The 62,727-nt window shown below is 41.1% G+C and overlaps 5 protein-coding genes across 5 annotated transcripts in view; 2 read left to right on the forward strand and 3 right to left on the reverse strand.

The window, feature by feature from the left end:
• The window catches only part of REXO5 (RNA exonuclease 5), a gene marked incomplete at both ends in the record, with an annotated part of 15,688 nt that extends 14,277 nt beyond the window's left edge, over positions 1 to 1,411 (reverse strand). The window contains one exon of the mRNA XM_082006655.1: positions 1,295 to 1,411. Coding sequence (XP_081862781.1) covers positions 1,295 to 1,411 — 117 coding nt within the window. The remainder of the gene's footprint in view (positions 1 to 1,294) is intronic.
• Positions 1,412 to 1,888: 477 nt separating this feature from the next.
• On the forward strand, positions 1,889 to 7,193 carry ERI2 (ERI1 exoribonuclease family member 2; the record flags this gene model as incomplete). Its single annotated transcript, XM_082006768.1, has 8 exons — positions 1,889 to 1,930; positions 2,113 to 2,275; positions 2,584 to 2,711; positions 2,861 to 3,017; positions 3,575 to 3,675; positions 4,787 to 4,868; positions 5,553 to 5,641; positions 5,850 to 7,193. 8 exons carry the CDS (start codon positions 1,889 to 1,891, stop codon positions 7,191 to 7,193), a joined length of 2,106 nt encoding a protein of 701 aa, XP_081862894.1.
• A 1,101-nt stretch (positions 7,194 to 8,294) lies between these two features.
• LOC309410494 (acyl-coenzyme A synthetase ACSM3, mitochondrial-like) lies at positions 8,295 to 17,959 on the reverse strand (the record flags this gene model as incomplete). The annotated part of the gene is given in 16 exon segments (XM_082006895.1): positions 8,295 to 8,381; positions 8,540 to 8,659; positions 9,106 to 9,205; positions 9,322 to 9,449; positions 10,519 to 10,620; positions 11,282 to 11,362; positions 11,886 to 12,015; positions 12,754 to 12,825; positions 13,788 to 13,789; positions 13,792 to 13,948; positions 14,787 to 14,930; positions 15,181 to 15,249; positions 15,251 to 15,386; positions 16,122 to 16,313; positions 16,316 to 16,331; positions 17,747 to 17,959. Coding segments are annotated over 16 exon segments (1,749 nt in total).
• Positions 17,960 to 21,747: 3,788 nt separating this feature from the next.
• Positions 21,748 to 24,221, forward strand: THUMPD1 (THUMP domain 1 NAT10 acetyltransferase adaptor; the record flags this gene model as incomplete). The annotated part of the gene is made up of 4 exons (XM_082006896.1): positions 21,748 to 22,089; positions 22,505 to 22,685; positions 23,050 to 23,298; positions 23,896 to 24,221. The coding sequence occupies exons 1-4, from the start codon at positions 21,874 to 21,876 to the stop codon at positions 24,219 to 24,221; spliced, it is 972 nt and encodes a 323-aa protein (XP_081863022.1). The 5' UTR covers positions 21,748 to 21,873.
• A 2,329-nt stretch (positions 24,222 to 26,550) lies between these two features.
• Positions 26,551 to 60,548, reverse strand: LOC309410387 (uncharacterized protein; the record flags this gene model as incomplete). The annotated part of the gene is given in 30 exon segments (XM_082006769.1): positions 26,551 to 26,637; positions 26,962 to 27,081; positions 27,671 to 27,747; positions 27,750 to 27,769; positions 27,858 to 27,985; positions 28,368 to 28,469; positions 28,677 to 28,757; positions 29,147 to 29,270; positions 29,774 to 29,853; positions 31,373 to 31,529; positions 31,939 to 32,082; positions 33,980 to 34,187; positions 34,706 to 34,916; positions 35,377 to 35,424; positions 35,426 to 35,602; positions 44,296 to 44,397; positions 46,003 to 46,108; positions 51,171 to 51,253; positions 51,904 to 52,023; positions 52,737 to 52,836; positions 53,467 to 53,594; positions 53,952 to 54,053; positions 54,157 to 54,237; positions 54,742 to 54,865; positions 56,637 to 56,716; positions 57,318 to 57,474; positions 58,190 to 58,333; positions 58,680 to 58,887; positions 59,297 to 59,507; positions 60,351 to 60,548. Coding segments are annotated over 30 exon segments (3,708 nt in total).
• Between the last annotated feature and the right edge of the window lie 2,179 nt (positions 60,549 to 62,727).

Below are 62,727 nucleotides of genomic sequence, written 5' to 3' on the forward strand. Positions count from 1 at the left end.
CTCTCTCAACCCATTCATGCACTTGCTGCTGTAGAGCTTTGGGCATTTATACAAGTGTTATACGTAGCCACTTCATATAAGGTTTTGTTGAAACCCATTTGCTTCATTTACATTATGTGATCTGTTTTGGCAGATGGGTTTGCTGGCCCCTGCAGGAAAAAAAAAGTTTCAGTAAAATCCAAGGAAACTGCAGGAAGAAAGCATCGAGTTGATGTGATAGAGTGGACAGTGTACCACACAGTTCAGCACAACAGTTCTTTAAGCCTAAATGCACAAATTCTTCTAAAAGCTAATCAGCAAGTAAATGCATGCCTTTGGAGACCTCTACTGACCATATGGCCTGTTCCAATGGAGCTCCTTTGAGCTGTAAAAATTTTAAAATACTCTTTTTTTTTTATGTGCTGAAAAGACGCCACAGCATACAGGTCCCACAGGATAAAGAGCTATCAGAAGTTGTGTTTTCCCCACGACGCTAACAAGCCTTGTGCTCATTAATTTTGACAGAGCCTGCCCACCTGGGATTTAGCTGCTGCACTTTTAAAGCCATTTGTCATTGTGTAAGAAAGCTAAACAGAGGTGACAACCTTTGAGGTTCAAGTGGTTAAGAATCATCTGGTAATAATAACACAGGACGGCATAATTGCTAGTCCCTTATCTCTCATGCTAAGTTAGACAAATAAGTAATGACACCATTGTTTTCAATACAGCCTAATTAGAGCTTTGCAAAAAAACCCTAACCAAATAGCACAAGTTTCATTTCACCAAGCAAAGGCTGCCTGCCAACCACAGGAATTTCAGTCTACTCAGGTGCAAATAAGACTGATCTCACAGGTCAGACACATGTACCTTTGTCTCATGCCGGGTACTAAGTTGTGACCTGGGTGAGTAAGATGTTACCATAAGGTAGAAACTTTGGGTCGATTTGCATCCTTCAGGTGTGAACGTGCTGAGCAGACACAATGCTCCTTCCAAGATCTACCTTGTTTAGGAAAAAACGATACTGGAGAGTGTATTATCTTTTAACAAAATTCCTTAAACGTAAATGCCTAACACTCAAAATGAGCTCACTTCCCTACTTCTTGGAGCAGAAACTAAGCCATTATCTGTAGGTATTATCTTTAGCCAAAGCTCTAGCTAGACTACCAGTAGAACACGTTTTTGCTAAGTTTCCAGCAGCCCAACGTGTGATGCAATAAACCTAAGCAAAAAGGGGGCTGTAAGAGAGAACCACCACACAGCCGCAGGCCTGCAGCGTTTTCCTCAACACCCGTGCGACGGGAGCTCTGTCACCCACCTCAGGGCCCCGGCCGCCGCCCGCCTTCCTCCTCTTCCGAGCTGCCTGCTGTCCCCCCGCGTCCTCGCCGGCTCCGGCGGGCCTTTTGCACCCGTTTACACAGACAGCCTTTGCCATGGCCTAGAGGAAAGCACCGCGGGGTCAGGGCGGCGTGGAGCGATGCCGCCACGGCCCCTCACAGCGGGGTGACAGCCCGGGCTGCCAGTCGGCCCCGGCCCCTCCGGGCCAGGCCCCAGCGCGCGCCCACCACCGGGGTTCCCCGGGAAGCATCAGGGGGGAGGGGCGGGCGGGGATCGCCTGCAGCCCTAACGTCATGGGGCCGATCCCCAGCCGCCCCTTCCTCCCCCGGTCCCCCGAGGAGGGACCTCGGCCGCGTACCCCACCTCAGCCACGCCGGCCTCCCCGGCCACCGGTGTGCACGCCGTCTCGGCACGCGGCTACCTGCGCCTGCCTGCGGGCAAGGCCAGAGCAGCCGAGCCAGAGCGCGGATGGGGGCGGAGCCTCCGCTGCCGGCGGGAGGTTTGAAATGGTCGCCGCGGCGCCGAGGCCGCTCCGGAGTGGTCGCTGCCCGCCCGACAGGGGCTGAGAGCGAAGATGGCCACCAAGCGCCTGGCTAGGTGCGGGCCGCAGGGCCAGGTACCGGGGGTGGGCGGTGGGGTGTCCCTCCCACAGACGGTCCTGAAGGGACGGGGCGGTTTGGCGGGGGGGGAAGGGTGGCGGTGCCCGGACGGGCGAAGCCTTGGCGGGGTCCGGGGCGTTCGCCAGTCCGCAGGGGCGGGGTGAGGGCGGGCCCCTCAGCACGGGGACGCTGAGGCGAGGCCGGCGCCGCTGCGGTCCGCAGGCAGCTGGGGCTAGCGCGGAGCAGCGCGCGGGCGCGGAGCAGCGCGCGGGCGGCGGCGGGGCAGCCCTTCGGGTACCTGGTCGTCGTCGACTTCGAGGCCACGTGCTGGCGGGAGGCGGCGCGGCGCGGCCCCGAGATCAGTGAGTGCGGCGGGCGGCGCTGCGCGGGCGCAGAGCGGTGGGCGGGGGCGGCCCGGCGCGGCGCGGGGGCGCTCGGTGGCCGGGCGGCGCCGAGCAGCAGCCCGGGGAGGCGGGGCTGACGGATGGAGCCTTACGCGTTGCGTCTCCATGACATGATGTTCCTTCTAATTACGGAGAGTTCAACTCCAGTTTAAAGCAAAGGAAGTAATTTCTGGGAACAGCTTTAACCTTCCTGGGTTCGGGTTTTTTGTTTGTTTTTATCGGGTTTTTGTTTTTCTCGGTTTTTTGTTTGGTTTTTTTTGTCACAGTTGAATTTCCAGCAGTCCTGTTGAGCACTTCAACAGGAGAGATTGAATCTGAATTTCACACATATGTCCAGCCCCAGGAGCATCCTATTCTCTCTGAATTTTGTACAGAACTAACGGGCATAACACAGGTAGAGCTGCTATTCAGTATTATTTTACACCATTATAATTGCTATTTACTACTTTTTTTAAACATGCCTTTCAAGAGCTAAAGAGAAACACATCTCAAATTAATTTTAGTGCATACTAACACATACATTTCTTGTTCTGTTCCATAAAGAATCAGGTTGATGAAGGGGTCCCTCTAAACATTTGTTTATCGCAGTTTTTGAAATGGATTCAAAAGATACAAAAGGAGAAGAAAATTATATTCAGTTCAGATATTCCAAGTCATTCTACTTCAGAGGCAAAACCATGTACCTTTGTTACTTGGACAGGTAAATAAAATTTTCATTTGCTTTTTCTGCAGAATACTACACATAAAAAATGAACATTTGGTGGTGCTAGTGAGATTGTGTCTTCACTTCTAGAGAGCCAAAATCCTGTTATTCGGTATTAAAGATCTGCAATATTGGGATAAGACTGAAAATACGAAATCCATTGAATCCTGATGTGTTCGCTACATCTTTGTCTCCAGCGTCTGACATCATTACATTTTTCTGCTTTACATATAGTGAACTGTGTCACCATTCTTAGTGTGTCTAAATGATGTAACGAGGTCTTTGAGATCTCTACCCACCATGAAGTCATTCTTTACTGACAACATGCATTCACTTATCCTTATGTCCCACTGCAGCAACCCTAGTGCTTTCATGTACAAAGACTTCGTTAGCCTGTGCTAATGAAGCCTGTTAGCCTACACTTCCTGTCCAGCAGTACAGGATACTACTAGTACATTGAGGGTATGTCCCTTTATGTGGATTTTAAGCCATGTTTATGTAGATTTTAGGACAGTTCTTTAGTGATGGATTATTTGTGGGTTTTTTCTGTGCAGACTGGGACCTGGGTGTGTGCTTGCAGTATGAGTGTAAAAGGAAGCAGCTGCGAAAACCTGACATTTTCAATTCCTGGATTGATCTCAAAGCAACATACAGGGTGAGAAGACTGATACCCATATTATCATCTCAAAGGTTAACTGTATCTGAAGTTACAAGCAAGTATTATATGTTCCAGTGACTAGAGTAACCCATTTATTTTCCTTCCGTGTTATTGCTGAATAACAAATTGCATTTGTTAGAACTGTATGAATTTTAACAGAAATCTTAATACTCAGAAAACAACCTGGTATTATTGTGGAGAAATGAATGATAGTCCTAGGAGAATTTTTCAAGCTGCCTTTCCTTTCCTGACTTCTTTTGCTCTGCTGGCTTCCTAACTTCCCTGGTTTTGTGTGCTCTTATTGCTGCCTTACACTGCTGCATAGAAAATAGTCATCACCATCTGTTTAGAGGTACTTACAGGTCTAGCATGTGAACTGTGCTTGGACCAGAAAGTATATTCTGAACAGCATGAATAATACTGAAAAAAATGAATGTATATTTTTATTACACAGTCTACACTGCAACAGAGTTCTAACCTGGGGGCTAACAGCAGCTCAGCATACCTTCCCCTGTGTACTCAAAGAAACTTTCAAAGGGTGATCCAGGAGTCCACCTCTCCTGACACTTGGAGCTTAGGCTCTTAACTTAGGCTGCAGAATTAGGTCTCTAAAGATAAACAGCGTGAATATTCCCTCTTTCTTGTAATCAAATGAGATACTGGGAGTGAGTAGCAATACTGTCTTGTCTCATTTAAAAACAATTTATTATGCCTATGCCAAATATATTAATATCCATGCCTTTGCAATATGCAACAATTTACACATCTCAAGATATTATTTATAGTTGCATCCTTCAATGCTGTGCTGTTAAGGCCTTCATCAATGCAAGCCATAAAGTGCAAATAAGTAACTGCAGAGCTAAGATAGAATGGATTAGTTTAAGACTGAGAGAAGGGATTCATTGTTCTTTCCATTCCAATTTGTTACAGGGTAAGTCACTTACTGTCTTATGCTTATTTATCCCAGCTGTAAAATGAAGATACTTGACTTGCACAATTGCCTCGTAAGATTTATTATTCATAAGGTGATATTTCTGAAATGGCTTTCACTTCACTGTGAAGATGTTTTGAAATGCTTATGTTAAGCACCTGCATTTTTTTTCCTTAGTCCTTCTATAATAGGAAGCCTAAAGGGCTAAGTGGTGCCCTGCAGGATTTGGGGATAGCTTTTGCAGGACGGGAACATTCTGGTAAGTATAATATGATGATCCTCATTTTAATATACTTTTGGTTTTTTTAAAGCTAAATAGCTACTGTTTATCTGTAGTTAGCTAAACTAAACCAGCTAGTAAGGGCTAGTCATTACTCTAAATAGTAGCTATTATGTTATGCAATGTTCTGTCCAACAAAAACATCAAAACAAGAAATGCTTCAAAGACCAGAGTTTGTTATTTCTAACCTCAGGCTTTATATCTGAAATCTCTCCTACTGCTATTGAGTGCATGTTCAACAAGATCAATCTCTGAATTGCTAGGGCACAAAAGAAAAGAGGTGGAGGAAGGATAAGAAAACTTGATTTTACCCGATAGCTCTGGACAGCATATTAGTGTAGAGAATAGCAGCACAATATGATTTCTTTTTTTTGACACGACTAATAATATTAAACAGAGCAAGGATTTAAAAAATTGTGGATATATGGGTATGTGGATATATTCAGCTCTATGGGTTAGTCCTTCAGGTGTTTCAGCACAGGGAATTTTCTTGAATTTTTTACTTCTGCTTCCCTTTTTTGAACTAGGTAACTATGTGTCAGAGTTCTGTGAAACCCTGTCACCTATGTAAGGCTTGCCTAGATTACATTTTTCCCCTAATAAGAACTATATCCCCAGTAGTAGTTTAAAAAAAAAAAAATTAGTATAACCATACTTTTGAAGGTTTGGATGATTCTCGGAATACTGCCCGTCTTGCTTGGAGGCTGATTTGTGATGGATGTGTGCTGAAGGTTACTAAATCTTTGGATAAGGTTAGTAACTACTTCTTATCTTCCCTTCTACTTGCTTTGTAGCCTGGAATACAGATGAAAGGTGAGCTATTCAAATAATAAACCCAGCATCTTGACTATGAATTGAACAGAACATCCCTAGGCTGATACGCTTACTAATTTTGTGCATTGATTCCTAAAACTTCTGGGTATTCTTTCTAAAATCTCCTTTTGTTTATGGACTCCCTAGGCAAAGAGTAATTTAATTTCCAGAACACTGACTATAAACTTCACTGACAGGACTCCACAGGAAAGTAACAGTAGACCTGAAACATTTAGAGATGGAACTTGCGAAATAAATTCTCTGGCCGAGAAAAACCACAAGTGTGTCGCTGGGATTCAGATAAATTCTAATGTACAAACTGAAGAACAGACCACTTGCATTGGTTCTTCTGCAGATGTCCACATTGTACCTAGCAGCAGCTCAAGGACAGAGTTACATGCTCAAGCCCGAAGCTCTTTAACAGCATCCACTGGCAGATTGCCTGTTCCTCTTGAGCAGGCACAGCAATCTCACAGTACTGTGTCAACAGGCATTGAGCAAGGATTGAACAATGGGCAACCTCTGAGTACAGCCAGATCTAGCTGTACCAGATCTCCAGTACACCCACCAGGACTAGTGCTTGTTGCCACTACTATTGCCTCAGTTAGTATCTCCAATGAAGATGTCAGTACTAGTTCTGATTGCTTATCTCTGCTGACTGACTGGGAAGATGTCGCTTTAATACCAGAATCTCAATATGAACAAAATTCAGACTGTGTTCAAGTCAAAGATGACTCGAGTACTGATGTTTTAACAGTGTTTGAAGAGAAAACAATTCTGAAACAATCGGCTGTCATGAGTTCAGATAATCAGAGTTTGGAGAAAACCATAGTACCTGTGGAACCTCTGAAATCTATCATTTACAAAAGTCCTGATACTACTATCTATAATGTAGGGACGGTACAAAGGCAGACTTCAAATTTTGCAGCTTTTAAGTTACCATCTGCAAAGGTAAATGCTGCTTCAGCACAATCTGCATTAACTGGAAATTATTCTACTCCTTCAGAGGTTCCTAAAAGAAAGCCAACTAGTCCAAAAACATTTCCACCAGCAAAAAAACAGTCTTTTGCTATATATCAAGACAAAATGGCATCTTCTGATCATTCCTTACCTTTAAGAAGTTCAAATTTGCCCAAAGCATCTCCTGCCATTCTGAACTCCACAGTCAATTTGAATCCGTCTGTAAGAGCTGTAAAAAATGGAAAACCAACTCCCCCTCTGTGTAATTGTGGTCGAAGAGCTAAAAAACTGCATGTGTCAAATGCTGGTCCAAATCATGGCAAAGCATTTTTTTGTTGTCCTGTTGGCAAGCATGAAGGTAGTAAGAAAGGTTGTGGATACTTCAAGTGGGAATATGCACTTCTAAAAGACAAATCTAATGGTCTTACCCTGAATGCAGATGCTTTGACCTCTCTTGGGTCTTACGCTAGTAATTTAGGAAATTCTTCCAACAAAAAATATTTGTGTCTTAGACCCTCTATGAGAACTTGAAAGTTGATAATTTTTTTGTCCAAATCTTAAACTCAGTACGTTGATCATGCTTAATATAATCAGGATAGTCAAATTATGTCAAATACATGTTCTGAGAATGGGACAAAAATGACACTGCTTGATAGCAGATATCTTAACATAGATAGAAATGGAAATTGCTCAAGCATACAAAAATAGCAATATCATAAAGTATCTTGTTAATGAAGTGTGAGAGAACAAATAAAAATAGTAAGTGCTAAAATTAAAGTATGAGCAGCTGTTGCTACAAATCTGAAATTTCTGCTTTATCATGTATTTTAAATTCTTTACTAGTCCAGTCTTTAAAGAATATTTTAATGATTTACACTTTTTTCTAAACATACTTGAACTAACTTTAAAAAATGTATTAGAAGTTCTTGCACTTCCCAAAAGTGCTTCCTGAAGCAATAGTGTTCTCTTAAACTCTTACTGTTTTTTTTATCCTTTAAATTAAGTAACAATAAAGACGAAATGCTGGTGACACTCCATTAAATACTTTATTTAATTCACATCACCTACTGTGCTCTTGACTCCATGAGTTTCCCTTTTCATTTGTACCAGTCTGTCTGCTTTTGTAATTTTAGCTATTAGTGTAGCACCTGGACAGCCAAATGCTGGGAATCAGGTAAGAATTTTGTTGAATCATGGAATAGTTTGGGTTGGAAGGGACCTTTAAAGGCCATCTAGTCCAACCCTCCTGCAGTGACCAGGGACATCTTCAACTCGATCAGGTTGCTCAGAGCCCCGTCCAACCTGGCCTTGAGTGTTTCCAGGGATGGGGCATCTACCACCTCTCTGGGCAACCTGTGCCAGTGTTTCACCACCTTCATTATGAAAAGTTTCTTCCTTATAGCTAGTTGAAATCTGCCCTCTTTTAGTTTAAAACCATTACCCCTTGTCCTATTGCTACAGGCCCTGCTGCAAAGTCTGATTCCATCTTTCTTATAAGCCCCCTTTAAGTACGGAAAGGCTGCAATAATTTATTCGAACTTAAACTAAGAAGGACATAATATACTGCCTTTTATGTTACTGTGTAAATCTGAAATACCCATGAAAAAAACCATGAAAAAACAACAAGTAATTCTAATCTTTTCTCCACTCCTTCTGGCGCAGTTCATTTCTTCTGATCTTCCCACTAATAGTTTTTGGCAACTGTTGAACAAACTCCATCTATTGGGAAACAGAGGAAATTGCAATTCAAAATAAGATACATTCTACTTCAATTTTTACTTTTTCTTAACCTCAGCGGCATAGGCTTATAAACCACATAACAGTTAACAGCCCCTGTCTTATGGCAGTGAAAATTATTTGGGTATTGGAGCACTCACCTTCCTAGGGTACTTGTATGGAGCAGTAACTTTCTTAACATGGTCTTGTAGCTCTTTCATCATTTTTCCCGGATCACGTGAAGCATAGTCAGATGTTAAAACAACAAAGGCTTTCACTACCTAAAGAAGTTATAGCCGCAATGGTTTAAATGCCAATGAAACAGTATTACACAACAGTAAGATTCAAAACTTTAACCAAACATTTGCTTACAAACTGCAGAGTGATGTTTAGAAAGCTTTGCCAAAGCCTGTGGGTGCTCATTATAGGTCTGGACTTTGCAGGCAGTTTATATACATTTAATAAAGATGAAAAACTGTAAGTATTTGAATGACAGGGAAAGCTTCAAATGGTGCTTTTGTTATCTTGGATTTGAGGCAATTACCTTGGTCATTTTTGTCCTGTGTGGATTCTCCGGTGTCTGATAGAGTAGAAACATTGACTTATTTAGTTTTAATTTAAAAAAGAAAAAACAAAATCCCTGGATAGACAAATCCCTTGGAAGTTGGGCTTTATTAGCTCTGGCATGCACAAAGCTACTTAAATATATAAGCTTGTTTAACTTTACCTCTCCTCTAATGGGGTCTGGACTGCTGACAACTGCTGATTCCACCACTGCAGGATGCTCTATGAGAGCACTCTCTACTTCAAATGGTCCAATACGGTATCTTTAAAACAGAGGAAAGGGCTTTTAGTTGTATTTGATAACACATAAGCATAACAACATCTGAATCATCTGTGTTATTAGAGTTTAATGATTTATTGTTAATCAGTCTTAAATTACCCAGCAGAATTAATGACATCATCAGCTCTTCCAACAAACCAGAAGTATCCATCCTCATCCATAATCCCCCTGTCTCCAGTCACATAAAAGTCCCCACGTATTGTTGCCTCTGTTTTCTCTGGATCATCCTAGGAAATATTAAATTGCATTTTATTTGAAAATTACTGAAAAATAGATGAAATCGCATTCTAACATAATAAGCACATAAGTTAGGGTGCAGTCAAATATTCAAATATTTCAGCTTTTCAGACCATACTGTGGTCATGTGCATCAAATTCAAGTGGGACATTAATAATAGAGAATTATTAATTCACCATTACTAAGCTACAAAACTAGACATAAAATTTATAAATTGCAATAAATGAATAAAGTTTCACTACTTGTGACCAACTTAAAATTTTAAATCATAATATAATATGCAGCACGGGTTTAGGAACCAATGAAGGTTGCAAAAATAGGTAGGCTTATGTAACGGAGATTGGTGATTTTAGGTGATTATCCTTTAATGTTTTTTTTCTTGGTATTTCTAGCACCTCTTATTATTCTGACATTTTTTTTTTCACCCCCAGAAAAGTTTTGGCTCAGCACAGTGCAACTAATAAGCACTCTTTCTGGAGCAAATGCAACTGACTTCTGCAAGAATTTTTTGAGGCAGTACACCTAGAAAAGGTGTTCTTTTCCTACACGCTTAGTACTGTTCAGAAAACTTGATTATAGGCTGACACTGTCCATAAAATTTAATAAGGTTTGCTGGTGTCAGAACAGAAAGCACTGAAAATTCTAACCAACATGGAAAAAAAAAAATTAAAAAATTTTGCCGTGTGTGAAACACTCCATGAACCTCAAATCTGGAGAGAAGGGATTTGATCAGTGTCCTAACTGCCCAGATGGGGGCTCTAGCTCTTAGGCCAAACAGTATTTTGGGACTAGGGGAGTCCGTCAAACATTTCCCTTCATATTAAGAAACTAACAATCAAAAGAAAGTGGATTTCAACTTGCTAAGCAGGACAATCTTATTGAACACCTAATTGTTGTATAAGTAGACCAAGCATCTGCAGGAAAAAAATGAAAATCCCTCTTTCCTCCCCACAGGTTTTCAGACAGCTAAACAGAGTATACGTAAATGAAATGGGGCATCAGATTCCTTGTAATAGAGATTTAACAGAATATCTACTTTAACTGTAGAAATATTCTTACAGCATAGCAAGTGAAAAGAAAAAGCGATCTTGTAGGTTTTACTCTGATGGCAATATCTCCTTCTTTTCCAGGAGGCAGAATATTACTATTTTCATCTATAATCTAAAAACAAACAAAACACATTTTTATTATCTTGGAGACAAATTAAAAAGCATTAAGAGCATAGAATCTTGGTGTGCATTTAAAATACAAAAGCCAAAGATTTTTTTTTAAATTGGGAAATGATTTGGAGCAGTAGGGGACAACTAATTATTACTAATCCACTATACTTTGCACTATGTCTTTTATCTGAGGAATGCCAAGTACTATGCAAACATATAATGAAGTCATTAAGACCTCAGGGAGGATCATAAGTACTGAGGTGAGAAAATTTAAGAACTGAAAGAAAGATACTAAAAATCTTAACCCATATTGCAAATTGATCTGGTGCTAGAATCTGCTTCAGCAGCTTTATTATCACCAGAAAACAACATTCACTCCCACTCCTCCTTAACTCAGCAGTTTACTTTCTATCATCGCCTTAAAGTTTGATATCTGTCAGTTAGCAGTGGGTTGTCATCTATGTTGGTGAGGACGGTGCAACAGGGAAGTCCAATTGCTTATTTTTCATGCTCAGTTTAGGGCAGTAACATGCATTTCTTCACTCTTTCATTCATTTCATTTTCATTTCATGCTGAATGATGATACAACTCTGTGTTAGGGCTTTCAAAACTCTTTAATGGAAAGTGATTATGCAAGAGAGAGAGACTGAGTCACCAGATACCTTGACATCATACCCTGGAGATGGCTTTCCCATGGAGCCAGGTTTGATTTTCATTCCCTTAAAATTTCCACAGATCAGCACCTGTAACAAGTGTTGTTGGGTTTGGGCGTTTTTTTTTAAATTAAACTGTGGCTTGTATATTCAGTCTTTAGCTTAGGTTTAAAATACTCAGCTAATATTGTGTATTTCTATAAAAAATACTAATTGTCTTCATTACAATCATATATCCAATGATTAAACTTCTAGAAATAACCTATGCCCCTGATCAGATCATGCCCACAGCTCCAAATAATGTGAGTGCTCTAAAGATAGATTCGAAAGAAGAATTTGGGATGCTGTAATGAGAAATATAGCCATTTTGTGTTAGTTCCCAATCCAAAGCCCACAGGAGTGAAAAACAGTCCGTAGATTTGGGTGAAGCTGTTATGATTTTTCTGTGACTTACAAACCTACATTTTTCCAGTGTAGCTTATTGCAATTGACTTTTCGCCTAAAAGTCGTAACTATGTATAATAATTTTAAGCACTTTTTCTTGGCAACCTGAATGGAATTTATTGCTGTATCTGTAAAGCATACATTTTTACATTTGTAAAGCAGAACATACTGTTTCCGTCTGTCCATAGCCTTCATGAATATCCAGCCCAGTCTGTGCTTTCCATTCTTCTATCACGTCAGGGTTGATTGGCTCCCCAGCACTCACACAGTGCCACAGGCTTTTGAATGTATAGTTTAGAGGGAAAGAGAAAATAAATAATTCGCAGTCATCTATCTGCTATGTCCCGTTCACTACTGCATTCCTGTATAGTGGGGTCCTTTCTACATAAACCCAACATTTTTACTGAGTCCTATTCATTCCATTTGAACTGTATAGTGTTAAACAAAAAAAAAAATCTCAAGAAAATAAAAATAAAATCCTGCTGGTTTACTTCTGTATTATTTTAGAAAATCTAATAATCAATATACTATTTCTACCCCTAGAATCTGATCTGGGGTCTAAACCAAAGAGGAATAACGAAGTTCAACCCTAATGACAATAAAAACTCACAGAAGAGTTAAATGAGGCCAAACAGTCTTTCATACATTTCACCAAGCTGTGCTGACACACACATTTCTTGTAGCTTATAGTATTGGAGGAACAAGTGGAAAAACAAATGGAGGGGGAATGTGATTATAAAAGCACTTCTGAAGATAATGTTAATCTTGATATCCTAATACATCCTCAGCTAAACTGCTTTTCAAAGTCTTACACAAGTTCACTGTAATTTATGAAATCTGAGATGGTTAAGCTATCCCTAAATCTTTATTCTGACTTTGTTCCTAATACTTAAGATTCAAAATGTTGAGAAATACATGAGCGGTGTTACTGTTACGCCTTTGTAAACTTGGAATAAAATCAAGGTGAGATGAGCATTTTGGTCTACTGTTTTGATCAAATACACCAGCAAGGATACTCTGTTTTTGCTTACCTGCACGGTTTATGTTGCACAAACATTCGATAGGCCGTTGGAGGAGAACAGAAGACGGTTATGGGAAATCTTGACAGACTAGAGAGTTTAGAATAAAAAAAAACAAATGTTGCCAATATACTGAAACCTGTGAAGTCTCATCTTCATTATGAGAGATAGTATTATGATTTCTGCATCCAGCTTATGAAACACATGAACAAAATGTTGTGTCCTAAAAGCAGTTAGCTCTATACTTGCCAACACAACACATAGCAGTTACATTTAATTAGTTCCTTCTTCAAAACTTCAAAAGAATCTACATAATTTTACAACTAGTTCAGCAGACCAAAGTTTTTTGCTCTTGAAAGCTTTGCAGTTTCTCTTGCAGAATTTCTTCATAATTGCAATTTAAGTAGAAAACAAGTGAAACCATAAGGTTACCTTTTTAGATGCTCTGTAGGTGTTACAACTGACAGTGTTCTTCATCATACCTTACTATTAACTTGCAATTTCCAGCCATCTAATTAACACGGATATGATAATAAAGTCATTCCATGCAAAATGAAACATGGTGGTGTTTTTCAAATGATGAAAAGTTGTGTGTGGAGGATGTAAGAGAATATAATGTCAGGGCTTTTTGTTAAAGAAATTCAAACTTGCTGCCTCTGCACTCCTTAACGTTGAATTACACGGTGCAGGCAACCAAAATTCTCATTCATCTGTTATTGTCACTTATTTTAATAACATCACCAAAGTGCTCCACAAATCCCAGAACAACTTCTTGTGTACTTCACTTTTAGGCCTAATGATGAATGTTTGCAGGTTTGTGCAGTCAAATCCGTTTTCAGCAAAGTATATGATGAAACTCTTTGGATGTCAAATATGCTCTTTTTTTAGGGTGCGCATTTGCAGCACTCACTACTTAACTGATCGGTTGGCTACCATCTGGTGAAAGTTATAGCTGCGTTGTGTTCTGCGCCTTGTGCAGTGCCAGGGGAAATGAAAACCTGAGCAAGACCAGCCAAAGAGAACAGTGCTGTTTGTTGCTGGGCTCTCCTCACTTACCTCAAAGACAACGCTTGGGTTGAAGTGTGGCATCTTATGTACAAATACACATGCCCCTTGAATCCATGATGAAAAAATACTGGTCGAAGCAGACTTTGACCAGCCCGTGTCTGATGTATTCCAAAATATATCTGAGGAAGTCAAGTCCAGCCAGTACCTGATAACACAAGGAAATGGTCCACAGTCTCTGTTTGGCAGGAATAAGGCAAATATTAAAATATCAACAAGAGATGTGCCAGTGAAGCAAATCCATCACTGGTTGTCTTGGGTAAATGGCAATTAGAAAAGGCTGAATTTCTGAGTAGCAGTAAGTCACAGCACAGTGAGGATGTCATCAGGATAGACTGATGTTGCATTTTTCTAAGGGAAAAATCATGCTGATGGACAAGCTACCACCACTTCAGAACATGATGTATGAATATGTATGAGATTGCTGTGGTTGCTGAGTTGCTGAACTCATTTGTAGGGATGAGGGGTTTTTTTTGTTTACTTACTGCTTTGGTATTTGCTTGTTAGAGTGAAGTGCACTGCCACATCAATTTTATAAACAACATTGCTTTATAAATTTAAAGATTCTGAACTATCAGCATTTTGTTCCTGCAGGAGCTGTGTCTAATCCAGACACACATTAATTCAGAAGCCTAACAGGCTCGCTTTTTTTTCCCTTTTGTGGTACAGACTTCATAAACTTGTGCTGATGTTTGGTTCATGGGCAATCTATTAACTATACATAATGAGGAATTTACCAAAAGTTAAAGAAAATGTTAAAAAATAAGTTATTGACTATATGACTGCTACATTCTTTATACACTAAGGCAGCTGGACTCAAACTGCCATGTTTCATGGAAACAAACCAACCCACTTTTTGGTATGTAAAACAACTGCTGGTTTTTAAACTATTGAAACAATAGCTTCTGGTAAAAATCTTGTGTTTCTTTTCCTTCTGCTATGTGACCAGCTGAAGAAATATGTCTGTTTTAAAGTGGTATCTGTACCTTCCACTTACTGTGAGGCCAATACCATAGCTGCTGTGGGAATGTTCAGTCATTTTTGGAGATCCTGTAGTTCCACTGGTAAAATAGATGGCTATTGGATCTTGACACTTTGTGGTCACACAGTCATGATCAGAAGAAGCATTTCTTAAAATAAGCAAAATTATGAATAAAGTGATTTGAATGTATGACTTACACATTTTTTGATATATTTAACCAAACGAACTGTAGCAATCACAAGTGGTGATAAGCAATCATAAACATTGGTATTTTTCCACTGTGCAGTCCTAAAAAGGTGAAAATATATTGGCACATGCCAACATTTCCTATTCAAAACAAATCACTGTGCTTTTCTTTCATTATTGTTGGTGGTGCTTTCACAGCGATATTTACTCACTTCAGGAGATGTTTAAAGTTCAGCCATCCTTCTCTGTGGCCCTCCGACACAAGCAACTTGAATTTCAGACTGGCATTCAGCCCCAACTGAGTCTACAGCTGGTGCCACAGAATCATCAGTGATGATACGTTTTGCCTTGGATTTCTGTAGCCGATGGAGAATGTCCTTCGCTGTCAATTGCTGTGTGCCAGGAATCAGGACAGTTCCTAAAGGGAAGAAAGGGGAATGGAAAAACAGTCTCAACATTTAAGAATAACACTTGTGCCTACAAGCAATCTTCAGCTTACTTTATTCTTTTGAGTGGGACAGGGATGTACTAAAAGCAGGACTTGGCCCTACGTTTGTAAATATGCCCATTTCTTTGACGGATTAAATGCTATGTGAAGACTAGCACAAGTTAGCAAATACTAGGCTGATCACGGGACACCAAAAGCAATCAACACAATAACTTCCCTTGCTCTGAAAACAACGCCTCTGGAACATGCCATGTCTCTGGACTTGACTTCTTTACTGGTAAACATAGCCGTGGCCTTACAAGGTATACTGCTGGTGTTTGTGAGGCACCAAGACATTCTGGGTTGTAAATACTGGAAAGCTGAGTATTTAACAGATCCCACAGGGGAACATGTGAAACACTTTGTAAAGTGTGGGCTAATTTCACTGCAAGTTAGCAAGAGAGTGCATTTGTGATGTGTCACAAGCGCTGGAAAGAGGTAAATGAGAGAGGCACATTGACTCATGGGGTTTTCTTAACAGCTAGAGCATATGCAAAAGTCCTAAAAGTACCATGAAGAAAAAACTTGGCAGGAAGAGTGTTTTTGACCAGCATGACACTAGTTCATCCTCATTAGCATGCTGATAGTTCTGAGTGCATTAAATAGCAAGGATTGGTTTAAGTCACAATTTCTGTACCTATATACCATTTCTATGCTTTTACTAACCCGTTCTCATGCAAGCCACATTCACCAGCCACCACTCCGGGATCCGGGGCAGAATCAGAATAACTCTGTCTCCCTGTTGCAGACGGCAGGCATCAGAGAGTACCTTTGCCACTTTCCTGGAGAGCACTCCCAGCTCCTCAAAGCTCCACTTCACCTCTCCTCCAGCACCATCTACCCACCATAATGCAGGTTTTTAGACTTTTTTCCCTCCTATAGAACAACAGGGTACAGTACAAATGCTTCATTTTAGAAACACACTGCCTTAAGTTTGAGGAAGAAAAGCATTCATCACTTATTCAGCGCTGGAGAAACCTGGGGATGCAACAGAAATTTGTCACTGACTCCAAATAACAACTCTCCCTTAGAAAGAACAGCCTATAAATGTCATTTAGGAAATTAAATTTGTATTCTTTGCCTGAGTTCTTCATCTGACATTCTGAGGAGTTTTATAGTAATGAGCACAGAGAAAGAGGAATCTTTGGTTCAGGTCATGCCAACAAACCAGCTGATAAATGTGGGTACCTCTGGGATGTGCCCCAGAGTCTCCTGAGCCCACAGAGATAATTTTCAACTTCATCTGGAACTAGGCCTGTTTGGTACCTCTGAAAATTAAACCAAAGTTTCAAAAGCATAGGCCCACATGGTGTGAGCTTTAATCAATGTCTCACCTAGCTGATGTGTGAAAAGTTACTTGAAATGTATGTACACAAAGTGCTCTAAAGGAGGCAAATGCATTTAGCAGTAGCCATGTATTAAGTCACTTCCTGAGCAAAAAATTCATTGGGGCAACAAGAATATGACACCTTGTTATCTATTTGAAGGTACAATAACACTAAGGTCCATTTTCAGGGGAGCAGATTTTTTCTGTGCACTTCAGAGGGCAAAACCTCTTCTGCAGAGGCTGTTCCTTCCTCTGTTTACAGTCTGCTGAAACCTGTTTTTCCTGCAAAAGGAACAATTGTGTCAGACAGGTGATACCCCTGCTCTGTTCTTGCTGCCAGGCTGGACATAACTGCATTTAGCCCTTCATCATGAAGAGCCGGAGCCTGCAAAGCCAGGCTTACATCCATACAGAGCAATCTATGTAGTAATATACTTCATGTGTTCTTCTATATTCCCTTTCCTTGCATAGAGCTCTTGTCTGGTTTGGGGTTCAAAGTTATTCAGTTTTGCAGATTCCAAGTCCCTGATGCAAAAGATTTCACATTTGGGATAGGTGGGTGAGGACTGACATTACACTGTATTTATTACTAGTTTTACAGGCAGGCAATGGAACACACAGACGTCAAGCAATTTCCCTGGCACACCTTGGTAGGGTGCATGTCACAGCTGATGGGGGAACTGATGCGAGGTTTAGAGTGATTCAGTTCAGAGTCTCTTTCATGAGGCACCTATTTACTCACATTCAATCCCTCTGGAGTTACTGATTAAAGGAAAGAACTATATGGACTCGTGGACAGGACAGCGTGTGACCTAAGGGATCTACAGGTTCAAACTGCATGAGATGATCACAAGATTATAATCAGAACATAACCCCAGTGTCTTGGTTATTGGATTTGTCAGATATTCAGCATTAATGATCAGCATTAAATACTTCAGTGTCAGAGAAACCAAGCAACTGTTACCTTTTCCAGTTCAGTCCATCTGTCCAGCACATCTCTTGCAAAGTTAAAGTATTCTGGCACCTCTGGTCTGTACTGTTGTTTTATGGCTTCGTAACTCAAAGGGGCATGAACTGGGTAGCTCTGGCTGCAAAGTTGAAGAAATCTTCGCAGGGGAGCCCGCAGGGACATAGCACTTGGGATCTTCAGTAAAAAATGCACAGCAGCAAGAGCCATTAGTCTCTTCAAGGTTATTCCTTACTGATTATCTCTCCAAGAAATGCTACAGTACAGATACAAACCTGGTATTAGCCATGCAGTTTCAGAACAGCTTTTACTACTACACAGTGGGATACACTGGAGCAACAATCCCAACTGCTAATTGGAGTAACAGCTGAGGACAGTTCCAGTTCGGTCACTGTCTAGCCCCTGCTCTCCAGTGACCATCATGCAGCTGAGATCCTGAGCCTGCATTCAGTCAGCTGTGCTCAGCCCTGTCACTGTGGCAGCTTTCCTATAATTCATGTTCCTTCCCTTTCCACAAGCCTTGCTAATCTTGTAGATCACATTTCAGTTGCCTTATACAGCAGAGAGGGACTGAATGCTACCCAAGCACTTCAACTCTGAGTTCTGTAAATGAAATTACTGCTACTGACTGACAATAACAACAGCATGGACCAAGATGTTGCACAGATAATCCAGCAACCGTGCATTAATTACTGGCTGACCACAGTACAAAGATATTTACAGTTTTTCCAGTTTATCAGTGCTAGGGATATATTGGTTACCAGGAATGAAATGAGCAAAGCCCTGAAAAGATTTTAAGTATTGATGTTTTAAACATTATTTTGATGTGCAGTCAGCAAAAGTGTCACTTTAAGAGACAGGGAAACTTTAAAAGACTCCCAAAAAAAGGATCCAAAATGCAATGCTTTACTTCTCAAAAACAGTCAACTTAGCAGGAGGTCTGAAAACTCCAAAGTAATTATTTTCATGCATTGTCAATTATCTTTTATTTACAAAATACTATAAACACTGCAAGGTCCTTATGGAATTAATAACCATCCAGCTGTAAAATCATGTGATTTTAGTGATTTAGTGAAGCAAAGGGACATTATTTGGATCTGTAACATTCAGTCTGCACATGACAAACACAGGGGAGAAATACAACCAAATGAAACACAGAGAGGGACGGGGAGAAGAGCAAATGTGGACAGACAAGAGGCAAATCAGCACTGCTCCAGCACCAGAAAATGTCTTGGCCAGCAGCTTGCAGGGGTGGGTGGAGGGTCAGTTACCTTGTCAAAAGGCTGTCAATCCGAACTTAACTGCCTCTCTGCCTTGCACCGAAGCAGAGCCACTCCGAGCCGGGATGTGTCACAGCTTTGACTCCTTACACAGATGTCACACTCCTGGCCGTGTGCCCACTCTTGCACCGTTATTGTGTCCAGCGACCAACTCTTGTGTTCCTTACACGTACTTCGGACTTGCACAAGGGGCAGCCAAGGCCAGCACAGCCAGAAGAGCTGATAGGTTTCTGCAGAGCTCAGAGTGGAGGTAGAAAGTGTGAGTCACAAATCTCTCCTGTTTTCTTTTCCTCTCCCCACCCACCAGCCCCATGGAGGAGCACAGCCGTAAGACCGTGCTACAGCCAAGTTACAACTGTTATGCTCTGGTTGGGGCAACTCAGGAGCAACAGCCTTGCAATTGGCTTTGCAACTACGCTGCTCAGAGGGTAGCTTGGGGCTTCTCACATAACCACAGCAGTTCAGCCATGACAGCAGTGAGTAGCGATTCCTGGGATGTTGCAGCTGGTGCCTGGACCAGCTCTGTTAATACCTGGTGACTTGTGAAGTTTTGTAAGGGCTCTGCCTCATGTTCAGAGAGCACACAGTTATGAGGTGCTCCAGGACTGCTGCTGCCTCTGCTTCGCTCCTATGGGAAAAGCAGGAGGGAATGCGTGCCATCTTCTCTGCCACCTAGATCACAGCCCACCATCACTGTGGGCACGGCTGTGGCACTGGTGCATGCCTCTACCTTCAGCCTCTCCTGCGAGGCTATCACTCACTAGAGAGCTAGTGACAGCTGTAGCTTGAATTGGGGCATTAAGATTCATAAGAGTTTGGCTGCCAGAGCCCTAAATAGCTCCTCCTGTATCTCCATCCTCAAACCATGGCTCTAAGGTCAGCAGAGAGATTGCTAACATCCATCTACATCTTTGGAGCAGAACAGGAGTCTGGGTGCTGATCGGTGAGGGTGATGCTGTGGTCTTTCCTGGCACCTAGGTCCTGTACTCTTGCCAGAACTCCCTCCTGGGGTTCTGTGCACATCTGTTTGTAAACAGCACACTCAAAGGAGATCTTAATCAGCTCCCTGAAATGTTCACTGCAGCAGAAAGAAACTCATTCAAAACAGATTCATCCAAACAACAAAGCTGCTCTCTGCCTAGCAGTAAAGGGAGACCTACAGTCAAGTCTGCAGTAACGACATTTTAAACAGCTCTTTGAAACGCATGTGATGAAATCCTCCTGGAGGAAAGGCAAAGGAACAGCCCTAAAGGGATTCCCTGCCCAGAAGAATACATCACACCAGAGGAGGCATGAACATTAAGAGAAAATGACAGCAACACTTGTGACAAGTCAGCAAAAGTGTCAGGAATATGTAGGCAAGAAGGTTTCTGGTTTAGGTAGAAAACCGTAACTTCCACAGTGACCTAACCTGTAATCCCGTCTTTTGGTAGGGCATATAATGAATTTCCAGAGCACCAATGGATATTTCCAAGTCCCCCAGCACTTTTCAGTACAGAAAAATCCCACTTAAGTTCTGAGTGGTTAATTGCATTTCCTCTGCACCACTCACAGCTGCCTTTAGAAATTCTTCTTTGTGTTTCACACGTCCTGACATGCCCAACTCGAGAGACTATCATTATAATTCGCCAGAACTTCGAGTCCTTCACACAACCCCAGCCATGCAAAGATTTAGTGACTTTTGATTTATGTGTGGTCAATAATCCCATCTAACTAATGTCTAACAATTGCTGTAGAATTATATGATCCTCAAAGGGTTTGCAGGAACAAAGCCTCAGATAAGACGTAAACGCTACCTTCTGTTGCGGCTGTAACTGATAAATTCTTCCATCAATTCATGAAGTTTCCTTTTTTCCTACTTTAGCCCAACTGGATTCTCTGGATGTAAAGAATAGCATAGTCCCGCCCTAGTGAGGCCTCCTTAGCTGTCTCCTCTACCTGTTTGCAGAAATTGTTGAGGAACTTAATTCCCCCTTAATTGTCCAAGAAGCTCAAGAGTTATTGGCAGGGAGAAGAGGATCATATGGACAGGGACGCAGAGAGACACCTTCCTCTAGAAATCATGCTATGGGCCACATTTTTTCTGCAAACCTGTGTTCTCTAGTATTTACCTGCATAGAGTTTCTGTTTCAGCTGGTCCCTCTACACCATTACACCTCCAGGAGTTAGATAGGGAGCTGGGGAAGTGGCCGAAGCGTGGTTCTCCCTCCGCTGGGGCGTACAGGTCGGCGTTTGACGCACCAGTGCCGAGCGTCTGCTCGCTCCCCACACTTCAGCAAGCGTCTGTTCTCTCCTCTCCCAGGCCCACCATTGCTCTTAATTCTCCAATCATTAACACAAATCCAGACTTTAATCCTGGAACTGAAGTTCAGGGGGAGAGAAAGCATCAAGGGCTACAAGTGACTGAGTCTGGCCACAGCTGAGCACGCCGAGTCCAAAGTACTGTGCCTGGGGAAATGCTCACTCTCCCCCCCGGCACGCGTAGTCTGAGCTGAATTGGGATTTTCAAGCGTGAGTTATGATTTTTCATGGTTTCGTTACCTCCAAGGGCACTGCACTGCCTACAGCAACACCGGCCGTGAGAGAGGCTGGAAGCCGGCTGAGGGCCTCACTGGAGATCCCACCCCGTGCCGCAGCTCGGCTTCCCCGAAGCAGCACGGCAGCGCTGGGAGGCGCCGGCGGGAGGTGTCGGTGCCCGGTGCCCGCTGGCCCCGTCAGCGCTCCCCGGCGGGGCTGTGACGGGACGGCCGTTACTCGACGCCGGGCCGCGGGGCGGCGCTGTCCCCCGGCGGGCGGCGCGGCGCTGACGCCATCGCGGCGCGCGGCGGCAACGGGCGGCGGTCGATGGCCGCGGCGGAGCCGGCGGCGCGGAAGCGGCGGCCCAAGGGGCACTTCGCGGCGGCGGCAGGGCGAGCCAAGCGGCCCCGTGGCGGCGGCCGGCAGCTGGAGGCCGGCATGCGCGGCATCCTCATCACCTGCAACATGAACGAGCGCAAGTGCGTGGGGGAGGCCTACAGCCTCCTCGGCGAGTACGGGGACCTGCTCTACGGGCCCGAGCAGGTGCGTGCGGGCCGCCCGGCCAGTTACTCGGTGCTGGGCGGGAGGCGGCCGGGGAGCACGGCCGGAGGACGCGGCTCTGCGCGGTACCAGCCGCCCCCCTCAGCTCCTGCCTCCCGCTCCCCGCAGCCTGGCAGCGCTAACGCCGGCGGAGCAGGGAGAGCAGCATCGTGACGCCTCCTCTCCCTTTCTGTCTGTAAAAAAAAAATAATAATAATAAAAAAAAATCTATGGTCACCACACACGCGAAAATGCCGATTTCTGTAAGCAAGCCCCAGTGCAGCCCTTCGGGTTGGCTGGAGAAAAGGCCCTTGCCCGTCACCTCTAGGCTCCTGGGCATGGTGCCTTGCTGCTGGTTTTTAAGCTGTGGGCACTGTTGCTCGGTACTCACCAAACAAGAGATGTGCCTTGTGTAAAGTTTTCAGATCACGAGGAGCGGCTGTCTGGAAGCGAGAGGGAGGAGGATGAGGACGATGTTGAGGCTGCCCTGAAGAAGGAGGTTGGCCAGATCCGTGCCTCGACGGAGCAGAAGCTGCGGCGGTTCCAATCAGTGGAGAGTGGTGCTAATAACGTGGTCTTCATCAGAACCCGGGGCATAGGTGCGACATTCAGCTGATGCTGTGTAATGCTGCAGGAATAAACTGCTCTGAACAGTGTTAGGAACAGGCCACAAAGTGTGACCTCCAAGAAACTGGCGTATACGAAACGCAGAGTTTCCCCTTCCTTTTGGCATTGCCACTGAATTTTGTCATTAGCAGAGTCACTAAAGGTAGAGGAATCTGCTTTGACAAAATGATCTTTGATTATTCAGTTTTGGTTTAGTAAAACAACTCTTTACAGAAAAGGATTGAGGCTGACAGCAGTGCAGCCAAATCTGTATTTCCCCAGCTTATTATTTAGAGAGAGGAAGAAGGGAGAAAAGGCCTTCAATTTTTTTCTCATACCTAGCTGTTTTTCTTCTAGAACCTGAGAACCTGGTGCACCATATATTAAAGGATATGCATGCCACTAAGAAGAAGAAAACAAGAGTCATTCTGCGCATGCTACCCATTTCTGGAACTTGCAAGGCTTTTATGGAGGATATGAAAAAGTACACGGAAACATTTTTTGAGCCTTGGTTTAAAGCCCCTAATAAGGGTACTTTTCAGATAGTTTACAAAGCTCGTAATAACAGTCATATGAGTAGGGACGAAGTAATTAAGGAATTGGCAGGTATGTATGGATTTCACACAAAACTAAGAACACTTATATAAGCAGCCCACACCTGCATGCATAATGTAGGTCAGATTATTAAAAGTGGTCATAATGGGTATACATGTTTGTTGCTTAAAATCTATGTTGAACTAGAAAAGCTTCACTAAGACTGAAAAAAGTTTGACATCAGTATTCCTTGTTGATGTTGATGTCCTAAGAGACAGCAAGCAGAAGGGAGTACAGCACTGAATATAATTTGGGGCATCAGTTATATGTGGTTTGAAACTACTTCTATCAGGCTTTCTCTCTGGGTACTATATTGAAATAATGTGTTACTATTTCCATTGACTATATGATTCATAAAATAGCTCCACCTTACTTGAGGTGGTGGGGTTTTTTTGTAAGTGCAGTGGGGTAGTTTTTGCAGTTACTTCAGTCCTACCGGTGGTATATTCTAAGCTCTGTTTTGCTATTTTAAGCAATTACAAAAATGAGTAATTGGTTACAACTAAGGGGGATGTTGCCTTCTCTCTCAACTTTTATCCTTTCAATAGGGCATGCTTATGCCCTGAAACAGTTTTTCTAGCGTCTTTAAAACTACATCTTGTTTTACAGGAATTGTGGGCAGCCTTAATCCGGAAAACAAAGTCGATCTTAATAACCCACAATATACAATTGTGGTGGAAATAATAAAAAACGTCTGTTGCTTGAGTGTGGTGAGAGACTATGTTCTGTTCAGAAAATACAATCTACAGGAGGTGGTGAAGAGCAACAAAGACGACACACAACAAAAGCCATCAAGTCTGACAGAAGAACAGAACTCGAAGGTAGTAAAACCAGAAACCGAGGAGGAAAAGAGCTCAAAAGAAGTAGAACAAGAGAACAAGAATCAAGGTGAAATAGAAGCTGAGCCCAAGGGGAATGATGTGCTGACAGTGTAGAAAATGTAGTAGAAGGGAAAGATAAACACAATCAAAATCTATTAAAGTTGCCCTAGAGTTCTGAAAGGGCATTATAAAGAGGAGAGTGGGTTTTGTTTTGAAATCTTGTTTTTAAAATCCACATAGGTAAGAATTTTAATGCTGGTTGCAGGTGGAGCTGATGTTACAGCAGATGTAAGAGTGCGACACCTTTCTGGTGAAGCTTGCTGTCATTCTTCTATGGCTTTATTCTGCATTGCCTTTACCTAGCACAAAAAGCAGGTGTGTGTGCATGCGTATGTAAATGTGGCCATCCTGGCATATATCGACTCCTTTGTTGTATCTGATGACTACAGAAATCAAAAGGCAGTGCAGAATAGGCTCAGAAGTTCTGTCAGAAGTGAGAGATCTGTGAAAGACAGTTGCTTGCAGAGGAGTTTTTAAGGAAGTGATCTGACAACTTGTGTGACTGCAGAACTCAGATACACATTTCTGTGGGAACAACAGAATGAGCTAAAACTGATAATTTCCTGTGTGATGGAGGTTTTTATACATTTTACACATCGCTTTACAAGGATATGCTAAGTCTTGAAAGTGAATGGGAAGAACTGCTATGATCAAAATACTTGAATACTATGAGATGATTTAGAGTAATAGATTTGACTGTCCTAGAACAGTAGCAGTACAGTACAGGCATTACAGATGGTTTTAGCAAAAACTATGTATGTGTTTACATTAGCTATGTATACAGCAGTTATCGGTTTATAGGAAATGCTGTAGTCGCCGAACAGAATCCTTTTGAGTAATTTCCTGCAAATAGCATTTTGCTGCTCTTTCCGAAGACTTAATCCTTGGGGGAGGTGGGATGATGTTATCAAGTCTTTTTTTGTTTTTATTTTTTGTTAGATCACAGAATAGTTTGGGTTGGAAGAAACCTTCAAAAATCATCTAAAAATTTGAATTTAAATACTGCTTGGAAACTTTGTATGAAAGGAGCTCTCCATTATACCGTACTGGATAAGGGGAATTAAGTTTAAATTTTGGTAGTTTTAGCTTTACAGTATTAATTTTGTTTCAGATTGAAAGTAATTTTAGTGAGTCTTTCCATTGTCCGTTTATTACATAACTCTTTTGATATCTCAGCGACTTCTAAAAAACAACCAAAACCAGTGCAGCTGTAACCTACTTTCCAGCAGGGTTTTGAGTATGCTTCCTGTACAGCTGTTCAGGTTTAGTATTTCAGTTCTAGCCTATGGGCTGCTAATGGGAAAAGATTCGTCTTGAAGAACACCACTTGTTACTTGTCTTGGTATAATGAAAAGGATGTCTTCAAGTTTCTCAACAGTGTTTAATTTATATTTTCCTCTTCTCTCAAAATTGTTCTAGAAGCTAGAAAATTAAGGTGACTTTTTTCCCTAGTCCTGTCTCCCTTACCTACCCATTTATTAAAACTCTGCTTTTTTTACCTTCATCGGTGTTTTCTTTAAATTTTAAAGCTTTTTGTGTGTGGATTAAAACCAACAATGTCTAGGTCACACAGAGGAAAGAACCATTTCAGACCAGACACAAAATCCAACAGTGAATGTTTATTGGTGGCTGATGTCGGTGATCACAATTCAAGACAGCCTACTTGCCTTACTAAGGACAAAAATAGATTAATGGATAATTCATGGTTTTGTTTGGGTTTTTTTTCCCCTTCTGTCTCTCACCTATCTGTGTGTCTACAGGACCTACAGCTCTTCAGAAGAAACTGCTGAATAGCTACCATCTGTTTGTCAAGGCTATGTCTGCCATTTAGATGCTGCCTATGCTGCAGTCTTAAAGATGTCTGCATTCTTTTACTTCTGATTTTTCATAATTTTCACTTACTGAACATCCATTATTAACACATTAATTCCTAAATCTTGAGGCTTTCAAGATTCATACAAGCAGGGTGCTTAATTTGGATGCATGCAAGATCTATGGCCATTTCTGGGAACTTCATTACCTACTATCATGACTTCCTTATTAATAAGCTCCTTGTGAGTTAAAATATCTGGTCTCAAAGAATGAACACACTATTCCTTCACCTGCTCATCAGTTACTTCTACTCGTACTGTAATTCTGAAAAGCGCTAGGTGTCTGGAAGATGTGTTTGCATATGCCTTGCTAAGTAGGCTTGATTTTTGTTAAGCAAGAACACAAGCATTTAAAAACTGTATAGTTGGAGTTTTTAAACCTTGTGCATTATTACACAATCACTGCATATCGGGTGAAATATAATCCTATGTTGGTGCTTATAGTTGTAGTAGAAAAGCTCCATTATGAATGAAATTGATAGGGATAGGCTTTTTTAGATTGCTTATCAAAACTAAATCTGTCCCCACTCCTTGTTCCTCAGTTCATTCCGTCTGATTTTCCCAGCGATTGTCTTTGGCAGCTGCTGGACAAATTCAATCTGATTCAAAAGAGGGAAAAAGTAAAGTGAGCAGAATTAATTTATAAATTTTTTTTCAGAACAGCACAGGTGTCCATCCTACTTAATTTAAATAAGAATTTGGTGACTGGAGACATAATTCCAATTTGGTTTTTAGATTGTAGCTATTACTTTTAAAAAAAATCTTTAAAATAATACTTGTAATTTTTCTGGCACAGCACGTATTTGGGCTTTTTTTTTGTTTGGTACTGCATTTGATCTGAGTCTAATCTTTCTGTTTCTAGCCTCCCCCTCGTTAAAATAGGTGTTTGGGATTTTTTTTTTAATACATTCATGTTTACTTGCCTTTCTGGGGTACTTGTATGGAGCAGTGACTTTCCTGACATGATCTTGCAATTCACAGGCCAGTTTCTTTGGATCTTCTGACTTAAAGGAAGGAGACAAGACCACAAAAGCTTTTGCCACCTACGAAGGGCAAATAAATAAAAAAAACACCATTAATTAAACCAGACCAACCTAAGAAATGAGGCAATTAATTGAGAGTAACTGAGTGTTGCCTGTAATACAGGTTTGCTTTATCACACCTGCGCAGTAGAGCAAAATTCGCTTTTGTGTAAGGGGATTTAAAATTAGGACAAAAGACTGTTTCTACCTTACATTAGTAAAGGTCCTAAGTAATGCATGATAAAAGTTTCAAACTCTGCTTCCAAATTTGTAGTTCTGTAAAGGACTTTAAAAATTCTTAGACGCCAGGGCCTTTTCTGTAAACATAAGGTGTTGAAGTAAAGAATATAATTCTCTAGGCATTGGGTCGAAGTGTACATCAATTCTTATCAGAGTCAGAGTCTCCTTTATACTCAGTGTCATGTTCTTTAGAAAACTAAGGATTATGTTTTCATTAAAAAAAAAAAAAAATACACAAACGATTGTTCCCCTCGCTTTAGGTAAAGTGATGGAAAATGTTGTATTAAAAGCCTTATGAATTCAGTGGAAGTTGAGCATAAACTCTTGTCACACAAGGCACTTTATGAGTAGAAGAGTGACCACTAATCACCTCTCCTCTGATGGCATCTGGGCTGCTGACAACAGCGGACTCGACAACAGCTGGGTGCTGTATCAGCGCACTCTTTATTCAAATGGTCTAATATGATACCTAGGAGAGAGAAATTAAATGCTTAAAAGAGAAATGTGTCTGTTTATTCTTTAGACATTTCTTGGCATTTTATCTGAAATCTACAAACCCAGAGGAGATGATGACATCATCAGATCTCCCCATAAACCATATGTATCCATCCTCATCCATGTTCCCTCTGTCTCCAGTGACATAGAAGTTCTCATGGACTGTGGAAGCAGTTTTCACTGGATCATCCTGTTGAACATGCAACAATTAAATGTTCTAAATACTGAGAAGCCTTAAGCTTTGAGATGAGTTTTGCCTCTTTGGACGCTACCCATAATATCTTTCACTGCTTGTTTTCTATCTCAAGAATGTAAGAGCTTGTGTTTGCTTTTTCCAGAGAGGGAAACTTATCACAAGGGCAGATATAGAACTGAAGATCACACAGTAGGTCTGCAGAAGAATGGGGGAAAGAACAGAAGTTTCCTAAGTCAGAACACCGCCAAGTCAAGAGGAGCCACAACTCTTTGGTGTTGTACCTGCTCCTGTTAGTATAATACATACCATGTATTATACCATGTATGTATACATACCAGGCCTGAACTGGCTCTCTGGAAATTCACTTTTGGCTTACCAGGTATCGAGTGAAAAAAGTAAATGGCCGCTTGGCATCCATTTTGACAGCAATGTCTCCTTCTTTCCCAGGAGACAGAACACTGCCATTTTCATCTATAATCTGCAATAGGAAGGGCAAATGGGCGATTGTAACTTCCCATTTTAAGACAGCCATGTTCTAAAACTAACCAGCAGCCAACAGCTCAACCAAAAACTCAGCCTGCCCTGAATACCACTGTATAGTACCGAAACTCGTATGGTATGTTGTACCCTCCTGTGTTTTACTTCCTATGACATCAACAGCAAACAGAAAAGGGGACTACCATACCTGAACATCGTAGGGAGGAACTGCCTTTCCCAAGGAACCTGGCTTAATTTTCATTCCTTTCATATTTGCACATATCATTCCCTGTTGGAAAAGACAAACAACTAGCCCAGATATTTTTCACTGTCATTCCTGAGGCTATTCCCATACTTGTACTATGCCCACTATTGAGCTAGCATAAGATCTAAATCTTCCATCTATGTGAGCCAAAACATTTGTGAATTTCACTGAGTCTTAGACAAAAAGTTCACGATATTTTACAACTATAGTCTTAGAAGCAGTATCATAACCAAGCCATAATCCTAAGAAAAACAATGAACCCTCTTGTCAGCAATTGCCACGTATTCTAATGCCATCTTTCTTTTTAGTCAAAAATATACAGCCAAGTTCCATATTTACCAAGAGGAATGAAATCCCCTAAGTCCCTTAAGTGATAGGCGAGTTGTAAGCCATTACAAAAAAGCTGAACATACAATTTCAGTTTGGCTGTAGCCTTCATAAATAGTCAGTCCTGTTTGGCTTTTCCACTGTGCCATCACTTCTGGGTTGAGTGGTTCCCCTCCAGTCAAACAGTGCTTCAGTGTCTTGAATGCATACCTTCACAGACAGAGGGCATTGCTGAGTATCAGAGCACAGAAAGGGACAAATTCTGCTCTCCCCAACATCCATATGTCCAACCCCATGACTTAAGGACACAACAGACTCTTAGAGTTGGGGTTGAGAGAAAGCCTAGAGCTCCAGCTGGAGTGGGGCTGGAAAGGGGCTGCCAAAGCAGTGAGCTGCAAAGATGCACGGGACTGATGGCAGTGCAGCCACACATGTGCCTTCAAGGGCTGAATACCATCCTCCGTTTTTACTGTCTGTATCGCCTCAGGGCAAAATTTGCTCTGGATTGGAGGTGCCTGAGCGGTGGACTTCACTACCTCTCTCTGTAGTGCTAAGGACAAGGCTCTGCCCCCTCACAGCCCCTACCTCCAACACAGAATTTCCACCACTCTGAGAGTTGAAGTGGCTATGAGGGCCTATAGAAATCATTGTTAAAGAGCTAGGCAACAGCCTGACAGATCCGGCACGGTCACTTGTTAACAGACACACAGTACCTGGTGAGGTCATGCTGTAGCAGCATGCGGTAGGCAGTTGGGGTGCTGCACAGAGTGGTCACTGGATACCTGCTCAAGGTCTGACAAATTAAAAAAAGAGAGTTAAACAATATTGTTTTGGAAAAAAACCTTGCTGCCACCTATTCCTTTCTATTCCATACTAGGGCACAAATTACAAGACGTGACTGTAACCACACATGGAAAGCAAAGTAACTGCTGTCACTGTCAGTGTTCAGGAAAGATATTACAGTGCCCCAATCCTCAGCTGAAGGGGTGATACATTGTGGTAAATCACTGGTGTACCTAACTTGAAGCACAAGGACCATGCCTTGGTATGAAACCCTGGCCCTGCAGGTGCAACGTAAGTTTTGCAGGGGACTTCAGTAAAGCCCACATCTCACCCTAGGACAAAGTCAATCACCTCAAAATGGAGGCACCTAAAATTACAGGTTTCTTTTGAATGTTTTTCCTGTGTCAGTCTTATCTAGCCCCACACTTTCCGAAATGGACTGTTGCAAATCTTTAGACATGCTGCAATTCCCTCAGCTGTCCTGACAAAAGCCCCAATGTGCAGAACCAAGTCTCCATGAGCTCTGGCTGAGTTGCAAGTAATGCTGTATTAAAAGGTTATTTTGGACTGGCAGATTTATATATCCTCCTTTACCTGGGACAGAACACAGGACATGAGTGCCTTGCTAGAAAAATAAAGTTCTCAGCTGAGCCTCTGTTTTCTGACACACCTTTATTTCTCAGCTTAACACCAGCAGATGATTCACAGTCACTCAGGTAGAGCTAAGCCTTACATTTGTTTTTTTTAACCTTGCTTCTGCCTGCAATGAAAATTTGCTCAGAGAGGGGGAGAGGTAGCAATAAATAAAAGCAAGGGGAAGACCTCTCATTCATCAGCCTTCACTTCAGCCACACCATGGGTAAAGCAGCCTCTACTATCAAACTGCATTTTGTGCAGGGATGTGACACCCCATGCACATTGCAAGTGGATGTTTGCAAGGCCAAGACATTTACACAAAAAAGAAAACCAAACTAGCAACTACCATTTTAGAAAGGAAATGAAACAGGATTAAAATCCCCAAATAACCCCCACATGTTGGGGGCATACACTTTTCCACGTAGGTGCTTTGAGCCATTTGGGAACAGCACTCTTCCCATTATGTTAGATTAAAATTCAGATCAGCTTGAGAAGCTTGACAATAAATTCTTAAAAGAACAAGCCAATCTCACAGCTTCAGTGTTTTCCAGTACTGACTTGCCTTTCTTAAGGGTCACAGCAGTGTAATTAAAATATTAATTTACATGTAATTCAGCTCATTTGTCATTTCTACAGTGAAATACAGTAGGGGAGAGGTTTAAGTAATACCAGTAACTCCCACTGATTGGAAGCAGCTGGTAATATCCTGTGCCCAAAAAGGTCATGCTGCAAAATCCTTCCTGTATTATATTCCTATTCAAAGAACAATCACCTTGTCGTTATGCCATCTGAAAACAGTTAATCTCATAAACCTAAGAGGCTCAGTTTTGTGGCCTGCCCAGAAAACAACATGAAATACGAGTAACTGTTCATCGTCAGCATGGTGTTCTTACATTTATGATCACTCCTGGATCAAACTGTGGCATGGCATGTACAAAAACACATGTGCCCTGGAACCATGGACCAAAAACGCTCCCAATAGCTGCCTTTACCCAAGCAGTGACTGACGTGTTCCACATGATGTCCGAGGGAGTCAAATTCATCCAGTATCTGTTGAAGACAAAGGTGGCCAATACAATGGAGTCTGCAAGTAAAAACTGAATGTGAGGGGGGTTTTGGTGGTTGGGTTTTTTTGCTTAGAAAGGCATGGTAAATTTGATCCAAATAAGTGCCTTTTGCCTAGCCTTTATACTGATGGCAAAGATGAAGAAAATCAAACGGTACCCTAACTCATTATTTAGCCTGGATTAACAGGCAAGTAGTTTCTAAAATGGAGCCATATACAATATTGAACAAGATTCTTGCTTGCTGGGTACAATTCAGCTGAGGAGACCAAAAGAAATAACATGTATAGTATTGTGGGACCCTCATCATTTATCATAATTTTATCACATACAAAAGCTCTTCTGTTTGCTTCACATTTCAGAGCTGTGAAGGCATAATTAGCTCAATACTTTACCTTCCACAGAGAAAAAAACCCAGACCAAAGCTTCCGTAGGAATGTTCAACCATTTTAGGAGAGCCTGTGGTGCCACTGGTAAAATAGATTGCCATTGGATCACAGCTTTTTGTCTTCACACAGTTATGAACAGCAGGGGCAGCCCTTAACAAAAGTGAAAGCTTATATGAAACAGTGTCTGGTATTATTCAGCACACTTAGTTTGCATCCTTTGTGCCCAGTATATCCAGGACTGCTTTTATAGTGAGGTGTGAAGGATAGGAAACTCCTGAGATCCCCTCACTCTTGCACTGCTAGTTCTGTATTAGTGTTGCTGATCTTGCTCTTTAACCATTCTCCATGTCCACCTCCTCCAAAGTATAAACACCAACTGGCTCTCTTTTATTTGCCTCCCTTAACAACCACCAAAAGGCCCAACATCTTGTGTTTAGCCAAAGTACCCTCCAGAAAGCATATCTTCCAGCCTTAATGTGATTAGTTGAGGGAAGACCCACCATTTCTTTTGGTAGGTGGTCCCACTAGTTAATTATCCTTGACATGTTTGGGAAGTATGGGGAAGCTTGAACTCTTGGTCAACTGGCACATGACAGGGAAATATTTCTCATCCCTTACTCGGATGAGAAAGCAGAACCATTTTTTTTTGTCTCCCAGGACTGATGTTCATAAAGGTTTTGCTTGGCATGCAAACATTGCCCACGCCTGCAGGGTTGGGCATGGGAAGTCTGTGTCCCTAGGCCAGCCATCCCCCTGTGCTGGCTCACAGGCAGACAGGCTGCCTGGGACCCCTCACTCCGGAGCCCCGCAGCCTCCTGGCAAGCTTAGCAGTCAGCTAAGGCAGCTGAGGACATGGAGAGCTGGGAAGACTGGGCAATTAGCCCACTAGGTAGGCAGGCTGCCAGTGATCTGGCGAGACAGTGAGCCAGGCAGGACAGTAGTCCAGCACTCTGGGAAGACTGGGGAGCCTGAGAGCTGAGCAACCCTGGAGCCAGACAGACAGCACTTTGCAAGACAGCCATCTGGGGATACCAGACAGCCTACCTGCCCGACTGCCACTGACAGCCTCTGCAGGACTGACACAGTTCCAGACAATATTTAGGTTTTATCAAACCAATTTTACCCTCTGCCATGGAAGTAAGCCATGGAGTATTAGCCCAGCATGAAAGAGGACTCATCAAATCGACTTGACAATGTTTTAGTAGCTCTAGGAGGTTTGAGAATGCAGTGTTATTGCTTCCTCCATCTTCCAGTTTAGTGACACTGAAGTAAGCAATTGTTTGAAGGGGCAGATGGAAATACAGTGAGACTGTATAGTGCGCTGCACAGGTAATTCTAGTTTGGACACCTGTGGTTGTGAGAACACATGGTGCATCTTATAAAGCTCTTAAAGTGACTGAAGAGCTTGGATCTTGAAAGAATGGTTTTAGCTACATAGATGCTCTTAAGATATCAGCTGGTAAAGTCACACCTAGGGCCTTGAGCACATTGCAGCAGGGTATTTGCTTCCCTTCCTCGCTCTGCCTCTCCACCCTTTCCTACAGTCCCATGCACTGCAAGGAAGAGCTGCCTGTGGGGTGTCATTTTAGTAGCTGCTTTTCAGCAGTGAGGCAGGTGGATTCCTAAACACATTGGGTTCATTTCGCAGTGCTCTTTCATAGTGAAAGCTATTCACATTAGCCTTTTTATCATCAAGTTTTGGGAATATGGATTGGAATAATTTGTATAGAATATTTTTCTTTGGGCTTTAGAGGGTAAATAGGCCACAGCTGTCAATAAAAGAGGCTTTCCTGTCCATTTTTCAATATTATTACCTAGTTAAACATAACAAATGTAGACATTCTAAGGCTGTACTTATTTTTTAATTAGCAATTTGGCCATTTCCAAATATTCCCTTTCTTCATAGAAAAGAGATTACATTGCCTTCTTCTCACACTCTCAAAGATATCTAGTTCATCAATGAGACAAGTGCACTAGTGTGTTTAAACAACATGAGAAATTTTCCACTAGAGATACCTGTGATGGAGTTACGGTAGAAGGCACTTACTTGAACAAATTGCTGAAGTTCAGCCACCTGGCCCAGCTGGTTTCAGATACAATTAGCTTTGTTTTCAGAAACTGGCACTTGGATGCAACTGAGTCCACTGCAGGAGCAAGCATATCAGTTGTAATAATGCCCTTAGCCTTGGAAGCCAGCAGTCGATAGCAAATGTCTTGTGCTGTCAGTTGTGTTGTCCCTGGGATGATGATAACACCTGAAAGTGCAATAAAATGGGAAATTTATTAGGTACCTTTCACTTTCAGTCCTGATCACTTCATAGCTTCTCCTGATTTGTTGAAGCCAGCACCATTCAATAAAGAAATAAGAAGAAGGTAAAACAAGTCCCATATATGTGAACTTGAATATAGATGTGCAGATCTGAAGTACAAAACAGCTTCTGTTTCTATGAGATCCTTTGCTCCAGGCACATTCTAAGGAGAAAGTATAACTTTAGGGCAGTAAAGGCTAACAGCTTTAACTTAAGTCTGTTGAAGTTAAATCAAATTGATTTAACACAACCTAAGTGATTTAACACAGGCCACAGAAAGTGAAAGAAAAATGATGAAGGTAATCCCATCACTCATAAGAGACTACCTCGTCAGTCCCTTTGATTATCAAATGTTCAATCTACAAAGTCAAATAAGAAATGTCATTGTTAAATGAATTGTTAAACAACTTTTGGCATAGAAGGTAAAAATCAATGTACAGACCATTAGGAATGATACAATTCACCTGTTCGCATACAAGCCACATTCAGCAGCCACCACTCTGGGATTCGGGGTAGAATCACTAAAACTCGGTCTCCTCTTTGCAGACTGCATGGCCCAGAGAGCACACTGGCCACTTTTTCGGACAGGGAGCCCAGCTCGTCAAAGCTCCATTTAATTTCATCTCCTTTTCCGTTTATCCACCACAGAGATGGATTTGATGGTCCTTTTTGTTCCTATACATAATACAAGGGTCAATAGCATGCTGGTTACTTCTGAGATTCCTGTAGTTCCTCGCAGAGTTTTTGGGATGCTCCAGGCAGTGGAATCTGATAGTGTTACATATTAGGGCAGGGATATTAAGCGTGTTTTGATTGAAAGAGCCCTTTTCCAAGGCACGTATAAGTTGGTTTGTGTATCTACCCGATTTGCAAGGCTCATAAATTACTTAGGGGCTTTTAGAAACCCAGAACTGCACACACAGCTGAATCGGAGTCACAGAAACAAAGCACCATGTCCCCTCTGATGCTAAAGCAAATTGCCTCTCCTTCCTCTGCAATGTAAGATTATGTTAAAACAGAAATAGGGGAGAAAATTCTGGTCCAACTGAAGCCAGCAATGGTTTTAGACTTGACTTTGGGGATAGGGGCACAGTTTCACTAAAAAATACTGAATCTACAGGGTCAGAAATGCTACCTTTTCTATTTGAGACCACTTGTCCAGCACATCATTTGCAAAATTAAAAGTATTCTGGTACTTCCTGTTCACAACGACTGATAGCTTCATAATCTGAGAAATTCAAAGGTGCAAAGGTCTTGTGATACTGGTGGAATAACCTGCTGAGTGTCTGGATGCTCCATGGGGACTGCAAAACTTGAAATTCACGTAAAATCTTCATGGCACAAAAGCAGATATATGAGGGCTTTTGAAGACAATAACCATCAGAACTATTTTTTAATGATTATTTCCCTCCTACAATAGACAGAAAAATCAATAATAGTATTATGATGTGCACATTCCCAGATGAGCTGTTGGCTCCAATTGGAACACATGTATATGGAGCAGCAAGGCCATCTCTTCATTACATTTTATCCCACCCTCCTTAGGGTAAGCTAGAGCTCTGGTAACCCTTTTAAGTCTCCTGCTTTTTCATCAACCTTTTCACAGGTTTCTCAGATAATTCCCCTTGGAGCTGACAATTCCTATTCTGTCCAACCAAAGCACGGGCTTGAAACTGTGAACAACTGGGTGTTTAAAAAAAAACCCACAAAAAACCCCCAAAACAAACCAAGAACTTGCCAGGACTTGTACCCACTATTCCCATGTTTTAAGCACTACCGCAGTCTCACCCAGCCCTTCAGCCCTGCAAGGCTACTAATGGCAAACACAGAAACACAGATTTGGTTGCAGGATGGATGCCATCTTCTGTTCCTGTTTTTTGTCACAGAATCCATCACACACAACTACTCAAAGACCAGGGTAGTCGCTAGCAAGTAGGAGTGACCTGTGCATGTAGCCAATATGAAAGGGATGTGATAAACATCCTTACTGTTGCTTTTGTTGCTGAACCAATACATGTTAACCAGAAGTATGTTCCACATCGCACCAATTGCTCTGCCTTCTTTTTGTCCACAGAAAAGATTGCACTCCCTCCTCTCCCTGGCATTTACCCTGTATTAGTTGGACAGGAAAGTATCATGAATAACTCAGATGTGGTTTTCCACATTCTATTATTATTTGTTTACCAGACTAATGCTTTTGCCACATCTGCATTTGTCCTTAAATATACAGAGTTGCATTTGGTTTCACAAAACGCCATTTGTAGTTGTGTATTACCCTGAAAACACTTTGCAAAACAGTGCAGTGAATTAGAGCCGTATGTATGGGAACACCGTGCTCAGGATACATTCAGCTTCAGAGACTAAAAGATATAGAGGGAGGCTTTTTCTTTTTTCACATGGTCTGCTTATAACATATTGCTCCTTACCTCTATTTCTAACAGGTCATTAAAAAAAGTCTGATTCCAGAACTCACGGTTAATCAGTGAAATCCTTGTAGAATTGGCTGCCGTTTTATTTTTCCCTTAGATCTGAGCCAGCGATTGCAGACTCAGACCTAGAAAATGGTCTTGCAGAAATAAGCTACTTCTTCAATCTGCTCAATACAAAACAGAAAAGTGTAACTGCTTTCTGGTAGTCCACCCTCCTTCACAAAAGTGAGAGTCATGTGAAGAAAGAGGAATGAAACACAGCATTATAGATTTTTTTTTTTTACATTAGCAGATGGCATCTTTCATTTTTGAGAAGACTAAGTATTTGAACAACTACTAAATAAAAACTAATTTTTCAGGGTGTTTAAAGAGGTTGTTCTTACCTTGAGATGTTATTTGAGGTGAGACTTCTTTCAACTCCTCCTCATGCATCTTGCCTAATACTTAATTGGCGAGTATTGCCTCCTCCTGGCTCACTCTAGTTCTCTGAGCAGTTGCAGCCCTTCATTAGTATCACAGATCACGTTTCGTGGAGGGGATTATTTCCCCCCAGGAGTGCAGATTTCATTTATCCAATTACCATCTGAAGAAAGGCACAATCACGGAAAAGTTTGAGAGGAGATGGAAAGAGTGCCGAGTATGAATGACTGCATTTCTGGTTTATTGCCTTTGGAGAATGGATAATCTACCATACACTAATCACAGAATCACAGAATCATTAAGGTTGGAAAAGACATTTAAGATCATCAAGTCCAACCACCAACCCAACACCACCATGCCCACTAAACCATATCCTGAAGTACTACGTCTATGTGTTTTTTGAATACTTCCAGTGATGCTGACTCCACCACCTCCCTGGGCAGCCTGTTCCAATGCTTGACCACTCTCTCAGTAAAGAATTTTTTCCTGATATCTAGTCTAAACCTCCCCTGGTGCAACTTAAGGCCATTTCCTCTCCTTCTGTCGCTGGTTACCTGGGAGAAGAGACCCACACCACCTCACCATGGCACCAAAGACTTTGGATATGGCAACGGTGGGGCTTTATTTTCAGATTCTGGAGTTAAGTATAGTATGAGAATTGATATGATAAAGATATTGAAGATTTTCATAAGCCTGGTGCCAGTAAGTATCACCTGTAATATCTGATGGGCACTGCTGTGGAGAAAATACATGCAGTTCAGATGTGGGCCATCAGCTCTGAGGAGGACAATGAAAACTCAAACTAGAGAGTCATTGCTATGAAACAGGGTGACAAAGGGATGAGACACAAAATCCATACTCTGGAAGGCAGCAACATGATGCAGGAACTGCAGCTATTCAGTTACGACATTTGGCTTAGGTGAACCTACTACAGTCACTGTACAGTCTGCTAGTATTGCTACTGCAGGCAATAAGCCCTGCAAGAGCAAAATATTTTTAAACTAAGACTGAGATAAATAAAGGCTATACATAAGCATACACATAGATTATATGATATATATAAACTGTATATAAATATAGGTATTTAAAAGATGTGTAGATATGGCACTCACGGACATGGTTTAGTGGTGGACTTGGTGGTGTTAAGCTTACGGTTGGACTCAATGATCTTAAAGATCTTTTCCAACCTAAACGATTCTATGATTCAGAGTCAATAAAGGGTATAATTAAGGATCAAGAGTCAGGAAACAGTCAGAGATGTTTCTAGAAACAACAAGCACAGATAGCAGCCATAGAAGTACTACACTATGGGGAGGCAGAAACAGGCTGTTAAAGCCCACATGTGGAATCTCTGCAGGCATAAATGCATGGCCAATCTTACAGGAAAACTGCTGCATTGCTATGTGTTAGGGGTATCTGAAAGCTTTCAAGTCACTTTTGCAAACTGAATGTAAGCTCTGAAATCACTCAGAAGTAAACTATCCAATTTGGCATCAGTGTCTTTGCACAAGTCATGTACAACCTTTCTCTCCCTGTCTTCTGTGTCCTGTTGTGGACGGAGCCAGCTCCCCCAACCTACTGCTGTAGAGTTCACTGTTAGGAGATGGTCCTCCCCAGCTTGGTAAATCACATAAAATATTCTGAAAAAGAAGATACTCAAAGCTAAATTAATTATAGGCTACCTGTCTCTCATTTCAACACTTTAAAAAGAGCATACAGCAGACTGTCTGAAGTGACACTGTTTACTGATATTAAGATGATCTGAAAAGAGAATTACCCCATTTTTCTGATCTGACTGCTATATAACTGGTTCTGCTTCTCTTACCATTTTTCAGACAAGATTGTGAGCAAGGATAACTACGTCTTAAGGTGCCTGGAATACCATGTACTCTTGTCAGGGAAATTAAAACGGACAGGGCAATGACAACCACATGAAATTCCCAGTGAAACCTGGAGAAAAACACAGTGCAGTGCTCAGTTCTTTGACTTTACACTTCAGAAGCACCATACAGTGAGATTCAGAGCAAGAACATTGGGGTCGGGGTTTGAGAAACTTCACGCCTCTGTAACAGGGCACAGTATCTTCCATCTGCTCTCCCCATGTTGCAAATGGCTTCTCCCATTTCTCACTTCACTGTGGCTGTTAAGAGGCTTTTGAGCTGTGTAATACACAAACAGAAACACCATGTGTTCAGAATGGCTCTTTGTAGCGTACATACACAAGAGGGCATTAAGCCCACCTTCAACCCAATGTGGAGAGACTGAAATCAATGAGTGAGTTTGCTCATATGTTTGCAAGGCAGCCAGACTTGGCCCTTTTCTAAGCGTAAAACAGGGTAAATTTCCGAGAGCACTCAGGGGCTTACAGCAACAACTCTAGTGACATTCTCCTGGCTGCCTGTGCCATGTAAATACCTGTTGAGACACACAACACAGCTGCTACTGTTTGGAAATGTCATTAACCATTATTTAGTGCAATAATGATGGGCGATACACACCTAATTTGTCCTCAAAGTTCTAGAACAAACAAATAAGAAGTATGACAACCCCCCAACAGTGAGCATACTATCAGCACACATGGGAAAAAACAGTTGACCAGTGATTTTCACAGTAGTAGCAATGAAATCCAGAGAAGTTTCTCATCTGCTCACTAAAACGTAGCTAGCTGCTCCCAGAAAGTATAATTCAGAGCAGCTGTTGATGCGCATGTAGCAGAGAACGACCCAAGGCAGATGATGCAGCTCCTCTCTGGCATGTCTGCTGCTTACTTCAAGTACAACATTTTGGACAGGAGGCAGCCTGAAGACTTTCTCTGTGGAATGAATTTCCAAAGGACTGCTTAATTAAAAAAACCCACAAACCCACCTACTTTCAGTCACTTTTGTAATTAAAAATTGTCATGTTCTCAGCATGCAAATACTCCAGAGAGTGGGGTTTATTTTAAATTTGAGGTCTACTTCTGCTCCTAAATAAACATTTCCAACTATCTCCTGGTTTCAGCAGTGCAAACTCAGATCCATTTAGATTGGTGTAATCTACACGAATGCAGCATTTTGTACATTTGTTTTCTCTTTGTTTTTGACCTCAGGCAATTACGTGCTTTGTAGCTGGAAAGCAAAGCAATATCCATTTCAGAGCTTAAGGGTATGAAAGAGGTGAGATCCACCTGCAGAACCCTCCTGGCACAGCCTCTCTTGGGACTTGTGTTTATTTGCCAGTGAACAACTCAATTAGTTGTCCTGAAAGGTCATCAACAGCTTTACTACATAGCACATTTGCTATTTTCCCAGGCTCTTGGTACAACAGCAGATGTGCTCATGGGTACTGCATAGTGAGTTTACAGCAGAAGCATGAAATTTTGACATAAATAACCCTGGGGGTTTTTTTGGTTCACTGGTGGTTTTGTGCTCCCAGTAAATACAGCCTTGGTCATAGAGTTCAACTACTACTTATATCTTCTGAAGCAAGAATAAAGAGTACATAGGCTGTGCTGTAGCAGTACTGTGTGAGGTGCAAGTGCTACAAAGGGGTAACAAGAAATGTGAGCTGTGACCTAACAGGGATGATCTAAACCTCTGCTGCACCCATAACTCAGTTACCCACGTAACTGAGCTTGACTGTTATGGAAATATCTCACCCATCTGAACTGACTTCTCAGTCCAGGAAATCCTTGATTATATTTAATGCTGAAACTACATGCGACCCAGCACTGGCTAAAGCTAGAAGTCTGATAATCAACAATTATTAAAAAACATTCTCACAAAATAATATTTGACACATAGCTGCATGCTTTGTGGCTTTCAGTGATAACAATACACATACAAAAATAAAGGCAAAAGCTTAAGGCAAGTCTGATTTCTCTGTTATCATTATTTTCAAAACAGTTTCTCCCACATACATTTAAAATTATAGGGAATACATTGCCTTAGAAACACCCCAAAGCACCGGAACAAAAATTGGTATTTTCTACTCTTATTCAGAAGGTTGTCCAGCACCTCTTAAGAGTGATAGGGAACAGGATGCCAGAAGGCAGAAGAGCAGTCCAGGACGAGCACATTCTGATCAGGAGCTCAGCAGCAAAACTAAAGCTCTTCCCCACTCTTTGTTCCTAAGTTTCTTACTTTGGGTTTTCCCAGAGATCATCTCTGGTAGTTGTTGAACAAACTCCAACTCATCTGTGAAGAGAAATAACAGTACTTAGCAGTATGACACAGGTCCATTCCAAGCTGTGTTCCTTTTCTGTGGCAAGCCTGCAATTTTAAAAGCTACGGGCTCTTTTGAGGATGATGCAGGCAGGCAGCACATCAGTCCCAGTGCCCAACAAAAAGAACGAGTTACGTTTTAGAGAAACAGCTCATCAGTTGGGTGACTCAGTAATTCCTCAAATCAGTAGTGCAGGACAATCACACGCCACTGAATTTGAGCACAACTTAGACTTCAAAGGGAGCCACTAAGGAGCTTTATTTGGTTGCTTGAAACCCTGGCCAGTAAAGCAGAGCTAGGACTCCTGCCCACACACCAAACAGAAATATTTTGATTCACCTGTTTGTTTCTTCTTTTTTTCCCCTGGTCAAGTTCAGGTTTTGTATCGTTACAAAACTGCTCTAAGATGTTGGTGAGTCTTGACTGACCTAACGTATAGACTGAGAAGTCTGTGACCACAGCAGAGAGGAAACCTCCTGAGCGAGACCTTCCCCACTGTAATGAGCAATTTACACCACTAGAACAGGACTTGGGGGAAAATCTAGCCAGATCTGTTTAAAGCCCAACATAGACCAGTACCAAAACCCAAGAATCTGTCCCAGGATTATATTTTTAAGATTGCTTTAAAAACAATTACTTCTCAAGGTCATAATTAGGTTATGTTAAAAAACTTATTACTTACATAGAATAAATGGATTACGTGAACAATCTGATTACTTCGAAGTAGGTTACTTTGCTAAGAAGTACTCACATTTGAAATATGGATGTTCTTAAAAAGAATCAGATTCTAAAATTGTGACCAGGTTACCTTTTTCAACATGTTTTTATGATTTCCCTTAAAAATCTAATACTATTTCTAGTTATTCTGCTTCAAAAATGGGATTATGTTTAATTTATGTTTAAAATATCCAAGATGTTTTCCCTCTGTTCTGACTGAATCAAGGAGAGAAAAATTAAGCTCACAGAACAAAACTGTTACTCAGGAAAAGGGAAGGGAAATTTAAAACCTTGTATTACAGTTGCTGGAACCCTGTGCAGAAACTGAGGGAAGCTAGACACCGACAGTGAAGTCTTTTCTGAAGACTTTTGGTGGGAGCTGGCACATCATTGCCTAGCCAGATGGGGCTTATCCTGCTACTCCCAATGAACTATTCCTGTTTAACTCCGAATGTGGATGCCCTAGGGTTCTTTTCAACCATTCTAGATACTCTGCTAGTAGTTTGATTCCTTCCTCACCTGGAAAGGCTGTAGTGCTGTTTACCTCTGCACAGCCCACTGCCACCAGTAATAAGATGTAAAAATCATGCTGAGATTTCCCCCAAACCTGCTGTACCCTTTGAGCCTGATAACCTGTGACCAGTGCAACCTGTGCTAACTCTGTTGAGGAACTTGACAGGCTACTGATTGTTGCCAGCTGAGGCTTTTGCCCACGCTATAGTATTCAAACCCCTTGTTATTGTAACATCCAAGCATTATCTTTCTCTGTTCAGTTAGTAATTCAAAATGGCTAGAAATACATTTAATATTACGTAACTGTATTTAATTTGTAAAATATGATTCTTTTGTTTAAAAAAATTAGGATAAATTTATGCTCATAGACACAATTTGATTAGGTGAAGGAACATTTCATTTCCCTGTACATAATCACAGTGAAATCTAATATAGGTTCATCTGTAGTTTCAATGTAAGAAGACAACATCAGATCCTATCAGGATAGGCCTATGATGTTCAGCTAAGCAGTGTTTACTTCTGTAGTTAGGGTGGGGTCAGTTTTTCAATGTTACATTTCAAAACCTGATTAAAAGAGGTTCAAGGAGAAAAAAGGAAAATTCTACTAATACAAAACATAACTTAATTCCATTTCTAATCTGATTACTAGGTTTGATTAGAGGAGTTTTAATTTTAGGGTGCATTGCCAGGAACTACTTGTATATTCAGAACTCAGTGATACTTGCCTTTCTCAGGTATTTGTAAGGTGCAATAACTTTTTTTCACATGCTGAAGAATTAATTTTTCAGCATCATGAAATGTAAATTCAGGAGACAGAACAATAAAAGCTCTTACCACCTAAGGGAGAGAGCTAGAGTAAGGCAACACTCAGCAATCACTGACTTGATGAATAGTGTTCAGTAGAAAGACTAAGATGAATAATGCAATTTTCTACAATCAAATTTCTTTCAAGCCATTGGAAACACGAGTTTCCGAGCCAGATGCTGGACAGCTTCCTGTTTTTTATTGCTTGTTGAGCTCCACAAATGGGCCTTAAAACTACTCACAGTGAGCATAGTGGCGTTCCCAGCAGACAGGAATTCTTCACTGGTGTCTAGGCAGCCACATCATGCCCTCACAGTGTTCAAGAAGAGAGGTGACTTAGGTAGGCCACATTTGCTTAATGGCCTTCCTAAGAAGAGTAGCTAGGGGACGGTGCTTCAAGGTTTAAGATCTCACTGGGATTCAGAGAAGCCACTGCTAGTTTCAAATTGGCCTAGGCCCACCTAATTTTTCTAAAATCAAAAGGAAGTTAGATGCCTCTTTGTGTCCTCAAATGTATTTGAAAATGCCGGTCTAGATCTTTACAGTGTTAATACAAGTCAGTATTTTCCTCACAGACATAGCTACTTCTCAATACACATATACATTAGTCGTTTTGGGTAGCTCATAATACCAGTGTTCTTACCTCTCCTCTGATGGGGTCTGAGTTGCTGACAGCAGGTGTTTCAGCTCCTGCTGGATGCTCTATCAGGGCATTTGCTCTCTACTTCAAGCAGCCCAATATGATACCTAGAGAGGAAATAAGAATTTGGTATCAAGAAGCAGAGCTAGGCAAATAATTCTGAAATTTTTGGTTCAGTGGTAAAACCAAACCTGGTGCTTCTGAGACACCTTCAGAGCCCTGTGAAAAACCCAGGTTTTCATAAGCTAAGCATACATGTTTGGAGGGAGGCATTTCAAAAGTCACCAGTGAACTGAAAATATTCCCAAAAATGTGTTTGATTCCTTACCGCATACCTACCATAAAGACAGAAAGGCCTTGCTGGTTTGATCTGGATGGCAAGGTTGCCACCTTCTCCTGGAGGCAGAATGGTACCATTTTCATCTATTACCTAAAATGAAAGAAAGTTTGCTCATGAGTAGTTAAGTAATGCTGCTAAACAGAGAACAGTCCTGCCATGACCTATCTTATTTCAGATTGAAATAACCAGAATGCTTTACACTCAGAGTTCCTGAACATCATAAGGTGGAATGCTTTTCCTAATGCACCAGGCTTTATTTGCATCCCCTCATGAATTACATGTACAATACTCTATAAAAGAAGAATAAATTTATGTGGTTTGTTAGTCTATACAAATGGATAATTTTGCAAGCTAACTAAATGATCTACAATTCTAGAAGAAATAAAAGATGTGAATTTAAAAACATGTTTTCTCACCGATTTTGAAGTCCATTACTTGTTTATCTAATGGTGTAAATCAGCACAGCTGACAACAGCATTGACCTACATCAGTGAAAAATCCTAAGTGGGAAAATTACTGTTTTCATTCAAAATGGTATTCCAGATTCAATCAACTGGGCTTGGAATGCTGATTTATATTTGTTTTACAGTAATTTGGCTCCATTTCCTTCTCAGAAATGTCCTCTGATTTATACTGGTGTGATCAAAGCAGCAGAGTAGTGTTCTTGGCTACACTATCATTAGTGTCAGCATTCTACTGATATTGCTTCTAGGGGGATGAGCAGTCCACAAACTTGGATTTATGAGACTTGGAGTTTCTCCTTGTCTGAACCACTGAAGTGGCACCATGGAACAGTCTGGTCTGAGTTAAAAATTTTCTCCAGGTAGCGTCTACACTAGACATTCGTAATGATATTTCTACACAATATATACTTTACGCGGGTGACTGCAAACATACTGATTTGGTCTGGCCATAACATTCATTCATATCTAACTCTGTCTTATTTTTCTAGTCTGCCATCATGGCAGGGTGGTTTGATTCCTCTCTGCTCATGCAGTATTGCAGGCTCTTGAATTTGTAACTTCATATATGTCGGGGAAAAAAACCTAAGAAATAAATGCATTAAAATCACTGAAGGAAAGACTATGGTTTGAATCTGGTTGGTCCAGCTGCAGACAAGCAGAAATGGCAGTTTCCATGAGGATCCCAGCTTCTGAAATTAGTACACTCAGACAGTGCATGACACACTCTGTGTGGGATGGGACTAAGGCAGAAAGCTCCAGCCTGCAATGTGCCTCTGGTAGAATGAATACCTGGTATGATCATGCTGCAACATCGAGAAACAAACTGTGGGTGATAAGAAACAGATAGACTCTGGGCATTAAAAAAAAAAAAAAAAAGGAGTTCTACTTGCTGCAAACTTGCTGAAACTTCTTGTCATAGGCACTCCAACAAGCAAACATCAGAGACAGTGACACCGTTATTTGGTGGGAACAGAGCATGCCTCAAGGTGTTTTACAGTGGAGAGGAAGACTTCATTACCCATTTTTACCAAGAAAGAATCTGTGGTATTATAAAGAGATGTGATCAGTCTTGCCCTAGATCAAGCCTTATGTCTGTGAGCGGTACAAAAACTGAATTGTATGTTTTTGAATTTCTGTTCTACTGAGAGCACTGACTCCCCTCATGCCTTGCATTAACAACCTACTAATGCAACAGCTTTTGCTTTCAATGGCACACTGTTTTTATTCTTACATTTAAAATGGTTGCTGTGTCATACTGTAGTTTGCCATGTGAAAAGATGCATAATCCTTGAATCCATGGAGAAAATGAGGTGGAATAGTCAAATTTTATCCAGCTTCTATCAGACAAACCCCATAGTATATTAGAGGAACTTAAATTCATCCAAAGCTTGGTAATGACAAGAAAAAAAATATAAAGGAAGCATTTAATGAGAACAAGGAATTTAAAAATGGGGTTAAGCAGAATTCACATTGTGAATTTACATGTCTCTTTCCATTCATTAGCAGGCCTGATTCCTTTAGGAATCTCTCAGGAGTGTAGCTTCATGTCACCTAGTAGAAGGGGTTTACCTTTAGAGTCATTTTGCTGCAGATTGTAAGCATGGTAAGGGAAAAAAGACTAGGAGGTATTTAATCTGATTAAGGGAAGTACACAGTCCTCTCTGCTTTCTTCAAATTTCTGTTATTTCATTTACTAAGAAAATAATGCTTTCTATTCAGAACTAGCCAGTCTGACCATAATAATAACAACAACAGACCATGGTGTTTAAAGAATCTAGCTGTGGATTCCATGGCTCCTTACCCAGCAAATAACCTTACCTCTGCACCTGACTGCCCAGGAAGTACCATTGGAAAACTAATACCGATCTTTTATAAAAGCATCGTAAAAGGCCGAGATAAACATTTTTGGAAATGTGTCCATATGCTGTATCACCCACTGGAAGTGTAAATAGCTGAATTAAAGAGGCAAAGTGTGTTACCTTCTCCCATGGAGCCCATTTATCTGAACTGTGTGGCACTCACAGAGGCCTTAAAAAGCAGAGGACCGTGATGCCTGCAGCCTCCCTCCCTCCAGGGGAACCTGACTTGAGCATGGGCTCTTTGGCAGACAGCTCCTGCTGCAGCCAGATTTGGCCACAACTGAATTTCATTCACTTTTCTTCTGGTAGAATCACATGAAACAAACGTCTTGCTCTCACGGGGGATATCATTTTCTACACTCACTAGAAGCCTGTGAGATTGTGCTTCAAGATAACTTCATTTTGAGTTTTAGGACTGTAAAAGAATCCATTAGGAAACAAGCAGCTGCTGGGCTCTGTTGCTCTGCCACAGCTGATGGAAGCTCAGACACTGATGGTGAATTCTGGTCCACATCTTAAATCTAACACTTGAATGTGATGGCCAAACTTGGCAAATTACCCCTTCTCTAATTGATCTTTTCAATAATGAATCCTTCCCACACATATATGCTTACATCCACTTCATTTATAAATTGTGGGGTTTTTTATTCTTACAGTGGGACTATTAAGACTCAGATCAAGTATTAGCACAATCATTGGTTTTACATCAACAGCTGAAAAGCCTTATGAATAACTAAAACCAAACTCACCTAATGGATGCTCTGCATTTTGTTACAGCTTTCTTCCAACTTTATGTATTGTGGCAAAGGAGGTGAAGTTGTAGATCACTTAGAAAATGCTCCTGCTCAATGGACTGGCTAAAATAACACACACAAAGTCACAAAAACCGCAATCCAGCAAATCTGCAAGACAAAGTACCAAACACATTCTGGAAAAAGTATTAAGGATTTCTAGACATAAAACTAAATATTAACTTTCATACTAATGCAAGCAGAGCAATTTTATGTGCTAAAATACATACACACCCTATATGTGTATACATGCAACATTAAGCACGTACTATGAATTTCTACAATTATTAGTTTCTCATGATGTATGATAACATCATATATGAAAAGAGTTATTTCTCACATACTGAATATAATCTCAATTCCAATTTCATTTACTTCAGAGGGGTTGTTAAAGCAAAAGATGGAATCCTATGTTCATATCTATTTCAAAGTAGTCTTTACTATTTCAAAATAGTCTTCAGTCTAAATACATGTTGCTTGTGCAATTTAGTAGTAAAACTTTGTCTAATAACATGCCTCACATTTTAAAAATATGCCAAGTACTCCCAACCTTGCATTGAGAATTCCACTCCTGGCTAGTGGTTGGAAGACAAGAGACATGCCATCAAAAGAAGGGGACACCTACACGTGGCTCTCATGCTACCACCAAAAGTGTGGATTTTGAATCTTGCTGCAGTAAAACTGCTAGTCACCCATCCTGCATTTTCAGGACTTGCACTGCCACTATCCCAAACCAGAAAAAATTTATATGACTACTAAGGGGAAAACACTGAAGAGGACACATGTTCCCTGTGCCCAGCTGAAATGGAAAATTTCTCTCTAGCAATTCTTTGTCTTCAAAAGAAAGAAACAAGACCTCTAAAATAATTATAATTTTTCTTGTTTGCTGTCATTAGAACAGGTGTGTTGCCCATTATAAACACACATAAAACACCAAAAGAAAGGGCTAATAATCTTCTGAAGCATGAGGCTGAAGACCAGAGAGTCTCAAGAACACAACTACTTCCTCCTTATGATCCATTTCTGTTCCCTTGTCATCCTGATACAACAAGGGAGAACAGCATTGTCTTCGCAGACATTAAGCAAAATGTGCAGAGGCACTGGCAGCATTAACACCTGGGTGAGGTTGTTTTGCAACCTCATCATAATGTTGCACTTCCGTAATCCCTATAGAGACCATAGGTACCAAAGTCAATGTGTCCCTTCCATAGGCTTTGGATGAGAGGCTAAACTCTCATAAAATAATGCATCAAAATATATTTGATGCAGAATACCTTTTCTGATGCAGGTATTGCCTTTTCTATTGTCTCTAAGAATAACATCAAATTGAAGCTGTGCTGTAAAGAGGGATGGAGAGGATGTCTCAAAGTGAAAGGCTAGTCTATTGAAGATTATATTTTTCAGCCAGAATGATACAATCCAGTCAAGTTTCAAACTTTGTGGCTCCAAAAGAAAGCCACGTGCTAGAGAGATGTATTTTGCTTTCAACTGCTTGTAGCTGCAAGCCTGTGTCTCTGAAATCATTCTGCACTGATCAGACAAAATGTATTGGCAATTCTCTGATCCTGGGCAGAGGACGAGAATTAAACAAACCATCTACCTTGCATCTACCTTGAACATGAGACAGAAAAGTGTACTGAAAATCAATGATAAGAAGTTGCGGCAGAACAGAGCAGTGCACCTTACAGACTACAGCCACAGCACATGGCATGAATGACCTGGCAGTCTGCTTGACTTTGATCCCAGCCCATTCACGCAAAAAACTGGGTACTACAGCACAACAGAAACCCAGCCAGCTAAGCAAGGTAGGTAACAGTTCTAGCGCTGAAGCCTGGAGCAAATTATTCTAATAAGCCACACTAGAATTTAGAGAGTCAAAAATCATGACGCCACTGAAATCAGTGATAAACCTCTTGTCGTCATCCTGGTAGTTTCATTCAGACTTTTTTTTTTTTTCTTTTTTTAGGCTCTCTCCTAACTCTGAATTTAGTTGATTGATTTTAGGTCCTTAAATTTGGTGAGGAGGCGAAAAAAAAAAAATACATCAACCTCCCAATCCTCAGACATTACTGGAGTTTAACTGTCCAGACAGCTAACAATTATTTCAGAGACAAGGATAATTTCAACAGTCTCTAAATTCCAGTTTGTACACTTGTTTATCATTCCAGTTTTTGCAGACTTTCTGTTGTTTTGTCCACTTCCTGTTGTTTTTAAACAATTGTTTTATTGAAACCAAGCAGAAGGATCTAGAAGATGTAGAGTCCCTGGAAGGCCCAGGAGTACATTACTTTTAAAGGAAACTGAACTGGGTACAGAAAAGAGCTTGAGGCAGCAACAAGTGACATGCCCAAACAAGTGCATTCAAGAAATTAATTATTAGTTTTATAACTATGTAACCTAACGCTCCTAGAAACCTTAGGAGTGAAATAGTGAAAAGTGTTCTGAAATCTCTGTGAAATATGAAGAAACATTACAAAAAATGAAGCTACTGTCAAAAAAGAATGAAGTAAACATTGTATTTATTGACAATTGCTTTCATTGCAGCAGTTGCTAGTACAGAAGTTGTTTCACTCAAGTAAGCATAGTGGTTACTCTCAAGAAATAATTTTATTTTCTCAAAATTAAAATTATCCAAATCTCACTTTACAACTGCAGTAGAGACAGAACTCCAGGCAGTGAGACACAGCGGTAAAAGACCTTCTTTCCTGCCTGATGATGCTATTGTTCTCCTGTAATGTCGTCTTATTTAATGAACAGAAGAGAACTCCAAGCCTGGAGATGTTTTTTGTCAACTAATGAAAATTCAAGCCAGAAAACAGAATCTTATTTGAGTACACAAAATTAAAAAAAACCTGAGGAAGAACAGCTAAGAACTGCTATAGCCTTAAAGTTTTGCCCACTATTGCATGTGCAACTGTAAGAAGTAAGGGCGTATACACTAAAGTACATGCTTCTTCATAAAGCTAAGCGCTAAATTTTAAACACAGATCATCCAAACCAGATCAAGAGAGGTTTTTTTACTGGTTTCACCTCTAAGTGGCTGCAGAAATAGACTGCTCCTGTAGTAAGTATCTACCTTAGCAAAGTGCCATGGTCTTTTCTACAAATTGGGTCACTTGCCCAACAGCAAACTTCATTTGAAAGACCAGCAGAAATGGTACAGAAGTTTTGTCTACTGTGTGTGAAGACCAGAAGAGGGCAAGCAACAAAGCTACTTCTGTATGACAGAGTATTTGTGGATAAAGCATGGGAGAAGATGGTGCTGCTTGTCATCAACACAAGGTCATATGGTAGTATCAATAAAGAGGAGTCTTTCCATCTTCAGTAACTGATAGGAGGGCTGCATTCAGTTCAAAGCATGCTGCATTTCAGGACAGAGCATTTGAACCACTCAAGTCCAAGCCTGCCTTTTCAGCAGCTTGGAGCTAGACAACTGGTAACAGCAATATGTTTGCTGATCTTGGATGCTATCTAGCAGAGGTGGGTCACAAGCCAAATTCTTGTGGACATTCAGGGCTAGAATGGAGTTGTATGGTTTGTTTCCTTTCCCAGCAGGGCTTCAGGAACTGAAACCACGGTACTGACATTAGAAGCTTTGCAAACAGGCGCAAACATCACATCTTGGTGTTAGCTATAGCTTTTGACCCTCAGGCATTCAACAAAAATAGATTAGAAAGCAGGCAGTTCAGAGAAATTTATACAGTGTTAATGGAATGAAAGAAGTTCTGTTAAATTCCAGATAACGCTACATGCGTCCCCACTCTTTATTTCTTAATTCATTCCTCTTGATCTTCCCAGTGACTGTCTTTGGCAGCTCTTGGACAAATTCCACCTGAATAAAAAAAGACAGAAAACAACATTGCACGTTCTACAGACTTGGTTTTCTAAGACTGTCTCTCAGCATATGTGGAAAAGTAAGAGGACTTCCATCAGTGAAAACTGCTTGCCTAAAGGATGAAGTCCAAGCCATATCAAGGCAGCATATTGTCTTTAATGGTCCTTAGTTCTTGTGAGTTCTGCACAAGTGAACTGAAGCACTGCTAGTAGCTCTCTTCCTGTAGTGCTGGGATTACTGAGAAACACCAAGTGTATCCTCCTGAGCTTTCCTCTTATTTATTAACTGTGAGGACCAGTAGATAAAAACTTACTCGGATTCAGTCAGGTACTACCCTAAAGTCACCAGAGAGTGCTTGGTTGAAAATTAAATACAAATGGAGAATTACAATTGCAAGCCTGACTTAGAACATGCAGATCTAACTAGGATATCATACGAAGCCTAGAAATTTGAGAGGTTTAAGCAAACACTCAAAAATGAAAAACAATGTAATCTAATGTTATTTAGGAAAGATCTTCTGGAGCCAGTCCTCTAGCTGAATCTTTACCACTGTCTCTTTCAGGTGAATCATGAAAAGCCAAATAGTAATTCTCCTGAGATTTATGGAACAGTGCCCTGGTTTAAAGTTTCTCTGCAGAAGCATTTACCTTTCTAGGGTATTTATATGGAGCAGTAGTTTTCTTGACATGTTCCTGCAAGTCACAGGTTAAACTCTCCAGGTCACTGGATAAAAAGGATGGGGACAGGACCACAAATGCTTTCACAACCTGTAAGATAAGGTCAACAAAAGTGATCTGACATCATCCATTTTTAAGAGCTGATACACAGAGGTTACCAGTGAGCAGTACTGCTCAGTCATGACATGGAAAATGAAGGAACAGAGAAACCAGCACAATATAAGAAATGGTTGTGCCCAGTTTCTGCACATGTGTGTGCAGAAGTAGAAGCAGAATGCACAGTTTTCCTGGCCTCATTACAAAGCAAGAGCATTTGCTCTATCCTCTCAGAAGGGGTCTAGAAGGAGTAATAAGAGGTGTCTCTGCAGAGTTCTCCCTGAAGCCGAGGGACATTTTGTTTCTCTCCAAAGTTCACACTGAGGACAGTAGGCCCCTATCATCTCACCACAGGACTGTGCTTTCTCCATACATGTAGTCCAAGCCTAATGTTAGGAGAGTTATACTGTAACTTTGGCTACACCAAGACAGCCAAAAAAGACAATTTCAGTGTATACACAAGAGCTTAAAAACAAGAAGGTGTGGTGAGGGGAAAGTAAACATCACTTATGTTCTCCACAGACAAGACCCTCTTGGGATGAAAAGAAACTAAGAAAAGCAAAGGCATGTAAATGGCAAAGGATTATCCATGATGACATGACTGCCTGAGAGCTGCACATTATTATTCAGTAAACTATGAACTGCTTTATATAGTTATATATTTAAACAAACATATTGCTTCCCCCACCACTGTTCAGCATCATTACCTCTCCTCTGAGGGGATCTGGGCTGCTGACAACAGCTGTTTCTACCACTGCTGGGTGCTCTATCAGGGCACTCTCTACTTCAAATGGCCCAATGCGATACCTAGGTAAGGCAAGAAAAACGTAAGATTTGGGTTTATGAGCTGGAAAACCAGTATCAAATGTTTTTTTAATTGTCATATTGAAAAAAAACCAAAACAAACCCACAAAACAAACCAATAACCAACTATAGAAACTTTAGGCAGAATGGGAAAGTTGTTAGATGGTAGGAGCATTTCACGGTGGTCGTGCAGTAGAGGACTGTTGGAGCTGTGGATACCCCTCCCTCTCTCCCCTTCCCTTGTGGGTCCTAAGCTGGGGCTCCAGCCCACCCTGATAGCTGGGGTCTGTAGTACCAGCTGATGCCACGTTATGGTATCACATCATACAATATCAGATTTTTTAATTTTAACATGTTGAAAATAAAATGTTTCAATGCTCTTTGAGTCTGATAGAGATATCCTTCAATTTTAGTCAAAAAATAAACTCTGTTGCAGGAGAAATGGATACAGAGATGCCACTAACATCACCAAGATGATACTGCAGGTCTATGAAAAGCTTATAATAAGAGCAAGTATTCCTAAGTCAAGAGGTCAATACATTCATGACAGGACTATCATGTCAGAAGCTCACCAGGAACACAACATGTAAGATTATACAATGGCAGATTTAGAAAGGAAGCGTGCAAACTGACCCTGAAGAAATGATGATGTCATCATCTCTTCCAATAAATTGAAAATATCCATCTTCATCCATAGTCCCTCTATCTCCAGTGACATAAAAATCCCCACGTTCACTTTCTGCGGTTTTCTTAGGGTTATCCTGAAAGTTGTTTAGATTTTGAGCATGCATTAGCTATACATTAAGCTATAACACACATAATGTTAAATGCACTGGAACTTAATTTTTCAGTCAAGGATGTTCAAGAATTGTACTGACATTGCTAGAAAATACAATAAAACAGGTTTTAAAACTGAAAACATTTTGATTCTCTAAAAAAAATTTTAACTCAATCTTGAGCAAATTCTTCTCTTCCCTTTTCTAACATCCACCAATGCAAAGAAATTACTCTGGTAATAAATAATAAACCGGTGAAAATATTCAGCCTTTTGAACCACTATGCAATTGGAGAGATTTTAGGGAGATTGGTGGTGGTGAGCAATAAAATAAAGTGCTTACTATATATTCAGAGAATAAACCAAGTGGTCTTATAGGTTTACTTCTGACAGCAATTTCCCCCTGTTGTCCTGGAGGCAGAATATTAGCATTTTTGTCTATGATCTAGAATGAAAAACAACACATATTTTAGTCCAATGGGAAAAAAAAACCCAAACCCAACAAAACAAAAAACCCTCTGAAGGAATCTAAAGAGCAGCCAACAAACCTGAACTTCATAAAGGGGAGCTGCCTTTCCCATTGATCCAGGTTTAATCTTCATTCCTTTAAAAACAGAGCAGATTACTCCCTGTAAAAATCAAAAGCAAAACAAAATTTTGCAATAGAAAACTGCTACATTCACATTCAGTTCATTAAATGTATTTTCCAAAGTACCGAATTAAGATTCATAGGTTCCTATATGTCAGTTCTGTATGGTACATATAAGCAAAATCAAGAAACTCCCTGACAGAATCCTCTTCCGTTATCTGCAAAGAATTCATGCCCTCTGCTAACCAGTCTTCCTCTTTAGGTTCAAGCTCTGCCCTCTTGACTGTCATTTGGAATTTGCTTAAGGACATTTATGGAAATAGTAGAGCACATCTCCTTCCAACAATCCATGTTTCTGGCAGGTTCTGCGAGGAAAGCCATGAAAGGGTGTTCTTTCAGAGGTTATCAGGGGAGGAGATTACTGAAACATTCACAGAAACGTGAAGGAAGAAACAGGCTGTGTTCTCTGAAAACAAACATTAAAACATCATAAAGCAAAAAGGAATTACAAAGATTTAACAGAATATTGACCCTACAGATGTACCGTTTCAGTCTGGCCATATACTTCATGAATGTCCAGCCCAGTCTTGCTTTTCCACTGCTCCATGACTTCTGGGTTGAGTGGCTCCCCTCCACTCATGCAGTGCTTCAAGTTCATGAATTTGTAGCTTCACAGGGAGTTAAAAAACAAGAGAGGCAGCACTTAAATCTATTGGGCAAGACAAGGAGCATGCACTATAAACAAGTAACACTGGAGAGCTGTTTACTAGGAGAGTTACTCCCATGAAGTGGGGAAATCGGAGGATTCCTGATCCAGCAAGGATATCAGTCTGTGCTCAATGCTATGCATATGAGGAAGAGTAGTCAGAGTTAAACACACATGAAAAATAAAGTAAAATTTTTGCTGAAGTCAGCTGGGATTTATATGACTTATGACTACACAAAGTGCAATTTGCTGAGCCAGGGCCCTGACTGCCGACTCTCTGCAACAGCCCAAGTGAGAAAGTGCGAGAGGAAAGGAAGGATCAGTGGCAGGCAATAAGAACTGGAGCAGGGGATGATGTACAACTGACACAAGTCACTCCCTGACAGTTATGTTGACACTGACTTTCTAGGATGACAGTCCCTCCCAAAGCATAGACAATTAATGTGGCAATTGAAAATTATGATAAAGAATTCAACAGGCTCTCACTTTCATTCGCTTTTGGTGATGAGCCGTGTCCTTCAGGGGTCCATATTGGGATCAGTACTCTTTAATATCTTCATCAATGCGACAGACAGTGGGATTGAGTGCACCCTCAGCAAGTTTGCAGATGACACCAAGCTGAGTGGTGCAGTTGACATGCCTGAGGGACGGGATGCCATTCAGAGGGACCTGGACAAGCTCGAGGAATGGGCCTGTGTGAACCTCATGAGGTTCAACAAGGCCAAATGCAGGGTCCTGCACCTGGGTCTGGGCAACACCCAGTTTAAGCACAGGCTGGGGGATGAAGGGATCAAGAGCAGCCCTGTGGAGAAGGACTTGGGGGTACTGGTGGATGAAAAGCTGGACATGAGCCGGCAACGTGCGCTTGTAGCCCAGAAGGCCAACCGTATCCTGGGCTACATCCAAAGCAGTGTTGCCAGCAGGTCAAGGGAGGTGATTCTGCCCCTCTACTCTGCTCTCATGAGACCCCACCTGCAGTGCTGCGTCCAGCTCTGGAGCCCTCAGCACAGGAAAGACATGGACCAGTTGGTGCATGTCCAGAGGAGGGCCACCAAAATGATCAGAGGTCTGGAACACCTCTCCTATGAGGACAGGCTGAGAGCATTGGTGGTGTTCAGCCTCGAGAAGAGAAGGCTCCAGGGAGACCTTATTGCAGCCTTCCAGTACTTAAAGGGGGCTTATAAGAAAGATGGAGACAGACTTTTTAGCAGGGCCTGTTGCAATAGGACAAGGCATAATGGTTTTAAACTAAAAGAGGGCAGATTTCAACTAGATAGAAGGAAGAAATTTTCCACAATGAGTGTGTTGAAACACTGGCACAGGTTGCCCAGAGAGGTGTTAGATATTCCATCCCTGGAAACATTCAAGGTCAGGTTGGACGGGGCTCTGAGCAACCTGATGTAGTTGAAGATGTCCCTGTTACTGCAGCAGGGGTGGACTAGATGGCCTTTAAAGGTCCCTTCCAACCCAAAGATTCTACGATTCTATGATTCATACCCTCAGGAATTTGCTCACAAGTTCCATAGTGAAAGTCTCAAATTTCTGAGGGAAAACAGCAAGTTTCTCTCTGATCATAAAAGTCATCAAAAACCACAAGTTTTGTAAGACTATCTTTTCATGAAGGATATTTTAAACTAAATTACTACCCTATTTTGGGTCAAGCAGCTAGATGTGGGAGATCACTAAAGTTTAGTTAGGGTAATTAAACATTAGTAAATAATTTCTTGATGTACCTGGAGAGATCATTTTGCACCAGCATGCGGAACAATGTTGGAGCACCAACCAGCGTGTCAATGGGGAATCTGCAGAGAGTCTAGTAAGTTAAACAACAAGATGGACGTATGAAGCTCAGACAAAAAACTGCCTTGTGGATGTACAGTAAACAGGCAATACAGGGGGCAAAAGCAGCTCTTCTCCTAATGTAAAAACACCACATCCTCTCTGTTGGGTAAGAAACCCTCCTACGGTTGGTGTAATATGCAGAGAATCACAGTATATTTGAACAGACAAAATCCCATGCTAACATGGCTAGATGATACCCAGACCACACAGCTTGGAGCATGGGCAGAATAAGCCCATCTCTGTCTGTATTATAGGGAAGTTTTCTCTTTCATCTTGGCCAGTGTGGGCAGAAAAACATTTCAGTTTCAGTCTGCATTCACTGGAATAAAAGGCAAGCAATTAATGCTGCTTTTGGGTGATTTTCATTCACATGCTCAGCTGTGAGCAAAATGAACCACAGGATTGGCCCTTCATGTGTATGTTAAAAATGCAAACAGAGGCTTTTACACAACGGATACAGCATCTCAAACACAACTACAGACACAATCCTCATGAAATCTAGGGATGCTGTTAAGAATTTTTTTTTTGCGCCCTTTCTGCAGATTAACACATCTCTATTAATTTTTCCTTACATTTAGGATGGTTGCTGATTCAATTTGTGGGAGCTTATGTATAAAGATGCATGATCCAAAAACCCAGGGATCAAAAACAGATGCCAGTGAAGTTAGTATCCACCCTGTGTCTGCTGTGCTCCATATCATGTCCGAGGCAGTCAAATCCAACCAGTACCTGATAGAGCAGAAAAAAATGAAAAAATAATGAAAAATTTTTGCTTAAAAAAGCCAGCCCAAGCCACAAACAAAGAAGATTAAAAACCCCAACAAGCCCAAGACTTCTAACAAGATACATAGGCACTAGGCACTCTGAATAAGCTTATTTGATGAGCTAGCTCTAGGATAAAAGAGCATCTAACTATATGCTTGCATACTTTCTTATATATATATACACACATATGTGTGTCATACACATATGATGTCAGTCATAACATAGGACAGAGTAAGCGAAAGAGAGGAGTCCGAATTTCACTAGGGAGGAAGATAGGCCTGGAACAGCAGCATTCATGGATGCTGTGTTAGACACCAGGTATTTCAGTTCTATGGCTGCTGAGAGACCAGGATGCAATGAACATAAACTCTGCCTCTGCTCAACTATACATGCCACAAAGCTTTCTGCAGCCCAAACAGCGTGGTATCTCTTGGTTCTGTGCACTAAAGTATTCCCAGCTGACGGCTGTCCTTTGAACCACTACAAAGAAAGGGTAAGAGATATTCACTGAAAAATGGAAACACTGGGCATGATCCTACTTCCCTAGAAATCTGCTGGAGTTTCTAGTCCAATTTCAGAGGGAGGATTGGGGCCATACACTCTTATTCAGTAATTTTTCATCAGTTCTACTATGCAGCTTCAATTATCCCATGTTCAACCAGGCTCAAACCTTTCATACCTTTCACTTAAAAGGGGTCTGAAACCAAGACTACCCTGGGAATGTTCAGTCATCTTTGGAGAACCTGTGGTTCCACTGGTAAAGAAGATAGTCGCTGAGTCTTGAAGCCTTGTTTTGACGCAGGCATGGTCAGCAGATTGGTTTCTTTAAAACAGAGAATGCGATCGTGACTTCAATGGTTACTTTACACAGGCTTCGGAATGTAATGAAGTATTACCCTGCTACCCCAAATAAATTTCACAGAAGCTTTTCACCAAATTAGACTAAAATAATGTGGAGTTACACTCTCCTCAAAGACAGACTTCCCCTTAAGAACAGGACAGAAACTTCCCAGAACAGGGCCACTGTCAGCAACCAAGCAGTCATGATTAACATCTTAACGATCGTATTTGATGAGTATTTGTAGTTGATGACTACTTCTAAGTGAACGCTTGTGGAGAACAGATCTGCTTTCTGCATCGTGACTACAGTGTCAGTAACTCATACTCACTTGTACAGGTCAGTGAAGTTCAGCCATCCCTCCCTAGCGCCTTTGGACACGATTAGCTTGGTTTTCAGAAACTGACACTCAGACGCTACTGAATCCACGGCAGGAGCCAGTTTGTCATCAGTAATGACACACATGGCCTTTGAAGCCTGGAGTCGATATAATATGTCTTTGGCTGATAATTGGGATACTCCTGGAATTAAGACAATTCCTGGAAAAGCAATAAAGTTAGTTTGGGATGGCATCATTTACATCTGATTCTTTTCTAAGAACCTAAACTATTAACCACTCCCAAACTGACCTCTCAAATGAATTTGCCTTGGCATTCCCAAGCCAAACAGTTATAGTACAGTAATGCAGCTGCTTGTGCTCTCCTGTAAGGAATGAAATGCGGACCCATCTGATGTCTTCCGTGGCTCTTCCCTGCCTTCTGTCATCTCCACACCTGCTGCACAGGCCACCTGTCCTATGGCACCTAGTGCAAATCCTTCAGGACTGCCCGAGTAGTTGGTAGCTAGGTCACTCACTAGATTATTACATTACTTTTCCTTTATAAACAATATAAATTACTGATCCTCTCAACTGATTTGCATTAACCAGTCTCAGATATGCTCACTGACCTGTACGCATGCAAGCCACATGCACCAGCCACCATTCTGGGACTCGCGGAAGGATCACAAAAATTCTGTCGCCCTTTTGCAGTCCACATACTTTAGTCAGCACATTGGCCACTTTCCGAGACAGGAACCCCAGCTCCTCAAAGCTCCACTTCACTTCTTCTCCTTTTCCATTTATCCACCAAAAGGCAGGGTTTGATGGTCTCTTTCCAGCCTACAAAACATAGGGATTCAAAACAAAAAAATTTGCTTCTGAAAGACAATGAAATTATAATGCACAAATATCTGCAAATATGGAAGATCTGAGTATTTCACAACTTGCATATAAGCTATTATTTGTCCCTTGTCCTTAATGAATCAAGATTTGCTATGGATCAAACTCAGGTATTCCCAATAAATTCCCCTTTTCTGAACGTGAAATGTTTACCAGCTCAGTTGCCTCCAGACTCAAATCCTAGTCTGGATCCTATTTCAGTTTAAGCCTTAGGCTGAGCATTAATGCTCCCACAAAATGGCAGATAACATGAAATACTTCACATAATACTCCTGATATTCTGGATGGAGTTGTGGAATACTATTAAACAGAAGCAGCATGGGCAGAGAACAAAACAAAACAGGACAACACAGTATTCCAGGACTCTTTCTAGTCTGGTTGCTCAGGAAGAGGGGAGTTAAGTGGTGTCTCAACACAGGGCATCTGGACAAATGTAGAATCCGCTTTAGAGCAAGGCAATTAAACATTTGTGAGATTATCCCTAGCATGCAATGTTATTGTTATGTTACCTGTATTTTTATGATGTGAATATCTAATATTACAGTGTGCAGAAGGAATAAGCACAGCCATTCCACGGTTAAATCAAAGTCAAAAAGGGACCTACCATTGATTTTTCTACCTACATAGAGAGCACCAAGACACTTAAAATAAAGCAAGAATGAGATTTGGTATCATTTCTTAATGAAAATTGCTTTCGGCAGCTGATTTTTTTGATGAAGAAACCAACTACCTCATTTCAAAAGAACTAAAAGTATCTCATCTGCACAACAAAAGATCAGCTACCTTTTCAATCTCAGACCATTTGTCCAGTACATCACTCGCAAAGTTAAAATACTTTGGTATTTCTTGTTCACCCCGCCTGACAGACTCGTACTGTGAATATACATCAGAGGCAAGCAGCCTGGCATGTCCATGGAAAGTCCTATTAGGAGGCTTCAGAGTCCACAAGAATTTTAGAGTCCGTAATTTAAACAGCTTCATGGCAGAAGATGATGTATGTAGACACTGTAGACTACAAAAGAAAAATTAACAGAATTGTTGCTATGAATCCTGCAACAACAAAACCAAAATGACCTTGAGAGTATCCAAAGGCAACTCAGTTATGAATTGATGAGTTGTTAATTGAAGTCAATTAGGCTAGTCACAGATAAACTGATGTTTTTAACAGTTCAATTAAATGTGAAGTTCCTCATCCTGCTTTCTTATATTTTTTACCACCAGCTTTTTAAGGACTTAATGTAGTGTACTGCTTTGGCATCTTGTCTGTAGCTCAGCTGATCCTTATAAATTCTTGACATGTTCTTTGGGGCTGCTAATTGCCCACAACTCTCCTTAGTCAAACACAACATCAGATGTTATTGTTTGCATTATAAGAAGGTTACTGGTGTCTACACCGAAGCATTCAGTAGCTGACTCTCTACTCCTTTTCCTTCACATGGAGCTGAAGGATGTTTCCAGACTACTTCCACCAAGATTCTCATTGCTTTAGCTTGAACAATTGCTGACTGATCTATACATTCACCACACATATCCCAAGAACCTCCACTTCTGTAATCCCTTATGTAGGTCCCCAAATTTGATTTAGACACTTTAGATTTGTTCACGCCCTTCCATCAGTACTTACCATAATGATCCTAAAAAACTTTCTTCCTTTCCATTGCTACTTTTTTTCTTCTTTCTCTCTTTTTATTTTTTTTTTCCCAGCAGTCTAGAAGATTGCTTCAGAACTGTGCTCAACTCTAAAAATGTTAATGTTATTTAGAGGCTTCTCGTAAGTGAAGATTATAAAACATGGGATAAAACCTGACTCATGTCTGCAAGAGTCAGGGCAGGAACCACTGGAGTCCTGGAGGCCTAATGATGCTTCTAAAAGCTGGGTCCATCTATTGATCTTCATTTTTCAAGCACTAAATACAAGCTACTAAACTAAATACAAGATTAGGTGAGTGACTGCTGAAACACAGATACTTTTCTGTTCTTACAAAGGACAAAGCTATCCACAGATTTACAGGAACAAAATTATAGGTAAACTCTTGATTAAATTATTTTCCATGTGGAATTTCTGTGGCCTGAGCGAAGCTCCGAAGTTTTGCCCTTTGCCCCAGGTTTTAAAGTTTGTTTTGTATTCATTTACTTCTTGTTCTGTGTCTTCAACCGTAACAATTTATCCTTACATCTCTGATGCATGGATCTCAGTTTTGGCCAAATTTTATTCCCCAAGAAAAAAGTAACTTACTTAACAGTGGAATTATTTCCTTAGTCCTTAGCAGGAGCTGTTACAATAATATTTAATCTGCCTATCAGGAGAACGAACTCAAGTACCTAGAATTTGCACAACTTAATCTTTTCAGTGATATCTGACAGCATGAAAAAGTCTGGATGCAGATTTTCCCCCTACAGCAGATACTTTGTCAAAATCAACAGTAATTCACAGTGTTCTCCATGCTACATGGAGATTATGGTAGAGAAATACTGACCAGCTGTAAATAATGCTATAGGATATCATTTGCTCATGAGAAAGAATCATAGGACATAGATAGAAAATTAAGTGTTATTATGTTTTTAAATACCATCCACTTCAGATTAGGATTATAGAGCAGAATCTTATTTAGATGGTACTTACATTTAAAATCAAAACTCAATTAACAGGACCTGGTGGAAAAAATTAATCTTAATATTCTCTAAATATGTCCATAGAAAATGGATATTAATTAAGGGGGTTTATGTTCCGGGATATACATTCATTTCATATTTTCTTCTTACTTAAGGAAACAACTGTAAGTAAAAATATCAAGTTTTTCGTTAAACGTAACCTTTCTGTGAGGTTGTGACCTCCACCGTTAACATTAAAAGAACAATGGCTCCACTTTCATTCCTTTAGCAGAAAAGCCTAATCATTTTGATTATTCTTTTTAATAACATAGGAAGAATTTTCTCATTTCTTAGTCTGCTCTATGATTTAGCTATCTACAGATTTCAGAGCATTGCAATGGCAAAATCTACACAATAGCCTGTAAAGAAAAGAGAAGAGAAAGAATATTCAGCAACAGTATTCGAGACTGCAAATGGCATTCAAGACTGGCAAGATGAAAAACATTCTAAATCCAGGATTCCTTAATGGTCTACAAAAATGTCTGCAAAATTTTACTGTGAGAACCTT

Source organism: Phaethon aethereus (genome assembly GCF_964289735.1).
Source record: "Phaethon aethereus genome assembly, chromosome: 15".
Taxonomy (NCBI): domain Eukaryota; kingdom Metazoa; phylum Chordata; class Aves; order Phaethontiformes; family Phaethontidae; genus Phaethon; species Phaethon aethereus.